The 72,089-nt window shown below is 43.6% G+C and overlaps 1 non-coding gene across 1 annotated transcript; it reads left to right on the plus strand.

Moving 5' to 3' along the window:
• Window positions 1-38,073: 38,073 nt before the first annotated feature.
• On the plus strand, window positions 38,074-38,148 carry Trnat-ugu. Its single transcript has one exon. It is a non-coding gene; the product is annotated as a tRNA-Thr (tRNA).
• Window positions 38,149-72,089: the final 33,941 nt, after the last annotated feature.

Genomic DNA, 72,089 nt, shown 5'->3' on the forward strand with positions numbered 1-72,089 from the left:
GCGATCGGGCCTTACTTGCCAAATATCCCTTATAATGTGCAGTGGCTGAATTCTGTTTTTACTTTCTCTGGTAAATGTCAGAGAGACTAGAGTAGCAATTTTTTTGTACACGGTGATAACAGAAAAGATTCAATGAAAACAACAATTCTGGCTTCAGTATATCTTTCATCGACCTACAAAAAGCTACCGAAAGAGTGCAATGGCAGATCAGGAACAGTAGCAGGAACAAAAGATAACCGACAGTACTCGCAAAAGTAAAAAGTGCCAGCCAGTGTGACGAGGCAACAGGATGGAAGCACACGTGCTGTTTAGGAGAGAGGTAGCCGTTACCCGGGGCCAACTACTGCGGCCGGGAGCGTCGGTCGGTTCGCATCCCCTTTAATACGCCCTCACCTTTAAAGGGGAGAGCGACAGAGGCGGGCAGGGCAGCGAGAGAGACGGAGTTGTGCAGGGAGAGCGGGGTGAGGGAGTGGTAGGGGGAGGGGGCAGGGGAGGGGGAGAGGGACAGAGAATGGATGGCAGAGAGCGAGAGCGAAGATCCGCGGGACAGAGACGGGGCGAGCGCTGCAGGCCGCCGAGCTGCGGCAAAAAACGGACCGTGGCCCGGCGCGGCTCTGCCGGGAAGGCCGGGCTGCGCGGCGAGGGAAGCGACAGGCAGGGTCCGCGCCGCGAGCCCCGGCTGCGACATTCAGCGACAGACCACTAAAAAGACCATCAGCTTTATCTGATCTGTGCGGACTGCCCGAAAAACTGCTCAACAGGTAGACAGCAGCACGTCGTACTGGAAGGAGCGCTATCCACTGACAAGAACTAACGTCTGCTGCCCCCACGGAACGGTACCAGGACCGTTAGTACGCTCCGTGTGCAGTAATGACTTTGGAGACAAAATTCGTCAGAAACGGACTTTGCACAAAGTACGCGGCCGCCTTAGGGAAAGTATAAAAAATAAAAAATATTTAGTCGTATCTAGTCAAATATTCGTACAGTTTCGGTCTTGGCGCCTCTTCCATAATAGAAATGTAAAATAGTGCCTTTTACCTAAAAATGTAGTAACATTGACTAGGCCCACATATTTTTCCTGTTTTTTTATTCGCGTCAGAAGCAATTTAAGCGCAGGATGGTCACGTGTTTCAAATGAACTCCCAGTAACGCAGGCTACGAGGCAGGCTAAGAAAATATATGGAGAGATGAACTATGCGAAGACTGTGTGCAAACTGACATTTAGAATGATTAGTACCAGAGATCATGACTTAGAATGCAGGGGAGGAGGAATGGTGTAAACACAAGCGTTGTGCTTAGTGTGACCGCAATACAATTACATGACGATACAGAAAGCGTTGGATCAACCAAGGAACCTTTTTATGGAAGCAGAAATTAAATATATGACTAAAAAGGCAACATATTAGTTCCCCCCCCCCCCTCCCCCCCCCCCCCCCCCCCACGTTCATCTGGGTAATCATGGCTTGTAAAGCAAAGAAATTAAACCATACACGGAGACATACCTACAGTCAACAATGGCTCTGAGCGCTATGGGACTTAACATCTGAGGTCATCAGTCCCCTAGACTTAGAACTACTTAAACCTAAGGACATCACACACATCCATGCCCGAGGCAGGATTCAGACCTGCGACCGTAGCAGCAGCGCGGCTCCGCACTGAATCGCCTAGAACCGCTCGGCCACAGCGGCCGGCATACCTACAGTTATTCCCCTCTTTTGTCACTCACGAATTTAATAGGAGAGGGAAGAAACGCCAGTAGTATACATATCACTTTCCGTTAAGCAACGGATGTGGCTTGTAGAGTACATAAACAGATGCATATGTTTTATTTTATCCATCATAAATGGTTGGTAAATTCCTGCACTTGCAAAACTATGGGTTCATTTATAAAATAACTTCTTCTCCACGATTTTCTATTTATTTATATTCTACATTTCGCATGTGACAAATGAACTTCAGTAGGACATGAGATAGCTGCAGAAAGTGTCCGTTGAAAGGGGGTAAATGGTATCATTCCTGTGAGCAGTAGAGGAACAAAAATGCAGAAAGCTTTGTCCAACTTTCTACTTGATTTAAAACAGTAACAGAGAGTAGACATGAAGGGAAACCAGGTGAAGTGCAAATAATAGAAAATCAGGAAAGAAAGGGACTTGTTTCAAAAGTATTAGAAGAAACATGTGAAGTACCGTATCGAATTCAAATGTGGACAGATGTGGAAGAAATCCGCTTCTTCGTTTTGAAATATGGTGTTAGCAGAAAAGGGTAGGAGTTACTGCATTCATTTCTGCTGCTACAGGATGTCATAGTTCACCCAAAATTGTTGGAAGAAGGTGCACACGGGTGAGATATTTTACAAACACAAAAAGCGTACGGAATCCATAAAGCAAGTTACACGAAGTCGATATGTACAGGGTTGGCTGAAGCAGATCTTCCTAGGTAATTTGGGAGATTACATCTGGAACTTGTAATTCATAGTGTTCAGACTGACAGCACACGACGTGATCCAACTTCTCTTAACGACCAGAAGCAATATTTTAAGGGTTGAGGTCGATGGAAATCCTTTAGTGGGTGTGCATTCCACATTTCCAGTCTTGCTTTAGAATGACTCTTACTTCGGACTGAAGATGTTACTTGCTTTTATAAAGGTATTTCCGTACCTGAATCTCTTGACGGTTGATAATCGTGGAGAGGATAAATGAGTTTTGTGATCACCTTTGTTCTTTCCACGCTGACAGCAGCCTCACGACGTATGTCTGGCGGAGCAACACTGATCAGCGGAGATACCTTGGCAAGCGGAGTGAACTGCAGGCATCAGTGAGCTTGCAAGTATCACTGAATGTGTTGTCCATCTCTTTCGCGTGGACAGGTCACGCATATTCTGCAACATAGTAGCAGACTGACAATACCGCTGTTCTTAAACTTCTAGGCCGAGAGTCCTTGGTACTGTAGATTATCTTCCAAACGGCTTTTATTTCTGGTTTCATGGCTGATGAGTCGCAGTTTGAGTCACCTCTGAGTAACATTCTGAGAGAAATTAGGTGTAAAAAAGCATATGTATTGAGTTACGGTTAAAGCAAAGGGCAAGCTTCGATTTGACCTTAGAATCTACGGAACAGTCAGAGTGGTAGCAAAACGTTAGTGCCGAAAGATACAACCTGTGCTGCAAACTGAAACGTAAGTAATTTTCTGTTTCGGAATGAAGAACATTATCTTATGCAGTTTACGTAAAGTATAAAACAGCCGTAAATACAAGACGAACGAAGACAGCGAATGCAAAAGAAACGAGAAACACAATAGATTCTGGTACAGCAGAACGATTCGAAGACACGGAAAGACAGATAAAAGCGGTATAAAGACTTTGGATAAACACTTGCATAGACCTTGTGGCAGTTGTAGTGCGACACCAGGATAGTGAATAGAGCTGTACAAACAAACACCCCCCCCCCCCCCCCCCCGAACAGGCCCGCCGTATCATCTTCAGCCGATAGGATGAAGGGGCATGTGATCAGCACATCGCTCTTCCGGCCGTTGTCAGTTTTCGAGACCGGAGCCACTACTTCCACTTCAAGTAGTTTCTGAATTGGCCTCACAAGATGAATGCGCCCCGCTTGCCAACAGCGCTGTGCAGACTCGGGCGGTCACCGATCCAAGTGCTTGCCAAGCCCGACAGCATTTAAATTCTGTGACCTGACGGGAGTCGGTGTCACTATTGCGGAAAGGCTGTTGGCAGTATTGTTATTCAAGTAGCCTTTTATTGAATAGTGAGTCACAGCACAACCGTGGTGCTAAAGCCGACAGTAGACTTAGAGCAGTGTTCAGTTGTAATAAAGTCAAAGGTCTCAGTGATACCGCATGTGCATGATTTGTGTCCGTCTTGTGTTAAGTAATGAATTTTATCGTAGAGTGGAGGTTGGCCTATATTCTCTGGGGTTGTGTAAGAACCTAGAGAGAAAAGAAGCCTTTTGAGACTTCTTTTCTGCTTCTAAATGGTGTGTTAGCCTCGAGTCCGTTTTTATATCTAATGGAAAGGAAATTCTGCCTGTTGTTTCGGACACATGATTTGGGAGATATCTACGGTAGATATGTGTCTAGAGCTTCATACCAGAGGAGCAGTTGTAGCGTCTGTTCAACGAATTTTATTTCAGATTTGGTTCTGTTTCAACGCGAAGTTTAATTGTGAGTATATTAGGATTTTGATCAGTATACAATAAAGTTTCTGTGGCATGTAGAGTCACTGTTAGAAGGAAACGACAGAATACCTTCTTAGCCGTGAGAAAAGTAAAAACAATTCCATCGTCTTTTATTAAAGCAAGATCAACAACCGAAAGTATGTTTAGGGAAAGTATATAAGGAATAAGTGCTGAGAACTGGCCTCTTACGTTCTTAAATATTTCATATACAAGAAATCTTTATTTGACGCCAATAGCCGACAAATTTTCTTAATTTCCTTTGTAAGACGCCATTTAGAACTTTCTCACTTTTAACAGCATGTACTTCACATTCCTTACTTTGTTTCAGCTTTCTTTTATGACGTAATACCAAGGAAAATAAACGAATGAAAGTAAAGCACCGTGACAAATGAACCTGAGGCGATATGATACGTTCTGCGCGTACCCCTTAATGGCGACAACACGCGTTCTGAAGTGCATGCCGTGTTGCAGCTTGCAAGGCGAAACTTAATTTTCCACTTAACTGCAGTGAACATAGAATCTATCGTAGTATCGAATGTTAACGTCATTTTTCACCTGTCTCCAGCAAACATACACCCTATCGTAGTGTAAAATATTATCCATTTCAGTAGTATGCCACATGCAAAATCGGGGGAAGGGTTATGCTGCCAGCAAAGAAGTTGAAAATTAGGATTTACAGGGGAACCGCTTTTATGATTAACATAGAGCTATGCGTTTCTTTACAAAACAACATTTTCTGCTGCTAGTTATCCTTTCTTTCTATTTATTTCTTGCATGGCACGTTTCCTGAAAATACTTGCATTTTCATGTACGTCTTTTGTGCTTTAGTCCACTCACATGTGATGATGTGTGAGGTGCTGCATTGTTGTGTTAGCTTTACTTACTGTATAAAAATACATTAAATTTTCTAGTTAACGATGGATCTGTACACAGATTTTAAGATGAACTTGGGAAGAACTTTTATTTACAGTCTTCTTGTAGTGCACGTATGAAGAAACATCACGAATAAATGGCACAACACACGAGAAATGCACTGGAAAATGGGAATCATTTTCCGAATTTCGTCATACAAAAGATAAATAAAAAGAAAATCGTTATTGGCAGCAGAAAAACTATTTCAGAAACGAGCCCATTGCCTTTGCTGTCACTGGTTTTTACGAACCATTGATAGCGGCAGAAAATAAAACATACTACTCAGGTCACACCTGATAAGGTCACGAGCTACGTTACCGAAATATCGTGCAATAGCGACGCTAATATCCGGCAGAACACCCAACAATCCAAGATGTGAAACTTCTTGGCAGATTAAAACTGTGTGCTAGACCGAGACTCGATCTCGGGACCTTTGCCTTCCGCGGGCAAGTGCTCTACCAACTGAGCTACCCAAGCACTACTTATGCCCCGTCCTCACAGCTTTACTTCTGCCAGTACCTCGTCTCCTACCTTCCAAACTTTATAGAAGCTCTCCTGCTAACTCCTGAATCCAAGATGTCATTAGACAGCTGGGAAAATCTGAAGAGTTATACTACTCACTACCTGATCAAAAGTATCGAGAAACCTATTAGATGTCGTTCATAATTCAAGATGTCATTAGATAGCTGGGAAGCCTGAAGAGTTATACTACTACTCACTACCTGATCAAAAGTATCGAGAAACCTATTAGATGTCGTTCATATGGAGCGTGTCCACCGTTCGGCCTTATGATGGCCTCAGACCTGCTGGTTACGCATTGATGTCCGTGGACGAATGGCAGCCTGTTCTCCTTAAAGAGCGGAAACCACAGAAGGTAGCCAGACGCTGGGATCTGGGGCGAAGTCAAAGTTCTTACTCATCCCAAAGTTCCATTGCGTTCAGGTCGAGACCCTGGACAGACTAATTCGTTTCAGATATGTTACTAGTCCGTTTCAGGAATGTTACTGTCTACAAATCAATGCCTCACAGATGTTGCTTTATGACAGGGTCCATCGTCTCCGAACTGTCCAAGGTAAACAATGGTTTAATATGTGTCCGCATTTAGCTTCTTCTTAAGCGCAATAAGGAGATCACACCCTGGCCTCGAGAAACGCCCCCATACCGTTATACCACTTCCACCTTACTACACTGTTGGCACTACACGTGATGGCAGATAACGTTTTCGAAGCTTCTGACTAACCCAAACACTTACCACAGTCTGAAGCGTGATTCACCGCTCTAACTCACTCTCCCCAGTCACCCACTGTCCAGTGGCGTGCCTCTGTTCACCACCTCAAGCATCGCTCAGCATTTCCTACAAAGTATGTGGCTTACGAGGAGCTGCCCACCATTGCACCCCATTCTCTTTAAACCCCTACGCAGAGTCACTGTCGTAGCTAGACCGCTGATAGCACTTTGGAACTTAAGAGTGAGTCCTTCGTCTCATCGTGCGATATTTTACAACCACCCCGCTCAGTGTTCAACAGTTGCTACCCATCAGTACAGTTCGAAGGTTACCACCCTTCAGTACATTAGGTCTCCTTGGTCTTGGTTTGGTTGTGACTGCTGCTTCGCATTTCCATTTCACAGTCACATCACCAGCAGTCGACTTTGCAGTTTTAGGGGGATTAAAATGTCCATTATTAATTTTTTATTCAGGTCAGATCCAATGACCAGTACGCGATCGAAGTAACTGATTACACCTGAACGATCGATTCTGCTCTCACTGCTTCTCTGCTGACAACACAGTCAAAACAGCACCCCCGCCTCCTTACATTCAGGTTTATCCACCTCTTGTGAGATCTAGAGGTCAATACGACATCATTTATGACTATCCGGATACTTTTGATCAGGTAGTGAATATTTAGTTATGTACTCTACATGCCACATCCGGCGTATAACGGCGGTTACTTTGTGTACCACTGTTATCTCCCTCCATCCCCACCCCACCCACTCTCCTGTTAAATTCATGAATGCTGTACGGAGATAGCGACTTTTGATATGTCTCTGTGTGAGACCGAATTTCCCTGTTTTTGAAGTTATGTTCATTTTACTAAGTGTAGGTGGTAGGCAGCAATACGTTGTTTGACTCTTCTCGGGGTGCACGTCGTCGCAATTTAAACAGTAAAACAGTACGTGGGGTACAACACGACTGTTGTACCGTCTGAAGAGCTTGTTGAGCACCTGCGTAATTGTCGAGCCCTGAATAAATTAAGCCATAACGAAACGTACCTGTCTTTGTCGAATTTGCTCTATCTGACAAGTGTTTCAGACCAACAGGAAACATTGAAGAATCCGTCAAACTAGAGATTTTCCTAACTACGTCCTCGGTGAGTGAATTAACTTTGCTTAGAAATCTTTCAGTCAACCTCAGTTCGACATCTTCCTGTCCTAAAATTAAACTTTACACTTGAATCACATTATTAGTCATTCCGGACGTCTGACGGCTTCCAGTCACTAGTTGCCAACCGTGTAATCTATCAGCATTGCCTTGGACCTCACATTTGCACTAAATAAATCACATTTCTTGACTTAGTGTTCACCTGGCATTCACTGAATCGAGGGTCGATCCACTTGTGGTCTCCCTTCATTTTTCCACAACTCTCCAGAGTTTCGATGTTGTTATAGCGAAGGCATCACCCGTGAACAACTTCACAGAAACACCGATGTTATACATCATATTTATAAACATTATGAACAGTGTAAGTCCCATAACAGCTCACTGGAGTATGAGTGAAACTAATTTCAGAAACGATGATTTATCTCCACTAGGAAAAAGGGTGTCAGTACAAGTCGCAATAATGTCCGCAATCCAGTTTCAGAGTTGACTCGTGTGCAAATCCATGATTGATACTGCATCCGGTATTTTAGGAAACTTCTACTTCCTTGGTAGCAATTGTTGATTGGTTCGAAGAATTAAAACTCTGCACACTGAAACTTAGAAAATGAAAATTTTTTGCGTGGAGCTTTCTAATACGAGTATACGCTATACCTCTGGTTTAACATGTAAAACCTAGTATGCTAGACCTTTCATTCAACTGTTAGTGATTCTATCATTTGAACCTTATGAAGAATTGCGTACATCTTCTGGCTTCCTAAAACACACAAAAGAACTCCTCCTCATGGTAATGAAATAAAAGTGTTAGATGCACAACTGGTATAGCTGCTCTGCGGTACCACAGTACCTGATATATAATCATTTGCATCTGTACCTAAAAGATATCATCTATTGTACAATGGGAGTGCGGTTATTTTTGCATGGTAACTTTTCAGTAGTAAACGGGTATTGTGGATTCATTACATATCATGAGTCAAAAATTGTTTCAGTGCAACTTTTATATGGAAAATAAGAAAGCACATACGTAGTTAGCCCAATATCTCGGATACGACCACGTCCAGGCGGGCATGCAATACAGAAACCATACTAATATAACACCACACATATTCGTCGAAACCTTTTTACATGAAATATGCGGAAATTTTTAGAAGAAAGGGATGATGCAACGACTTACTGAACAAATTTGTCTTGAGGAATCAGTGATTTTCCGTTAACTCGGATTACATTAAGTTCACAGCACGTGTTCACTATTTGAATACACCAAATTACATTCAGTGTATGCATAGAACCAAAGTCTGACTCCACTTAATATTTATCATTATAAGTTTTCATATGAAATCGAGTTACAGGCTCAAATGAACTTATCCAATACAATACTAAGGTTCACGTGGCAACCAGAAGCAGCTACCAAGCAAATGATTTTCCAATCATGAATCTGACGCTACAAAACTTTAGTAGGCGAGGAACGCGCAAAAGTATTTATGCACATTCTCACATTCAGCAAGCAGATGCAGGCAGTCAGTCTATTCCGAGGTTAAGACAGGGAGCGAATGAGGGCGCTCCATCCTAAATTCTATCAGCACGTTTAACTTAGCCGGAAATCCACTTTAGCTATTACCATCCTAAATCAGACTGGAATAGAGGTCTACCTCCACGTGTGTTCGGATATAAGACTTTCCCATTCAATTAGCGGAAGACGACTAAAGCCGTATTGGCAAAGGTGTATACACAATAAAAATAACAGCCACCTCTCAGTGAAACTCTCTGAGTGCATGTGAAACTTATTATTCTAAACATAGTTAGTGGTTCTATCATGCGAAGCGTACGAAGAATTGAAAGCATTTTCTGTCGCCGTAAAACAAATCAAAGGGAAACTGCAACCACATCTCCACATTTTTCTAGGAGGTAAAAGCTGATATCTGCATTTCGTGCTCGGAGCATAACTCACATGGCTGCCATTCTTACCTGCCCGTGCATTTTTTGTAGTCTTCAGTTTGGATTGGCTGATTTGATAAAGATTCTTTACGTCAGGAACGTTTGCAATCAGTGAATACCATAAAGCCACGACAAGCTGACTTTCCACTCACATCCAGCAAGTGCAGTCACAATACGGTTGTAAATATACTGATGAGCCGAAGCATTACGGCCGCCTCCTTAACAGCGTTTCAGTCCACCCTTGGAGCTCAACACAGGAGCAATTCTGCGGAGGATGGACTAGCTTCCAGAGGAATGTGACACCACATGTCTAAACACACAGATCACGCAGTTCCCGTACATTACGGGCCGATGATCTGTGGGCACGTACCTGGCGCCTGCTACTGTCCCAGATGTGGTCAGATCACGCGAATTTGGCTGACGCCACATCTACGTGAGCTCACTATCATCTTTCCCAATTCACTGTAGCGCCCACGCCTTGCGATATGAACAGTTACCCGACCGAAAGATGCCATTGCCATCTGGGGAGAGTTCAGGCATGAGGAGATGTATTGCTCTGCAATAATCTCCACGTAGTCCTCATCTGTCATTGAGCCTCTGATTTCTACCACAAAGCCTGTCTGTGTGAGCCGCCACACAGTTCAGTACTGATTAGAATATTGCACGTTTAAGTGATTCAACTTGGCTCCCTACCAACCACATCTGTTCATTCTGATAATGCTATAATAATTGAACTGGGACAAGAAACGAACAGCCTATTATACCTGGCAGATCCACTAACCAGGATGCCGTATCTCCCTCATCCGTATCACAGCTTGCGAGTAAACTAGCTACACGTTTTTAGTGGTAAAATTGATGGGATTTCTTTAACACCCACTGCTCGCAGTCGCTATACAGTCAAATGAGAACCCACCCAAATTCTATAGATAAGTATGTCGTCATGTTTAACGACGATGACCAAGCACTGCTCACCTGTAGCATGTAGTTCGCTCGAATCCTGAACCTCGCTCAGCTACTCCCTGCCGCGCTGAAACGTTTGTAACAAACAGCACAAGACGACCCTCACATTCGAAATAAAACCAGTCACATTTCAGAATAGTCACTATATTCTGACTTCAAAAGCCGGAGTTTTATCTCTTAGTATTCATAGGATACGACATAGTTAAATCAGCACTCCATGCGAAATCCAGAAATGAAATCCTCTACGAGTCACAGTTTACGTGCAGATATACACTATATGATCAAAAATATACGGACATCCTCAAAAATATACGTTGATTGGTTGTTTGGGGAAAGAGACCAGACAGCGTGGTCATCGGTCTCGTCGGATTAGGGAAGGATGGGGAAGGAAGTCGGCCGTGCCCTTTCAGAGGAACCATCCCGGCATTTGCCTGGAGTGATTTAGGGAAATCACGGAAAACCTAAATCAGGATGGCCGGACGCGGGATTGAACCGCCGTCCTCCAGAATGTGAGTCCAGTGTCTAACCACTGCGCCACCTCGCTCAAAAATATACGTTTCTCATACTAGGTGGACTGTGCTGCCACCTACTGCCAGGGACGCCATATCAGCGACCTCAGTAATCATTAGACGAGAGAGCAGGATGGGGCGCTCTGCGGAACTCAAGGGCTTCGCACGTGGTCAGGTGATTGGGTGTCACTTGTGTCATACGTCTGTACGCGAGATTTCCACACTCCTAAACATCACTAGGTCCACTGTTTACGATGTGATAGTGAAGTGGAAACGTGAAGGGACACGTACAGCACAAAAGCGTACAGGCCGACCTCGTCAGCTGACTGACAGATACCGCCGACGGTTGAAGAGGGTCGTAATGTGTAATAGACAGACGTCTATCGAGACCATCACACAGAATTCCAAACTACATCAGGATCCACTGCAAGTACTATGACAGTTAGGCAAGAGGTGAGAAAACTTGGGTTCACGGGCGAGCGGCTGCTCATAAGCCACACATGACGCCGGTAAATGCCAAACGACGCCTCGCTTGGTGTAAGGAGCGTAAACATTGGACGATTGGACGGTGGAAAAACGTTCTGTGGAGTGGCGAATCACGGTACACAAGGCGGCGATCCGATGGCAGGGTGTGGGTATGGTGAATGCCCGGTGAACGTCATCTGTCACGGTGTGTAGTGCCAACAGTAAAATTTGGAGGTGGTGGTGTTATGTTGTGGTCGTGTTTTTCATGGAGGGAGCTTGCACCCCTTGTTGTTTTGTGTGGCACTATCACAGCATACGCCTACATTTATATTTTAAGCACCTTCTTGCTTCCCACTGTTGAAGAGCAAATCGGGGATGGCGATTGCATCTTTCATCACGATCGAGCACCTGTCCATAATGCACGGCCTGTGGCAAAGTGGTTGCACGACAATAACATCCCTGCAATGGACTGGCTTGCAGAATCCTGACCTGAATCTTGTGGAACACCTTTGTGATGTTTTGGAACGCCGACTTCGTGCCATGCCTCACCGACCGGCATCGATACCACTCCTAAGTGCAGTACTACGTTAAGAATGGGCTGCCATTCCCCAAGAAACCTTCCAGCACCTCACTGAACGTATGCCTGCCAGATTGGAAGCTGTCATCAAGGTTAAGAGTGGGCCAACACCATATTGAATTCCAACATTACCGATTGGGGGGGGGGGGGGCACCAAGAACTTGTAAGTGATTTTCAGCCAGGTGTCCGGATACTTGTGATCATTTACTGTAGGTCTGGTCTTCATCGAGAAATAAGATTTCACCTGAAAATCAGCAGAGTCCTCCTCACTTCCCATTTCACTCAGTTCGCTTCCATTTCAGACATATCGATAAGAATGTAGGTGATTTCTTCTCGTACTCGTGATCCCAAGAAGCAAGATCAACACTCGCGAATATGCACTCCGATATACACTATAAGAAAAAGAAAAACCACGCACCACAAAGGAATTACCCGAGTGGAATGGCAATCCGTAGATGTGATGTAACTGTACAGACAAACGAATGATTACATTTCAGAGAAATTGGGTGAGTTACTCAAGGGAAAGAGCTTCACAAATAAAGTAAGTCAATAACACATTGGTTCACCTCTGGCCCTTTTGCAAGTAGTTACTCTGTTTGGCACTGATTGACTTGTTGGAAGTTCTCCTCAGGGATATCGTGGTAAATTCTGTCCAACTGGCTCGTTAGATCGTCAAAATACCGACCTGGTGGGAGGGCGCTGCCCACAATGCTCGGAACGTTCTCAAAGGGGAGGGATCCGGCAACCTTGCTCGCCAATATATTGTTTGGCAAGCACGAAGACAAGCAGCAGACACTCTCGCCATGTGCGGGGGGGGGGGGGGGGGACATGGGGGCATTATCTTGCTGAAATGTAAGCACAGAATGGCTTGACATGAAGGGCAACAAAATGGAAAAGGGAAGGGGGGGGGCTAGAATATCGTCGACGTACCGCTTTGCTGTACGTGTGTGGCCGTCAACGTACCGCTTTGATGCACGGGTGTGGAGGATGACAACAAAATGGCTCCCAGTGTGAAATGAAATGGCACCGAGGACCACCACTCTGTTATGTGGCCATATACCGGGCAATAGTCAGATTGGTATATCACCGCTAGTCAGAGCGTCTTCTGTTACCTCATCGCTGGTCTTCGGGGCTCAGTTCGAAATGGCACTCTTGGCTAACAACAATTCTACTCCAGTCAAATGAGATTTCAGGCCAGATGTGCCCTGCAGCCTTGCTAGCTGAGCGCTGAAATTGTGCTGCAATGTCACAATGCATTCATCAGCCGCCGAAGTTTACAATTTTGCATTTTCCGTCGATACCTATATGAACATCAAGTTGTGCCCATTTTGTATAACTTCATTATGGTGAGTCTTTTTTTATCTTAGCGTTACTCGCGATTCCCAGCTCATAAAACGAAGTGATTTTTCTACTACAATTGATTTTAATCACAACCAATTTTCAGTAATTTCGACCTACAGGGAGTACACGTGGTTTGCAACCGTTCTCTATTTCGACCTACACTTTAGTCTCTCTGATGAACAACCATGCCCGGTAATCGTCTCCACTGGGAAAACCAATACTAGAGCTGTTATAGTATCATTATGGGATTGCTCATAGAAGTATCGATTATGACGGCAGGATTAATAGCAATTTTGGCAGTGCTGAAGTACGCTACACAAAACATAGATCTGAATACTGTTGTGCTGTCGGACTCTAAGTGGCATCACAAATGATGAAACACCAACAGTGAACGCCGTAACATTTCCCTGGTGGGTAAGACAGTCCAGTTTGCGGAATAGTTACATCAGAGAAATAGTGAGGCTATTATCGCATCGGTGGGCACATCGCAGCAGTATCAACAATTTTTCTTGATATTTCCTTCGGTTTTAGAACAGGGGAGAAATGAACGTCTATATGGCTGTGTATGCGCCCAGTCTCTATCTTAGTATCATAGTCCCTAAGCCACATGCACGTTGGTGTCAGCATAATGTTCATAGAGTCTTCTTAGAATCCAGGTTCTCTGGATATATCCAAAACGGTCTCGCGTGTCCTACGTCGTCTTTCTTCGAAGAGTCCCATTGAAGTTCTCTGAGCACTGTTACTACACATTCTATTTACTGTGCCGACCTGTTACGATCTAAGCAGCATGCCTCTGAAATTACTTCGGTGTCTGCTATCCTGACAACTTGATTAGGATTCCAAACACTGCAACAGTTGGTCGCAAGAGTGAGTTGTGGCCAGTCTCCTTTACAGATGTATCGCTTTTTCCCAGAACACTTCCTACAAATCTAAGTCTGTCATTTGCCTTCCCTAATACTGATTTTACGTGATCGATCAATTTAATGCAGCTTCTTAGTATTAAAGTATAACTCTTAAATAGGATGTGATCTCCTCAAGATGCCAATACATTTATGATGAGACACTATTTGGTTCTCTCTCTTTGTTGTAGGCTTTACTTTACGTTCGTCTACCTTTAAAGAGAGCGGCCAATCACAAAATCAAGAGAAAATTTTATTCGATTATTCCTGCACTTCCTTGGGTAAAAGGTCATTTTGTAATAAAACGGCTAGAAAGTTAAGGAAAGAAGCGTGGGAAACCAAAAGTACAATAAGATCCTGCGCTCTGACTTTGTAACTCTATTAAAAATAGAACTGTGAATGGAAAAGGTCTATTGCTACTAGAGGACATCACTACAGTATATCCATTCATACGAGGGGACTTAAAAAATTAAGTTATGCATGTGATCCCACGCTCAGACCATTCCGCAAAAGGAGAGGAGCATTGTCAGAAGAGGGAGTTCTTGTTCTGGGTAACATGAAAACATAATTCTGCTGCAGTACGGTTAACAAGTGCATCGAAACAGGAAACGTACTCCAGAGTAGAAGTACACGGGACCGTACGATTCTCGTGTGTAACATGTCGAAATTGCTCAAAGATTAATCAGGAAATTCTGGCAATATATGAATCAAACTCAATGTCGCGTCCAGCCGTAGTAAAATGGTACCGACAGTCTGACCCAGCCAGCACAGACGTGAATGATGTTGATTGTGGAGGAAGGACATCGCCGTCAACCACAGACAACAGCCAGGCAATCGGGGAAGGGATTCGCAGCAATCGCAGCTTTTCCAACGATAAGGACGCTGACACATCGGTTCTCACGTGGTTCCACGACCAAGGAGCGGATCTCTACAGCCGAGTAACCAAACGACCGACAGAGCTTTTCGTTACAGATATTTTGTGACTATGTTGAGAAACAGGATCACGTATGTGTGTCACTTTGTAAGCTCTCAAAAAAAAAAAAAAAAAAAAAAAAGGTTCGGATGTGTGTGAATTCCAAAGGGACCAAACTGCTGAGGTCATCGGTCCCTAGATTACACACTTCTTAAACTAACTTACTCTGAGAACAACACACACACCCATACCCGAGGGAGGAGTCGAACCTCCGACGATGATACGCCGCGCAATCCGTGACATGGTTCCTCAAACCAAGCGGCTTCTCCGCGCGGCTGTAAGCATTCGATAGAAGTTACGTGGCTAACCATAGCACTGTGCAGCATACCTTTTGAAATACCCGTGCGCCTGGATTCCACTGGCATGCTGAACAACAGGCACCACGAATGTTTTCCGTAACGGGGGCTCACCTAAAAACTATCTTGGACGATTGAACAATATTCACAGTGAATTGGGAGGATGGACTCGCTATATCATGAGCCTGGAGAGCAAGGGACGTCAATTGTATTGTTCTCGCCTGTCAGCGACGGAAACACGCAACATACAACCTACTTTATCACTGCTCAGAGTGGGGAGAGGGCGACTGCACTCAAACTTCCTTATTGCAGAGCATTGGAAGAAAGCCAATCAAGCCTAAATCTTCACCGATAGCCTGGGGTTGCGACACTTGTGAGGAGTGACAGCTGTGAAGAGCGACATTTGTGAGGAGAGCCGGCCTCACAGGAAACGGGAGGTCTACAGGGACGCCAAACAGGTAGTGCACCGCAGTTCAGTACTGCATCGTTACATCACTGCCGTTACACAGGAGTGCAAAACGGTCTCTGCAACGCATCAGGCAAAAAGCATGGGATCTACGCAAGATCCGACCGACGCTGCAGGAATATTTCTGCAAGAACACATTTGATAATGAATGATGGGAGCAAATTTTTACTTGCAGATGACAACAGAGGAGCAAATGATAGGATATTGGTGTTCGCCAGCGAAAGGGGAAAATCCTGTTTAACGGACTGCAATTCGCTCTTTGTCGATGGAACGTTCAAAAGCTCCAGCAAGCAGTTTGGACAGTTATTTATTGTTCACGCCGATATTTCTAGTTCTGAGGAGGAAACAAACACAGTTCCAACCTTGTGCGCCTTGTTACTCACTAAAAAGCGAGAAACTTACGATCGCTTTTTCACAGCTGTTAAGAGCAACGTACCTGGATGGTATCCTATAGCTATCATGATGGATTTTGAAGCTGCAATCACCCAATCAGTAACACATTTGTTTCCTCATGCAAAGTTTAATGGCTGCAACTACCGTTTCAATCAGTGCTTCTGGAGGCATGTGCAAAATTGTGGCCTTGTTGCTGCCTACAAGGATAACGAAGAAATTCGTTTTCACGTAAGATTGTGTTCCGCTTTGGTTCACATTCCCCTGGACATGTTAGATGATGGGTGGCTGTGCATTCAGGAGAGCACTCCAGATAATGAAAAACTGCAGGATTTTTACGACTATTCTGTTGAACAATGGCTGGATAATGAAGACACGCCAAGAGGTATACGGAACCGCGCAGGAAGGCGTCACCGCACCAACAATGTTTCAGAAGGATGGAATCGGAGGATAAATACAATAATATCGAAGGTTCATTCAAATTTTTACTCCTTAGTAAAAATTCTCAGATAAGACGCAGAATATCATGGGCACCAATTCGGCCGACTAGTTTTAAATCTAGCTGGGAAAAGAAGAAAGAAGTCCGCAATTAAGACAGATGAGGTAGTTTCTAAGGCCCTTACAAGACTCCAAGTTGACGGCAATATAAAATCATTTCTTACTTGGTGGCCTACGCACAGAAATTACAATGAAAAGGAAATGGCTGAAGCTACAGCAACAGTTGTAAATACTGAAAAGGGGATCAGTTCACGCCAACAGCCCTACTGTAAAAATTGTAAATAAATAATCATCCTGTAAATATTGTAAATAAATATAATGCGGGACGAAGAGAGACTACCTCCTCGTGGTGTTCCCTGGAAACGACACAAAGTTGGCTAACTGTCTCTTGCAAATTGTAAAAGATTCACTAATGAAGTCTGAAAAGTCATAGTTTTTCTAACAATCACAATCAGTATTTTTGTGTAGAGAATTTTAAAAACAATCTCTGTTTGAGTGGACGATGAATTCATCTTGTTTCAATACAAAAATTGCATTCCTTAACTCTAATTTCTAGCTGGACTCACAGTAGACCTCAGTACACTTCCCTGCGTGGTACGGGAAAATTTAGGTTTATTTCGAAATAATTAAAGAAAAAGTTTCTACCGAGAACCAAATTCTTTAGTTGGCTCCTCTTAATATGTGGTAAAAGGTTGTCACTCCTATCACATCAAATTTTGGGTAAGGGGTTGAAAGATGGAAAACGTTTTCGGTTTCTATAGTTTCTGTAAAATAATCGTCAAGTATGAGGCTGAGCGAATATTATGCCCTATGTAAGTTTAATCAGACAAAAATTCCAATGAAAAAGGTCTTACGCAAAACTGTAGTGCAACTAATGGGTGACATGATATCGAGGGGGCAAAATCAGCTCCGATTTCTAATTTGACTATAGCTACTCTTCCTTGCCCAAAAAAATTCTGAAATAATGTAACATGGCTGCACTGGAGGAGTGTGAATGTCTCTCGGCAGTTGCCCGGGCCGGCACAAGCCGAGCGCTCAGTCACACTAAGCGGCAGCAGGTAGTGGCAGAGCAGGTAGTGGCGCAGCATTTGCGATACACCCCCTGTGCCGCTCCTTCAGCAACCCGGATTTCTCACAAGTGTCGCCACATTCCAGTTTCTCACAAGTGTTGCTTCTCACAAGTGTCTACAACTCGATGACCTATACATAGGCACTGCTTATGTAAGACAACGATGTTATGATAACAGTACTCGCAATTCTACAACTGCCAGTATTGTTAATAGCATCTATTAACCAAATTTATAACTTAACCTGATTAATCAGTTAAAACTTAATTAAATTATCTGAGAGCGGCGGACACACGCAAGAACGACACACACATTTACTATAATCTAAACTATCTACAGAAAGTTATCTCTTAGAACACAGAGCCTTCACTTTCGTACGCAGAGATCCTTTTTCGACCTGTTGCGAAACTTTACACTCAATATTCGCGGGTGTGGTGTGTAGCGTGCGTTGTCAGCACTTTCTTATTGGGTGCTTAATAATTCTGCTTTTCCTTTTGCCGATGGCTCAGCCATCTCAGTCCTCGGATTCTCCTAGTAAAGCGATTCTGGATGGACTGATCATGGCGGTCATTTCTCAAATTCAGTGCTTGTCTGTACTGATAGACCATGTAATTCCGTATGATTCGTCATAGTGTGATTATTGTAAAATATTTGTAGTTTTGGTCGAATGGTCAAGGCTTCAGCTATTATGTTCTGATGCATAAAAATATGCCCTTTTATTTATCAGTCACGATAGCATTTTTAACTAAAGAAAGTACAGCCAGTGGTTCCCACAGTTTCTATCAGCGTCAGATGGCCTTCCCTCCCCTCAGTTATCCGAGGACCAGTCGAAAGACGACGCCACCTGGTAAAACACAAAGCAGACAAACGGCTGCTAGTTATGAACTGCAGCTGTTGAACTGTCAAAAATGGTTCAAATGGCTCTGAGCACTATGGGACTTAACATCTGTGGTCATCAGTCCCCTAGAACTTAGAACTACTTAAACCTAACTAACCTAAGGACATCACACACATCCATGCCCGATGCAGGATTCGAACTTGCGACCGTAGCAGTCGCGCGGTTCCGGACTGAGCGCCTAGAACCGCTAGACCACCGCGGCCGGCTGTTGAACTGTCTTATATATTGTTGTGTACATCGTCTTTGGATTGATACTGGGATAATGGCGCTGGAGAAAGTGTTGACAGGACTGACTTATTTGACGGTTAGTAATCCTGCTTTCCCTCTTGCCGGTATGGTGCCACAGCAAATAGCCTACCCACCTGAATGATAGTAACCAAGGGCAACACTTTTTGAATAAAAATGCCATGATGATTGATAAATAAAACAATATATTTATTGAAAGATATGTGTGAGCAGAAGGCCCACCGTTTTATTCCTTTGGCGGTATTCAACACCTGGTACTGCACGTGAGCAGATGCCGACGAAACTTTGGGTACAGATAAACTAATAGCGCTGTCGACAGGTGTGGAGGTTTGTGTAGAAAATCTGTTGTACAAGCCGCACAGTGGAAGACTGTTCGGAAAGAAGAATACTGGAAGCTTACAAACAATGCACACTGATGACGATGAAGCAATTCGTTTGGTAGTCATCGAACAAGTTTGTGTGACAACGGATAGCGTCGCTTGTTTTCTTTCAGTCACATATTTAGCTGCATATATTTTTTGTAATTCAATATTGTAGTCAACTGCTGATGGTATGTGAAGTTTATGCTAAACTTTCAAAGCACCAAGTGCCTTTCTACTTATACACATAAAATTGCTTTTTATATGTGACGTTGTGACCCGGAAACATTTCTCTGACACATAAGTGGCGTGGATCAGCCATGAAAGTAGCCCTGACTAGTCTCCTGACAAAGAGACTGTTGCTAATTAAATTTCAGATTACTTGTGAAATTACGAAACTAATGATACAGGTAACAGGTTGATCAATTTATTAGTTTGCAAGTTGATAAAATGAATTGATGAGTAAATGATATTAAATCACTTTTCGCCGGCAATATGAGATCAACGATGATTTGCCTGAATAGGGAATCATCGACTGGCGGGACGGAGAAATTTTCAGAAGCGCGGATTAGTTATTGCTAATAATCTGCAAGATGGCGAACTCCTGTAGATGTTTCGAGTAGTTCCTTTGAATTTCAAGCCACGCCTGTATCGGCGTGCAAGGCTTTCCTGCCTTTCCACAATTGGTGCCTCTTACGATTCTTCAACTTAAGAGGTGAGAGGCGGGGCTGTCATAGGTACAAGCAGATTGTAACCGCCACCCCCGTTAGGTTGGCTGCGTGAGGCGTAGCGCCGTATAAGGATCCTGCCTAGGAGGCGGTTAAGTGGGAGATGTGTCTCAGAGCTGGATAGTGACAGATGGAGACGCGAGACTGGACGCGCACGTAGTTTATGTATCAGCCGATAGAGGACAATATTGGATAGAGGGACTGTGATTTTAGATTCGATTGTGCTCACTAGAGTGCACTAAAGCAATAGAATGTTTTTCATAAACTGTTCTAGTATTTTTATAAAGTGTTATTATGTCTTTTTGTGTAGGTAAAATGTTATAAATGTGTTTTAGCAGTATGAATAATGCGTGACTGTGGTTTAAGGTTAATATGAAGATAATTGTTTAACGAGTTATGCAATGGGATTTAGTGTGGGGACATTTCGAAGTATGGATGTGGACAAAGCGGATTTTTTGTAGAATAGATTTGTAAAGTAAGTTTATGGTAAAGGGAAAGTTAATTCAGGTATAAATTACAATAGTAAATAACTTTATGCATAAGCAAAACTTCTGCATATTAGATAATTAAGTCGGTAAAAAGTGCAGTCGTTAGGTTAACTATTTTCCGGTTCGTTATTGATGAAAAGCGCGGACTGACGCGGGAGAATGTTGTTTTGTTATTGGCTGTTGAGTAAACTGACCAATGGTAAAGCAATATTCTTCGCGTGCCTTTCTCTGCTGGTAGAGAAGGCTTAGACTCTTAGAGTATTCTAGAGAAGAGTCGGAGCCTAGCCATGAAACAGTTCAGACGTGTGTAGTAGTAGTTCCAACGGAAATGATAAGTTGCCGGATCTAGCAGTGTTTCATACATCAAACGTGTGGTAAAGTGACGGCATAATTATTCCGATGGTTGTGTAGAAATTTGGGAATTTTTAAGTGAATTTTGTGACGAGAAAAATATCTTCCGCGTGGCGTACTGAGCAGATTGGTGACTAAAAACTGTGACTGCATTTGGTACCGACAGACTTAATATTTGGCGAGCATTCTCAATCAAAAACAATCAGTATTTTTGTAGCTATTACGTTTTCGGGAAATGCAACACCATAAACTTGCTAACGTGAGTGAAAGGGATGGTGAGTGACTGTGTTAAGACTATCACGGGCTTGGCAGTGATACTTGTTCACCTAAGTTTCAGAATATATTAATTGAGGACAAAATTTCTAACTTTTCATTTCTTGGGAATACTTTCTCCCGAAACGTAGATTAGTGACTTTAATTGCAGCCTGGTTCACGTCGAAGTACAGTAGGTTTCGCTCGGCTTTCTTACTGATGAAATGCTGAGACAGTGTTCACAGGTAGGTGCAGGTCCGTCGTAAAAGGACGGAAACAACCACGCAGCCGCACTTGGTGCATCGGTGCCGGGAAACACTAAAGCCATAGTATTTTGAATCCGCGGTCGAGAGAAAGATTTTGATGGACCATACAGTGAACGTTAGTGAAAGAATTTAGTGAACCGGCACTAGCAGATGTTTGAGCGGAACCCGTTTCGAGTTGCTGTAGCTGCTAGAAAGAAGATGATCCGCAACGGCTGCAGTAGCGACGGGAGCGAAGCGAAGCAGCAGATGGAATCTCAGCGGTGGCGGCGAGCAGTACAACGGGGCAGCGCGGCCAGCCTACACGACGAGCGGGGGCCCGGAAACTGTTACGGCAGCCGCAGGGGGTCGGACTCACAGTTTCAACACGCTGAGGCGGCAGCATTCGACAAAAGGTAAGTCAACTTTGTTACATCTTTTGTGTGTGCTGAAAGACTGAGAAACATGGCAAGTGATAAAGATTTTGTGAATACGGTGAAGGAGGAAGAACTTTCATTCAGCTTGAGAGCTTCACACACTAGCACACCTGAACAGAGAGAAGGAGTAGATTTCAAAATAAAAGGGGATGTTTTTGATGATATTTCTATGTTATTTACAGACAGTGGAATTGAGTCTGCTTCAAGTATGTCTGTTAATGTAACTAGTGGAGATTATACTAATGCCAAAAGTGACATTAAGCATGAACTCAGTAACGATCAGTTGTGTGATGATAGTGTTAGTAGTGTCACTGAATCAAATGTGGCAAACGTTCAAATGTGGATACCAAATTTGGTATAGTTCCGGTGGAACAAGGTAAACAAGAAACAGTGATGCCAAAAATGGAACTAGGAAGAATGCAGGAAATGTTTGCCGCTTTAATGGGCTCTATACAAGGACAATGTAGTTTGACTGAAAAAATTAATAGTAAACTCGAAAAACTTGATAGTGGTTTCACTGAAAAATAAGTAAACTTGACAGTGGGAAATTGAATTAAAGTCATTAGAAAATAAAGTAGATGACAAAATTTCTCGAGTTGAGAATAATTGCAAAAGATCTGTTAGCATTGTAAAAGGTGAAATAACAGAGGCTTTGAATAGAGTTGCTATTGGAAACAAACAAAGAGTAGATAAAATTAAAGAAGGTGTACAAAAAGTACAGGTTGAAATAGCGGCTGTAGAATCTGTATGTGAAACTGATCACAAAGTGTTAGCCACCAAATCAGTTCTGAATCTGACAAATGTATGAATGAAGTAAAATCTGTGTCAGAACGAGTGGATGAGTCTGAAAAAAATGTTCTTCAGCTAACTAACCAAGTAGAAGAGGTATAAAGTAGGTTGGATGAGCATGACAGTAGACTATGTCAAGTTGAAACTATCCTCAAACATGGAATTAACAGTAGTGGGTGTATTTTTGTGGTAGAATCATCTGAAATTTCATATGTCACTAACAGACAGTTTTTACGTTTTGATCCAACAGGAAATGTGCATCCAAAAGAATTTTGATATGATTTTGAAGATGTGTTACCTAGTTTGTGGTCAGATAAACAAAACATAGGTTTTATTACGTCAGAATTCTTAGGAGATGCCAGAACTTGGGGGGTTATTGCTACTGAACAGTACGATACGTTGGATAAATTTAAAGAGGCATTTTTGGAAGAATATTGGGGTAAGCAAAAACAGATGGGGAGTTATTAAATAGCTTCTGGGCGGGGAAAAGTTTAATCCCAGAAGGGAATGTGTAAAAAAGTGGATGCAAATTTGTCATACTTAAACAACAAAATCGAGCCAGAGCAAATTGTTATGGGTTTGGAAGGTAAACTGCCTATGCACTGGCGGAACAAACTTATTTCAGCACCGAGGGATGATGCGCGTAAGTTCATTAGTCATTTGGAGAGGGTTGAGAAGTTATTTGTGTGAGGAGGAACACGAAAATCGTCATGTCAGACCACCAAATGATGCAGGACCGCGACATGAACAGAATTGGCGTGTTCCGTGGAAATGGCAGGGGCAGAGGTGCCAGGAGGTGGCGCTATCCTGCAAATGATAGGCGAAGTAATGGGGAACAGGTGCACGATTATCGATCGTATTATCCAGTGCGAGAGAATGATGCTGCGCAAAGGCAGCAGCAGAGAGGGGTAAACGTAAGAAAGGATACCAAACTACAGAATCCGTCAAACTAAATGGCGTCTGTGAAAGGGCTAGCATTTAGCAGACGGGAAGTAGTAGTTTGAGCCCGCTAGCAATTACTTTTGTATGTGTTAATAGTAACCAGACAGGGACTGTAAGGGAGGTACAGCAGAAGGTAGTAGCAACAGACGAAACGAGCTACATAAAGGCTGTACGTTTAATGGAGGCTTAGAGGATTTTTTGGTTAGACATAAACAAGATAGCACTGTATTGCAGTCGAGAGGAATGGTGTATTAGTGGAAGATGTGGCAGAATCCGATTGCAAGAAATTGGTTAGCAACCAAGTTGAAGTCGAGTCATGTTCTGAGGAAGGAGAAAGTACAGAGGCTGCAGAATTACAGGAAATTAGTGATGCCAGTGTGGAGGAAATATTAGCATGTATAAATGATGACATTTGTGAGGCTATTAGGGAGAATCAGGAGGATGGTGACCAAAATGGGGGTCGACTAACTAATAGCGAAGAAAGAGAAGAGAGAGAGGTTATAATGGAGCATAGCCAAGCGCCAGAAGGGAGTTTTGAGTTGTAACTAGTGGATAGAACACTTAGTATGGGGGAGAAAAATGGTGAAGGTGATTCTGCAAAAATCTGTCTAATTTCCGGAAACAGGTAAGGTTTCGATAGAAGAGAGGTTGTGAACGACTTGTTGGAGGAGGGCGCTGATACTAGCAAGGAAAGGAAAGTATTGAGTCAACCAATAATTAGTCTGCAGGTACAGTGTTTAGCAGATACAGGTAGTGATTTATGTGCTGTGAGTAAATGTTGGTTAGAATCTTGTAATTATGCCAGTAATGGGGGTACAGATTATTGTAGCTACTGGAAAAGTTAGATATGAAGTTCTGTTGCCAGTGAAAATAAATGGGGTGAAGTATTCCATAACTTCCTTATAATTCCTGATCTGTGTATAAAAATGCTGATTGGTGTAGATTTCTTTAACCATTATAAAGGTAGATTAAATTTTAAAGAAAGTGTGATAATTTTTGAAATAAATGGGAAATATGTGGTTGTGCCATTTTTTCGAAAAGACTGTGTGATCGATGAAGAAGTATCCAGTACACCAGTTAGGCATTGTAGACGGACAGAGGATTTGGGGGACTACAATGAGTACGGAGATGATGTGGGGGTGGACCCTGAGGAAATGTGGGTGGTACAAGAAAAAATAGAGCAAAAAGTGAAAGAGGTGCCAGTCTTCCTCTTCTAATCATTCTGAGCTGAATCTATCTTCTGTAATATTCTTCTCTATCAGGGAAGGTGTGTTTGTAGGTGTAAGATGGAGTCATGGAATTAAGATGAAGTAAGTTTTGTGGTGAGAGAGATGGGAGTCAGTTTGTGATTGAAGGCTGAGTGACATTTATAAATATGAGAATAACCGGACGTGACAATGGCAGTTAGTAAAGGAGATCTAGGTGAAGAATATTTTGTACAAGTGGTGTATTAATGAATGTGGAGAATATATGAATATTTTGTAAATACAATTCTTGGTTTCTGTTACATAATGGTAAAACTATGAGGAAGAAGTGATGAGAAGAGAGACTACATAAAATGTGGTAACTATGTACTATAAAAATGTTTGTAAATAATTGTTTTATAGGAAATATTTTTTTACCATTAAATTTTTTCAAGTTGAGTGAAAGTTAAACAGAAAACATTAATATAACCTTTGCTTGCAATAGGAACTAGTTCTTTTAAATTCATTAAGTTTTTGAAAAAGATGCAAATTTTAGAAAAGATTTTTGAATAGATCTGATCTTGCTGATCTGAGTAAGCAATACTCTGTTAATTTACTTTCATTTGAGTTCAAGTTAAACTAAATAGTAAAAAATCTTAATAATCTCCTATACTATAAGTAATTGTATATTAGGATGTATATAAATGTTCAAAATGGTTCAAATGGCTCTGAGCACTATAGGACTTAATTTCTAAGGTCATCTGTCCCCTAGAACTTAGAATTACTTAAACCTAACTAACCTAAGGACATCACACACATCCATGCCCGAGACAGGATTCGAACCTGTGACCGTAGCGGTCGCGTGGTTCCAGACTGTAGCGCCTAGAACCGCTCGACCACCCCGGCCGGCTGTATATAAAGGAAGTACGCTAAGACGGAAGTATGGTTTCAGGGACAGCAATGCATGTAATCCACGGGGGGACCAATAAGTGGAGAACGGAGGTGTGTTATGGACGCTACAATGCAAGGTGCCATACTGAAGACTCACGGAAAAATGTGTGATGAAGAGGCGATAGTTATGTGCAGATTTTTTTTAAAAATAGGACAAAATATTATTATTAAATAGGACACCACCGCAGTGCCTGAAAAAGACATTCAAAAAGTAAATGTAAAAAGTTATTAAAAAAGTTAGGAATGTTTTTGAGAGATATGCAAACATGTTTTCAAGTAAGATAATATTATTATAAAAGAAATTAAAGACTTTAGACTAGGTTAGTTATAGACTGCCAAGTCCGAAGTAAGATATTTGTGATTTTAGTCTATAAGAATGAGAATATTTTCTAATTTTAAGTCAGGATCGATATTAGTATAATTTTAAAATGTTTTGGAATCAAATTTTATAATCGTAGGGGTTGTGAGGCGTAGCCCCGTATAACGATCCTGCCTGGGAGGTGGTTAAGTGGGAGATGTGTCTCAGAGCTGGATATTTACAGATGGTGACGCACACGTAGTTTATGTATCAGCCGATAGAGGACAATATTGGATAGGGGGACTGTGATTTTAGTTTCGATTGTGCCCACTAGAGTGCACTAAAGTAATAGAATGTTTTTCATAAACTGTTCTAGTATTTTCATAAAGTGTTATTATGTCTTTTCGTGTAGGTAAGATGTTATAAATGTGTTTTAGCAGTATGAATGATGCGTGACTGTGGTTTAAGGTTAATATGAAGATAATTGTTTAACGAGTTATGTAGTGGGATTTAGTGTGGGAACATTTCGAAGAAGTATGGATGTGGACAAAGCGGATTTTTGTAAAATAGATTTGTAAAGTAAGTTTATGGTAAAGGGAAAGTTAATTCAGGTATAAATTACAATAGTAAATAACTTTATGCATAAGCAAAACTTCTGCATATTAGATAATTACGTCGGTAAAAAGTGCAGTCGTTAGGTTTACTATTTTCCGATTGGTTATTGATGAAAAGCGCGGCCTGACGAGGGAGAATGTTGTTTTGCTATTGGCTGTTGAGTAAACTGACCAATGGTAAAGCAATATTCTTCGCGCGCCTTTCTCTGCTGGTAGTGAAACAGTTCGGACGTGTGTAGTAGTAGTTCCGATGGAAATGATAAGTTGCCGGATCTAGCAGTGTTTCATACATCAAAAGTGTGGTAAAGTGACGGCATAATTATTCCAATGGGTGTGTAGAAATTTGGGAATTTTTAAGTGAATTTTGTAACGAGAAAAATATATTCCGCGTGGCGTACTGAGCAGATTGGTGGCTAAAAACTGTGACTGCATTTGGTACCGACAGACTTAATATTTGGCGAGCATTCTCAATAAAAAACCATCAGTATTTTTGTAGCTATTACGTTTTCGGGAAATGCAACACCACAAACTTGCTAACATGAGTGAAAGGGATGGTGAGTGACTGTGTTAAGACTATCACGGGCTTGGCAGTGATACTTGTTCTCCTAAGTTTCATAATATACTAATTGAGGACAAAATTTCTAACCTTTCATTTCTTGTGAATACTTTCTCCCGAAACGTAGATTAGTGACTTTAATTGCAGCCTGGTTCACGTCGAAGTACAGTAGGTTTCGCTCGGCTTCACTACTGATGAAATGCTGAGACAATGTTCACAGGTGGGTGCAGGTCCGTCGTAAAGGGACGGAAAGAACCGCTCCGCCGCAGGCGGGAAACTCTTCCTGCCAGTGGGAGCCCCCTACTGTGTTGATCTACAAAGGTGCCGAGATACGCTCTCAGCATTCCATTTCGTTGCAGTTCTTAGTCGGAGACACATCGTGGTAGCTGTAGCGCAGGCGGTGCCGCCACCTTTTAGTGGCTGTGCGCTGCTTCCGTTACTTGGTAGCAGCCATGGGCAGGGTAGTTCGTTTTAGTACCGCAGTTTTTTGAGGGAACGCTCAATTGAGGTCGCGATTTGCAAGAGACGCAACCGTCCGCATCGCAACCGACAGACATGACGAATTTTTCCATGCTGACGCGTTAAGTTAGTTTGTGCTGCCGCTGTCTGGTGTATCGTTCAAAAGCAGATCTCATGGCAATTTATTACTTCCGCTTTTATTACAAGATCTAAACTTGTTCGCCGTTTCTTGCTGGCAAACTCTCTTACAGAGGCTGGACGAGTTGTTCATTTCCATTTCATATGTTCAGCGAGATTTTAGAGATTTGTCTTGACCTGCAGCGAAACATTATCGCGCCAGGTCATTTCTTTATTTCTGGGCGGATCGCTCTCTTGTAGAATGTAAGAGACTACCTCATACTTCATGTACTGTAACGAATATATCTGAAATTTTAGAAATCTTTCTGTAACTGGAGCACAGCGATCGGTATAAAATGCTGAAAATTAAGTAAAAACAATCTCGATCGCGTTTTCATATTGTTTTATTTGTTAGCTACCGGTTTCGGCCCATTCCTTAGACCGTCTTCAGGCTTTTCCCCGCCATTGTGGCTGCTGGTGACGGCAGACGGAGCGAGGTCCGTGGAAGTAAGGTTCTCACTGATGTCTGATTTATGTACCAGATCTGTCTGTCTGCTAGCCCCAAGCATTTCTGTGTTGCCCTATGTGAACAAGTTTCTATTTAGAACTGAAACCCTTGCTAGGTTAGACGAGGACCAATCAGTGGTGGCCGGTGGGCTGTAGATTAACAGTGGCGACATGTCTGTCCAAACAATCTGTTTCATAAAAGAACAGCAATACTAGTACCACATATCACTATTTAAGCTGCGAATAAACAAAAAATGCTTGAGTTGTGCTCTTTACGCTTGTATTTGGCCCCCACCCCCTAAGCAGCCCAACATCAACACTGCCCCCACGCAAGTCCCAATGCCCCCCCCCCCCCCCCCCCCACTCTCTTCTACACGCGTCCATTGCCTACCTTTAAACCGCCAAAACGTTTCGTCCAGAGTCCGACAGTCGACCCATTCTAGAAACATTGATCATCTGCTCACACTGGCTAGTGGTGAACGAAAATTAAACGCGTCGATTTTGTGCGTCACGATTCATACATAGTGCAACTTTTCCCCCGACTGGTATCACTGGGAGGGCGCCGCCCCAGAGTTCTATGCCACGTCGGTCAAGGAGACAGGTGATTGGTAGGTGAGGTTAATTTTCCAGCTAATAGGGAATCAACGACAGACAACTCCGTTTGGCTTAACGTTTCATCTGATTTCAATAAAAAGCAACTACAACGTAAACAATGAGTTTGAGGTAGCATTGTTCAGCACCCATATGATAAGACCATGTGATTACGTATGCTTTCCCGGCGTAATAAGTCTTGAAAGTCTCTTCGGGTTTACTGCCGGATCCTAAAATCAACGTGACTCGAGATTTCGGCGATCCAACTGGTCGCCATCTTCAGGAGAATGCTGCTTCTGCTGATGAGTCCCGCTGAGAACTGACGCCAGGCTGCAAATCGACGTCCTATATAAGCCACCGTTCAGTACACTGCTCATGCGCCGCCCATCACGGTGGCTGCCCTCCAAGACAGAGAGGTGGCGCCGCCCTTAGTGCAACACTGCTGGCAACGATATATAGCGCTCAGGGTCGCACCGAAGAACGTTCAATTTTGATGCGAGACAATACAGGATTCCACGCCTTGCTAAGAGGAAACCCGTTGTCTCTGTTGATTAAATTATCCGCCAACCTAATTTCAATCGCCTCTTTATACACACTGTTCCACTGTTCTAAGATTAGGGCACTACTCGGCTCTGTGAAAGATGATTTGGGGCTTAGGAAACCCGATGTGTACAAAACTCCGTGTCAATGTGGGAAAGCTTACATTGGCCGTTCGATTCGCACAGTGCATGACAGATGTGTGGAACATCGCCGTCGTACGAGACTACAACAGCCGCAAAATTCGGCAGTAGCAGAACACTGCTAAAATGAGGGACACAGTATGAAATTTGATGAAACTGTGGTAGTTGCCAACATTTCCGGTTTTTGGAACAGTGTCTATAAAGAGGAGATTGAAATAAGGTTGACAGATAATTTAGTCAACAGAGACGTGGAATCCTGTATTGTCTCGCATCAAAACTGAACGTTCTTCGGTGCGACCCTGAGTGCGATATATCGTTGCCAGCAGTGTTCCACTATGGGCGGCGCCACCTCCCTGTCTTGGAGGGCAGCAAACGCCCTCCGCCGTGTACTGAACGGTGGAGTATACAGGGTGTTACAAAAAGGTACGGCCAAACTTTCAGGAAACATTCCTCACACACAAAGAAAGAAAATATGTTATGTGGACATGTGTCCGGAAACGCTTACTTTCCATGTTATAGCTCATTTCATAACTTCTCTTCAAATCACATTAATCATGGAATGGAAACACACAGCAACAGAACGTACCTGCGTGACTTCAAAAACTTTGTTACAGGAAATGTTCAAAATGTCCTCCGTTAGCGAGGATACATGTATCCACCCTCCGTCGCATGGAATCCCTGATGCGCTGATGCAGCCCTGGAGAATGGCGTATTGTATCACAGCCGTCCACAATACGAGCACGAAGAGTCTCTACATTTGGTACCGGGGTTGCGTAGACAAGAGCTTTCAAATGCCCCCATAAATGAACGTCAAGAGGGTTGAGGTCAGGAGAGCGTGGAGGCCATGGAATTGGTCCGCCTCTACCAATCCATCGGTCACCGAATCTGTTGTTGAGAAGCGTACGAACACTTCGACTGAAATGTGCAGGAGCTCCATCGTGCATGAACCACATGTTGTGTCGTACTTGTAAAGGCACATGTTCTAGCAGCACAGGTAGAGTATCCCGTATGAAATCATGACAACGTGCTCCATTGAGCGTAGTTGGAATAACATACTGACGAAACTAAAATGAGCTCTAACATGGAAATTAAGCGTTTTCGGACACATGTCCACATAACAGCTTTTCTTTATTTGTGTGTGAGGAATGTTTCCTGAAAGTTTGGCCGTAACTTTTTGTAACACCCTGAATAGGACGTCGATTTGCAGCCTGGCGTCAGTTCTCAACAGGAGTCATCAGCAGAAGCAGCATTTTCCTGAAGATGGCGACCAGTTGGATCGCCAAAATATCGAGTCAAGCTGATTTTAGGATCCGGCAGCAAACCCGAAGAGACTTTCAAAATGATAAGACCATGCCGATCTATTTCTTAACTCCTTTGTGCTAACATGTGCTCTTTTGTGATATTTCCCCTACTTAATGGAAACCAGGTGATAGGACTATTAGAAATGAGACAGAAGCACCGTGTCAATCAGTATTTACGTTACCGAGTTGCCAAAAGCAGACCGACCTTTAGGGTTTGCCGGCGTGGCCACCGGCTGAGCTGGCGCCGCGTGGTGGAACAAACGTAGCAGGCCAGCGGCCTGCCACAGAGGGCCGGCATTTTTTGACACGGAACGTTACGAAAGGGGGGAGAGGGGGAGGGTGGGTAGAGGAGAATGTGGGGGCGGGGGGCGGGGGCGACGAGCCGCATTAATCACGCCCCGGCGGTGGCGGCTGGGCGCGGCGGGCTGACAACGGCCCACACTGCTGGGCGCAGATGGCCAGGGCCAGCTAAACTGTCCCTGCATGGCCGCGTACCCTCGCAATGTGGACATCAGATCGTGATTCCACGCAGAGTAGTGTCACCAAATAGTTTTAAGTTCTCTCTTCTCGTTGATGACCTTAGACTTTAGTAACCGGCAGTGAATATACAGGGTGGTCCATTGATAGTGATCGGGCCAAATATCTCACGAAATAAGCATCAAACGAAAAAACTGCAAAGAACGAAACTCGTCTAGCTTGAAGGGGGAAACCAGATGGCGCTATGGTTGGCACGCTAGATGTGATCAAAATGCTCAACGGGCGGTTGCTATGTATGCTGCTCGGTATCCTGGACGACATCACCCAAGTCTCCGGACCATTCGCCGGATAGCTACTTTATTTAAAGAAACAGGAAGTGTTCAGCCACATGTGAAACGTCAACCACGACCTGCAACAAATGATGATGCCCAAGTAGGTGTTTCAGCTGCTGTCGCGGCTAATCCGCGCATCAGTAGCAGACAAATTGCGCGAGAATCGGGAATCTCAAAAACGTCGGTGTTGAGAATGTTACATCAACATCGATTGCACCCGTACCATATTTCTATCCACCAGGAATTGCATGGTGACGACTTTGAACGTCGTGTACAGTTCTGGCACTGGGCACAAGAGAAATTACGGGACGAGGACAGATTTTTTGCATGCGTCCTATTTAGCAACGAAACGTCATTCGCCAACAGCGGTAACGTAAACCGGCATAATATGCACTACTGGGCAGCGGCAAATCCAGGATGGCTGCGAAAAGTGGAACATCAGCGAGCTTGGCGGGTTAATGTATGGTGTGGCATTATGGGAGGAAGGATAATTGGACCCCATTTTATCGACGGCAATCTAAATGGCGCAATGTATCCTGATTTCCTACGTAATGTTCTACCGATGTTACTACAAGATGTTTCACTGCATGAAAGAACGGCGATGTACTTCCAACATGATGGATGTCCGGCACATAGCTCGCGTGCGGTTGAAGCGGTATTGAATAGCATATTTCATGACAGGTGGATTGGTCGTCGAAGCACCATACCATGGCCCGCACGTTCACCGGATCTGACGTCCCCGGATTTCTTTCCGTGGGGAAATTTGAAGGATATTTGCTACCGTGATCCACCGACAACGCCTGACAACAAGCGTCAGCGCATTGTCAATGCATGTGCGAACATTACGGAAGGCGAACTACTCGCTGTTGAGAGGAATGTAGTTACACGTATTACCAAATGCATTGAGGTTGACGGACATCATTTTGAGCATTTATTGCATTAATGTGGTATTTACAGGTAATCACGCTGTAACAGTGTGCGTTCTCAGAAATGATAAGTTCACAAAGGTACATGTATCACATTGGAACAACCGAAATAAAATGTTCAAACGTACCTACGTTCTGTATTTTAATTTAAAAAACCTACCTGTTACCAACTGTTCGTCTAAAATTGTGAGCCATGTGTTTGTGACTCTTACAGCGCCATCTATCACAAAGCGAAAAGAGTGGTCCAACTAAAACATTCATATTTCTCTACGTACTACACGAATATGTAATAAAAATGGGGGTTCCTATCTAAAAAAAAAAACCTAGTTGATATCCGTTTGACATACGCCAGCGCCACCTAGCGGGCCAATCATAGCGCCATCTGGTTGCCCCTCCAAGCTAGACAAGTTTCGTTCTTTGTAGTTTTTTCGTTTGACGCTTATTTCGTGAGATACCTGGCCCGGTCACGATCAATGGACCACCCTGTATACGGTTTGGCAAATAAATGTGGCCGCATATTTTGAAACCATTTGTAGCAGCATTAAAGCAGGAGGAAAAGACTTACTGTTACTTCCAATAGCAACTGGCCATATAGCCGGTTGAACCTTGGAGCACATTTACACAATCTCCACGCTTGACACAGTTGTTCGGAGAGGTCAGCAGTCCAGCTTCGATACGCCTGCAGCAACTTGCTGACCAGTGCCCAACAGTGACAATAGATGAATGGTGGTGACTTTCAGCATCTGCTGTTGTCAGGTTAGTGCTGTATTTCCTTCCCTCTGCTGTGTTTTATATTACCCTGGGACTCTGTTCTCCGGTCAGTTTTATTTGACACATAAATGAACTTTTAAGGCTACGTACAATGTGGAACAGTCACAGTCATCCTTCACTTTGAATAAGCAAGAGTCTGAAGGATAACTTCTGTCGCAACAACTATTACCCATAAAAACCTTTCGTAATTGCGCAGGACCCTTTGATGCTCGTAAGAGTCACTGCCACGGCTGTCGTTGTCCTGCACATATTTTAGTAGTTTTGCTAAGAATCGTAGGTGAATAGTCAGGCCAGACAAAGGACCCGTGCCTATAAAAGTGACAGCAGTCATGCCAATAGTCTGTTAATGCAGCGCCCGCCCATCCGACGACTGTGGCAGAGGGTTCTGAGAAACTCAGGCGCCATTGTCCGCTGTAAATCCTACACAAACGTCGCCGAGAAACCTCGGTGTCGACCTGTAACAACATCTCGCTGCCCTGACCGGTCTTTGAGTATTCCGACGTTGGGTGAAGATTCACAAGTGAGCTGGAAGAGGGAGTCAAGAACTGTGCTCTGCAGTTGGTACACCACCCGGCAGGAACGTTCACAAGGTATAACTACAGAAATTTGCTCCCCGCCCAACCACGCTCTCTATCCAAATGAGCGTGTCTATCTCCTAAGAGAATAGATGTTATCGGGAGACTGCACAATTCTTTTACGAGAAGGCGCAGTAGTCCCAAAATCGCCACTTAAAGGCACTTGGGCTCAAGATTTAACGTTGTGCCAGCGCAATTCAGCCAGACACGATAATCAGCGTCCAATGAAAAGACAGAGGGACAATACTGCTCACCGCGGCTGGTCTCGGCGGAGGTTCGAGTCCTCCCTCGGGTATGGACGTGTGTGTTTGCCCTTAGGATAGTTTAGGTTAAGTAGTGTGTAAGTAAGATTTAACACACATTTGAACAACACACACTAAATGATGCTGTAACGAAGCGCGAGAGCGTTACGGAGATGATAATAAACTCCAGTGGAAGACTCTGCAGGAGAGACGCTCAGTAGCTCGGTACTGGCTTTTGTTGAAGTTTCGAGAACATACCTTCACCGAAGAGTCAAGCAGTATATTGCTCCCTCCTACGTATGTCTCCCGAAGAGACCATGAGGATAAAATCAGAGAGATTATACCGACACTCTTTCTTTCCACGAACAATACGGGACTGGAATAGAAGGGAGAACCGATAGAGGTACTCAAAGTACCCTCCGACACACACCGTCAGGTTGCTTGCGGAGTATGCATGTAGATGTAGAACCAAATGTAATTCGGCATAATGAAATGAAGTCTGTAACCTTACCAGGGCATACTGATGAAGGCCGTGCTGTGATTACGATTCCACAACGCTCTCCCTGCTTGTCAGGTCTTAAGACAGTTCAGATGGTCGCAACGTCGATTCAAAACGTGTATGCCAAAAAGCGCAATGCATCTTCAAATCTCGTGTCACAACTACTTTTATCTCCTGCCTGTAAGGCTTTTCTGCAATTCCAAGAGTAATCACTCATTGGTGATACACAACCCAGTGCGAGGAAGCAATAACCGCGCCATTTTTCTTAAGATGGCTAAGTGGGAACTGCGACTACACCGCTGCGTTGTTGAGGGTTCTGTGTGTATAAGACATCTGCACTGCCCATCTACATCAATGTGACCACCTGGCCGGCCAGAGTGGCGGTGCGGTTCTAGGCGCTACAGTCTGAAACCGCGTGACCGCTACGGTCGCAGGTTCGAATCCTGCCTCGGGCATGGATGTGTGTGATATCCTTAGGTTAGTTAGGTTTAAGTAGTTCTAAGTTCTAGGGGAGATGACCACAGCAGTTAAGTCCCATAGTGCTCAGAGCCATTTGAACCATTTTTTTTTTGTGACCACCTGTGGAAAGCCTGGATAACTGCCATTTGCTGTACGAACCGCTCCAAGACGTGCAGGAAGAGTGTCAATGAGGTGCTGGAGAGTACCAACTGGGATGTGGGCAGTCAGTGGCCAGCTGCGCTATGTTTCTCGGTTTATGATGCTTGGCGCGAACAACCCGATCAAGATGATTCCGCGGATTCCCGATTGCCTTTTAATCCGGGTAGTTTGGTGGCCAGGGGAGCATTGTGAACTCACCTTGATGCTCTTCGAGCCCTGCACGTACACTACGAGCTATGACGGGTTGCGGTATCCTGCAGGTAGATGCCATCGTGCCGAGGTAAAACTAACTGCATGTGGGGATGAACATCGTCCGCAAGCAAGAATACATACTTGTGGCGATCCATTGTGCCTTTTACGTGGAGACCACCCAGGGAATCCCATTAAAACATTCCCCAGACCATAATGTTTCCCCTTTGTTGTAGGGTGCTTACTTCAACACGTTTAGCGCCGTATACGCCAATGACCATCCGTCCGATTGAGCACAAAACCTCAGTCATCTGACAAGAACCCCAGTTTTCACTTAGTGGACCTCCATTTACAGTATTGTCGTGCAAATCCCAGCCTTCGTCGTCGATGAACAGCAGACAACAGTGGTGCGTGGACCGCGCGCCTGCTGCTGAAGCCCATATGCAGCAACGTTCGCTGAATTTTCGTTGAGGAGACACTTCTGATTGAAACCTTCCCGTCTCCTCTATATCTCTTTTGCTACGCAACCTTGCCTTCTACAATAACCTATGAAACCTTCCCTTAGGATTTCTATCTCTTGCTTAATAATAACAAATGAAATCTTCCCTTTGAAATTTGTTCTCTTTCTCAATCTTCGCATACAAATTTAATTGCTGCTTATGAAAAGTGATTTTCTGATTATTTCGGCGAAACGTAGAATGTGTCACCGTCGTGGCCCTCAGTCGTTATCTGCAATAACCCAAAACGGTTCCTTACCTTTTTTACTGTTACGGGATCGCCATCTGACTGCTACATCGAACTGCGACATAAATATACTTACTCTGTTTTACTATATTTCATTAGCTGCTGGTGGGCTGTCATAATAAGTGGCTGTATTTATTACCAAAGCTGACGTTATTCTTTAATAGCAAAGCGGACGTTATTCTTTAATTAATTTGACTGACGTTACGTAATTCATAGTTAAACTTTTTCTTCGCAACAATAAAATGTTGCAAAGTTCTACGTTGATGGTTTTTGGGATGGATCACAATCAGTAATGCAATATTGCTGGCAAAAATTAATTATATTCTGAATGAAATGATTTTACAAACGTTCATGTGGGTCTTACTTTTTACAATAATCTTACAACTAGCAATGCGCAAACATACCTTCAGTAGTCTTGAGCTTCTCAAAAAAAAATTAATTCAGTAATATTAGTTCCTCTGATGATAATAGTTAGCTGATGTCTCCGTTCATCCGTTTATATCTTGTAAATCATAGCTGGTGGCTGGCAGACACACCGTTCCTGTCAACCTCTCGCTTCAGACCTGCTACCGACTCGCTTCACATGTCGCTTACTACTGACTTCCTACGAACGCTGACGTGCGGTCTCTCCCTCCAACAATGCTTTTTGGTGCAGACAATCCCTGCTACCATTACAAAATGTATCAATGCTCGGTCTTTCCCGCTCTTTTCTTAAAATGTATCCATACGCGGTCCCTCCCGCCCTTTTTAAAATTATATCAATGTGCGGTCTCTCCTGCCAACAATACTATGGTGCAGACATTCCCTGCTACCACAATTATTTCCAACATGACAAATATTAATTAGTCCTTCTTAATCCTATTAATAAAATATAAACATCTTTCATAAATTGTGATTTGACAATAGACAATAGAAATATACAAGTCTTACAGGGTTTTCCTTTGGTTTCATCTAGACGGTCAGCTGCCAAACTGTTGGACGTTTATTCGCCCGTACACATCTCTCCAGCCATCGTTTATTCCTGTCATCTACAACAGCCCGTGCTGCGTTGCAACTGCCCCGGTGTAGTTTTTGGATGTGCCATTTTGTCTTACATACTATACCCAAGGGGGGTCGCGATCAGTTTACAGAGTGAGTAGTTTCGAAAATGCTTCCACCCTTGAGCTGAATGCCTATGCTCTTGTCTTTTCGGATGTCTGATAAATCGCTCCGTTTCCCCATTACGAAAACGACTGCAATGTTTTCCGCGTCCTCGCGACACGCTTTGTATACCCTCCACTGTTAGCGCTGCCACGCGCCTTCTGTGGGTGGTTATTGCAGGTTGACACCGAACATCGGAGGTGGTCACTGTAATATGACTGAATCGTGTATATGTGACACGGGGAGCGACAAATCGATTTTGTCAATTCATTTTGAGTTCTTTCCGTTTCGTTGTTTGGGTGAGAAGCAAGAAGTGAAAAATCCAGTAGCAGATAAATCACATCCGGTAGCAGGAGACATGACTGTCGCTCGCTGTACGCGTTTCTTAGTGATCACTTGATAGGTTTGAGTCAACAGGACGAGAATAATATACTTATATGGATATGGTGTCTGTTCTTTCGGACATGTCCCAAAGAACAGACACAATATCGATATAAGTATATAGTTCTGGCAACACCGGCCATGACCTTCTTCTTCTGCGTAGACGCACTCATAGTCCCCGAACTCTTACGGGACTTGGTAAGAATGCCTTCCACGAGTAATGAGTGTGTTGGGGTGGGACACTACGAATGTAGTGTGTGGACGTAGAAGGTGAGAATATGGGTCTCGCGGGAGGCGTGAGCGAGATAGTCCCCGCCCTCGCGCTATTCTCTGTGCCCTCGGTGGCTCAGATGGATAGAGCGTCTGCCATGTAAGCAGGAGATCCCGGGTTCGAGTCCCGGTCAGGGCACACATTTCCACCAACCCCTGTTGATATACCGGGTGATCAAAAGTCAGTATAAATTTGAAAACTGAATAAATCACGGAATAATGTAGATAGAGAGGTACAAATTGACACACCTGCTTGGAATGACATGCGGTTTTATTAGAACCAAAAAAATACAAACGTTCAGAAAATGTCCGACAGATGGCGCTTCATCTGATCAGAATAGCAATAATTAGCATAACAAAAAAATGGTTCAAATGGCTCTGAGCACTATGGGACTTAACATCTGTGGTTATCAGTCCCCGAGAACTTAGAAATACTTAAACCTAACTAACCTAAGGACATCACACACATCCATGCCCGAGGCAGGATTCGAACCTGCGACCGTAGCAGTCGCGCGGTTCCGGACTGAGCGCCAAGAACCGCTAGACCACCGCGGCCGGCCAATTAGCATAACAAAGTAAGACAAAGCAAAGATGATGTTCTTTACAGGGAATGCTAAATATGTCCACTATCATTCCTCAACAATAGCTGTGTTCGAGGAATAATGTTGTGAACAGCACTGTTAAGCACGTCCGGAGTTATGGTGAGGCATTGGCGTCGGATGTTGTCTTTCAGCATTCCTAGAGATGTCGGTCGATCACGATACACTTGCGACTTCAGGTAACCCCAAAGCCAATAATAGCACGGACTGAGGTCTGGGGACCTGGGAGTGGCGGCTGGCACACGATCATCACCAAACGACGCGCGCAAGAGATCTTTCACGCGTCTAGCAATACTATTTTTGATTCTAATAAAACCCCATGTCATTCCAAGTATGTGTGTCAATTTTTACCTCTCTATCTACATTATTCCGTGTTTTATTAAGTTTTCAAATTTATACTGTCTTTTTGATCACCCGGTATATCAACGCCCGTTAGCAGCTGAAGGTATTAATATAATTCTAATTTCGTACGAGAATAAGGTGGCTGCGAACTCCAGCATCTAGCGGAGCAATTACCTTCATCCCATATCTCTGCAATCGACCACAATTCCCGCAGCAGAGCAGCCACAGATGGTTATGGAAGCAAGTCGCGACAGGACATACAAGGTGGTCGCTAGTGTCTAGGGCTGTGAGGGCAACTGGAATCGTACTCCGAGCATAAAAATGCTACGTAAACATTCCTGGCATGTTAACAGCCAATATTCCTGTCGGGTCTGCAGGCAGGTCACGATGCAAAGACTACTCGTCAATTAACGCCAGATTCTCTGTTTAAGAAAAAAATACAGAAATATATATATATATATATATATATATATATATAGTAGCTATACGTTGGCAGTACTTCTACACATAGCTGCCACCTAAATTCAAACACCAGCTTCTTTATACCTTGAGCTAATTATCTGTCGTGAAGTGCTGAACAGCCAGCCAGGGATTCTTCTTGGAGACGAGATGAAAATCGCTTCGTTCAAAGTCCGGACTGTAGGGCGGATGTTGAAAGATCTACCATTCAAGAAGCTCAGGTTTTTCCTTCCTTCGAGTCTCAGTCAGGGATTGCGCATTATAACCAAGGAGAACAATTCCTTCAGGAACCATACCGTACCATTTGTTTTAGAGTGACTTTTCGGAGTATCTTATGAGTCTCACAATAAACCTGTGATCTCATAGTAATCTCCCGCTTTATTCTCATGATATGTGTCGTCGAATTTTCACTGCAATGCCATGTCTAATCCAGATCCTCGATTCTGTTCAGAAAATCTCTCCACTCTTCATGCTAATACTGCAGGAATAACAAGGTTGTATCGTTTCTTTCAGTTTTGTAAACATTGGTTAAACGTTTTGGTGCACACTGGGCATGAAAATAATGCATACGGACTCTCTGTGTCAATATTAAAGAGTATCGTCCTTGAACTACGAGACTGAAACGAGCAACAAAATCTGTTCAAACAAGTACAGTTAAATGCATTGAACTCAGTGGAGTCATTTTTTAACATTTACTGTAAATGTATTGAGAAATTGTATGTGCACTGTACAGCTTCCTTAACACCGATCTTTGTTTTTTTTCTGTTTATTATGAATTCATGTGTACTATGGTATTAATAAAAGCAGATTATCTGACACATTCATACACTTGCATTATCGTTATTACCATCATTTTTCCAAAATTAAATTCTCTACCATTTCTGTTGAAAGCTTTGTGCACTTGGGCCAAGTAGTTAATAAATTAAAAATTTTATGAAATTATTTCTTTGTTTCTCTGGACGTTCTGAAAACTACTGCAGATACTCGTCGAGGTCATGTTTTATCAAATTCACCAGACCAATAACAACAAAATAAATGGAAATCGTGCTTTACTTTAACCTCGTACAGTTTTTCAATGGCTTCATATCAGCGAAGATGCTAAATTTCAGGCAAAATCTTTTATTAGCCGTACCTCTGTAACTAAACAATTTCGGGCCTATGTTTATATGGATTGTTTTCTTTATTTTTACTTGTAGAATAACATATTGAAATATTTGTATATCTTCGTGAATCACCCCCTTGGATTGACATCCGTTGTGAGGGCACTGCTGTGTTTAGGGGGTAGACGTGATGTTCAGGAGCGCCTCATGTACACCCTTAAGGATTGCAGCGAGACCTCGCAATACCTACTTTCGCGTGGCACCAGGATATCTCGACGATACAACAGCAACTATACCAGCAGGACTGCTGGTGGTAATTTAACACTTTGATGCGATTTTTTACGACTTCCACCCGCAATGCTCGACTGTATCTGTCCATCAGTGGGCGTGACGTCTGCCCGGTCTCGGTTTAACTGCAGTTGATCCTTCGCATTCCACTTACAGTTAATTAGCGAATCAAGTGACGCTTTGCTAGTCAATAACAGTTGCAGGTATCCAATACTACCACGTCAAAAAGTGTGCCAAAGTTAGATAAATCATTTATACATTTATGTAATAAATTGAACTAACATTTCATGTACACTACTGGCCAATTAAAATTGGTACACCATGAAGATGACGTGCTACAGACGTGAAATTTAACCGACAGGAAGAAGATGCTGTGTTATGCAAATGATAAGCTTTTCAGAGCAGTCACACAAGGTTGGCGCCGGTGGTGATACGTACAACGTGCTGACATGAGGAAAGTTTCCAACCGATTTCTCATACACAAACAGCAGTTGACCAGCGTTGCCTGGTGAAACGTTGTTGTGATGCCTCATGTAAGGAGGAGAAATGCGTACCATCACGTTTCTGATTTTGATAAAAGTTGGATTGTAGCCTATCGTGATTGGGGTTTATTGTATCGCGACGTTGCTGCTCACGTTGGTCGAGATTCAATTACTGTTAGCAGAATATGGACTCGGTGGGTTCAGGAGGGTAATACGGAACGCCGTGCTGGATCCCAACGGCCTCGTATCACTATCAGTCGAGATGACACGTATCTTATCTGTATGCCTGTAACGGATCGTGCATCCACGTCTCGATCCCTGAGTCAACAGATGGGGACGTTTTCAAGAGAACGACGATCTGCACGAACAGTTCGATGATGTTTGCAGCAGCATGGAATATCAGCTCGGAGACCATGGCTGCGGTTACCCTTGATGCTGCTTCACAGACAGGAGCGCCTGCGATGGTGTACTCAGCGACGAACCTGGGTGCACGAATGGCAAAACGTCATTTTTCCGGATGAATCCAGGTTCTGTTTACAGCATCATGGTGGTAGCATCCGTGTTTGGCGACATCGCGGTGAACGCACATTGGAACCGTGTATTCGTCATCGCCATATTGGTGTATCACCTGGCATGATGGTATGGGGTGCCATTGGTAATACGTCTCGGTCACCTCTTGTTCCCACTGACAGCACTTTGAACAGGGGAAGTTACATTTCAGAAGTGTTACGACCGGTGGCTCTACCTTTCATTCGATCCATGTAAAATCCTTCATTTCAGAGGGTAATACATGACCGCATGTTGTAGGTCCTGTTTCTGGATACAGAAAATGTTCGACTGCTGCCCTAGCCAGCACATTCCTCAGATCTCTCACCAATTGAAATCGTCTGGTCAATGGTGGCCGAGCAACTGGCTCGTCACAATACGCCAGTCACTACTTTTGATGAGCTGTGGTATGGTGTTGAAGCTCCGTGGGCAGCTGTACCTGTGCACGCCATCCAAGCTCTTTTTGACTCAATGCCCAGGCGTATCAAGGCCGTTATTAGGGACAGGGGTGGTTGTCCTGGGTACTGATTTTTCGGGATCTATGCACCCAAATTGCATGAAAATGTAATCACATGTCAGTTCTAGTATAATATATTTGTCCAATGAATACCCGTTTATCATCTGCATTCCTTCCTGGTATAGGAATTTTAATGGCCAGTAGTGTATTTTAATGTGATGAGACTTCCCACACACAATTAAAGAACCCACTTTTTCTGGCCAGACGACAGTAGTTTCGTATATGAATGGGTGATGTCTGTTCTTTCGCACGTCCAAAAGAACAGTCACCACGCAGAATCCGCAGCTGTGATACATATTGTGTAAATTGACGGTGGAGGGGGAAGAAGGGAAAGCAAAGGGAAGCAACCACTGATGTCACCTGCATCGGGACTTTATGCGGTATCAGCAGCGATGCGTGAAAATGTGGACCGGACCTGGCATCTCCTGCTTGATAGGCAGCTGCGGTAACCACTACGCCATCCGGACACAGTGTTTACCGCACGTGCGTGAACTACCTCGTCTCGCCTATCAGCCGACCGACATCCCCACCTAGCGTTAACCACCTGCACTGCCCGTCCTTGTCCTCCATACAGGACGACACAGAAAAACGAGAACATTTCGACAAGCCAATAGAACTACAAGTGGTGAAGGAAAGAAATTGAATTCATAGTGATTGAAACCTTACAATTTTGCCATTTACGAAACATTGATGACATTTATCATTTTTTAAAAACTATGTCCTTTAGATGGCTGTCACCGTGCGCGCTTCTATGATATCTATGGAATGATACGACATTCAAGGCTCTACTATAGTTCTCTGTCGAAGTTAAGACATGCTAATGTGGTGTTTTTAATTATATGATATAATTACAAGAAAGTCAAAAATTTAAATAGTTTTATGCGGCTCCCTCCCACTTGTGAGGCGCGATACCAGTCAGTTTAATCACGTAAACTCGCTTTTAGCGCGTTGTTGGTTCAATCATGACGATGAACGATGGGAATTGGCTCTTAGCATTTGCTATGCCGCGTCTCGGTTTAACTGTAGTTAACTGTAGTTGATCCTTAGCATTTACTATGCCGCGCCATGACTGTTTAAATAGGTAAAGAAACTAGTGAGTATTCAGCTCTCATTGATACATGTCGCTTCACGGTATGACACATCTATTTTTATAGCGATTTTAATTCTTTACTGCTTCAGTTTCTTGTACGGATCACCAGAAATGTATCTCCAGTGATGCTAAACGGGTTTTGACTTTTTAATAAAAGTATTTTAACAGCCCGGTGGAAGGCTTTTTCACCATGTGCAACCTCGGCTGAAGTTTAGGAATGGGAAAGCCGACCTGTTAAAACCGATACCGCTATTTTAGTTCTGAATAACCAGTATTTTTCGGTATTTGTTTGGCCTTGATTATAACAGGTGCTTTTTTATTTTTGTATAACTAACAGAGTAAAAAATCTAAAGTCATAGCAGTAGTCCTGAAAGTCTGGTGTTCAAGTAAACCTTTTTTTTAAAAAAATAAGAGTGATTTTTATTCGTAAAATGTTCATTGGTTTGAAATAGAAATAGAAAATGGGAAAAACGATCACTGCTGCTTTAACAACAATGCCGACCAAACGAGCGAGGAAATGATATCCATGAGAAGCCTCGCTCGGACAGTAACGCTCCTCTTACCATGGGCGTCTACACATATACAAGCAGTGTGCAACACTTGCCCCATCTGGTCTGTATGGTATTTTCTCACTGACGTCGTCGAACATTAGTTGTGATACAGAAAGACACCGTTCTTAGTCTGGAAGTATTTTGCGAAGTGCTGTATCAGTGAAATTCAATGCTCCATTTGCTTTAAAAGGTTAAAAAGGGAGGAGTAGAAGACTTAAAACTTAACAAGTTCATTCATTGTTCACGATAAAAATAGGTAGTGGCTGATCGGTCTATCTAATCTGATGCTGTCTGCTTGTAGACCTTGAAAACGGACAAATTAAAACAAAAAATAGAGCCCTTGACCCTCAGTTTTGACTCTTTAGCTATTCGTTATGCCAAAATAGTGGTATGGTTCTCTATTACAACATCGATTCTGAGCAGAGTTTCATAAAATTAGCAACGACAGGAGAAAAATGATGTATTTTTGTAGTATTCAATCACTCATCACTTTCCGAAAAACGCCGCTAACTATGGAAGGACTAAGTTTTCTTTTATTTGCCTACTTAGTTTAATATTTGATTCTGCGATTTCAAATTTTTTGAACTTTTGTTCGATTTACATAATGAGATTTTCACTTTGCAGCGGAGTGTGCGCTGATATGAAACCTCCTGGCAGATTAAAACTGTGTCGGACTGAGACTCGAACTCGGGACCTTTGCCTTTCGCGGGCAAGTGCTCTACGGTAGATCACTTGCCCGCGAAAGGCAAAGATCCCGAGTACGAGTCTCGGTCCGGCACACAGTTTTAAGCTACCAGGAAGTTTTGTTCGATTTATACGTCTAGTGCAGGAAATAATAGGACTGAAAAACCGGAAGTCGGTTATTTCAGAAACCGGTTATTTCGAGTGGTTTTTGAGAGTTAGGTTAAACTGACGCGAGGAAAAAACCTTTATAACCGAAAACCGGTTGTTTCAGCGACGCTTGTGTGTGTAGTGGTGTTTCTAGTGGGGGCTACTCTCTTGTAACACGAGACCCGACGCTGTGTGGAGTGCGCCGCGAGCGGAAACAAGCGAGGTCGGCGCGAGCTGCAGGGTGGCGGTTGGCGGCTATCTGTGCGGCAGGCAGGCGCCGCGCGTGACTGCGGCGCGCCAGATAGCGGCCGCCCGCGTGCGTCGCGTGTTGCGTGCTGCGTGCAGTGCGTGCCGTGCTCAGTGCGCCCCGCCGCGCCGCGGCACACGCTATCTGCCCGGCCGGTTCGCGGCGGACGCAGACGCTATCGACCGGCGGGGCTGCGCCGCTCCTCGTGCTGCGACAAGACGCCGCGACGCCGGAGCCGGCCCGGCCCGGCCGGGCCGAGGCGACGCCGACGCCGACGTCGACGGCGGCAAGGGCGCTGCAGACGCCGCGCTGGACGCCGGCCAACGGCGGCCGCTCCCCCTGCCTGGTCAATACGGCGGGGGCGGCGGCCCCTGCTGCCGCCGCGCGACGGGTGCCTACCGGCAAGTGAAGCGGGATCACCTGCTCCATTCGTACATTCTTCTATCGACGTGACACGACTAGCTTTCCAAACGAAATTGATAAAGCAAAACCACAAAATTATATGGGGAGGAGGGGGGTTGGATTGGATGAAGCCTTTCACTACTATACCACATCAAACACTCTGATTCTCCACCATTTATTCACAGTCCAAGATTCATTCTCAGAAAAATCTTCCTAAAATAAGGGCAATGTTTGATACTAATAGATATCTTTGTATGTATTAGGCTGTTATCATAGCCTCTTTGGTTTATATGCCACACATTATTTTGCTTCCGAAGCAACAGAATCCACACTTTCCGTAATGATAACTCAATTATTGTCATTAGTTTCATTTCTGCTGTACCTCGATAGTTTCGCCTTGCTGTGGTTTACTCTCAATCCATTTTCACTCACTATACGGACATTTCCTTCCATATCTGTGGTTTCAGGACTACGTATTCACTAACCCTGATTATCTGAGAGCTGCTTCCGGTTGCAATATGTTCACTCCTTGCGATGGCGTTTGTAGCTGCTGTGCCCTACGTAATGAAATGTTCGTTTCGTCTGTTCTTGGAACTTTCTGTCGTGGAGCAAAGTCTCAGTCGACGCCGAGGTCAAAAATCCCCGGGTGTCCTGTAAACTAAATCAGTGAAATTCGTCCCCTTGAAAAGTCGAGGAAAGATCTTCTAAGCCCACTGTCCGAAACTTGCCGGCAGGTAGAAGAGAGGAGACGCTCACGTGTAGTGCTCATAAAAAGGCCTGGAGATGCTCGAACAGGAACTGTAATATCAAAATTTTTACCTTCAGAAGTGACAATAATTTGTTACTTTTTCCGTCGGACGCATTCAACAAATTTTTACTATGACCGGAAACTACAATGGAAAACATAAAAAGGAAATTACAAACACAGTCTTCAAGAATCGTATCTTTTCTACATTTTAAGACAAAAAAAAAGACACACTACGAATGAATGATCCCAGTGGGACGGAAAACTGTAGATGGATGCACATGTAAAGACAAACAAATGAGTACGATTTCAAAAGAACTGGATAATTTATTCAAGAGAAAGACCTTCACAAACTGAGCAAGTCAAAAACACCTCGGTCCACCTCTGGCCCATGCACAAGCTTGGCATCGGTCAATAGAATTGTAGTATGTTGCTGAAATGCAAGCCCAGGATGGCTTATTACGAAGGACTGCAAAGTCAGGCGTCTGCAGACAAGTCTTCAGCCTGGGATCTCAATGTCTCTAGCAGAATTGTCTTCAGTGATGAGTCCCGCTTGAAAAAGAGCCCCGATGACCAGGAAGGAGTGTCTAGAGATGCCCCGGGCAGCAGTCGGGTACCAACCTGACTGTCGCCCGGCATACAGCCCGATAACCAGGAGTGATGATCTGGGGTGCCATGTCTTTTCATAACAGAACCCCTTTGGTTGTCATCCGCGGCTGCCTTACAGCACAGAAGTACGTCGACGATAGTCTACGCCCCATTTTGCTGCCCTTTATGACAAAACATCCTGGGCTTACAGCAAGATAAGGTAATCAATGCTCGATTGCATCAGGGGAGAGTTTCTATTGGTTGTCTTCGTGCTTGTGAAACCACACCTTGGCCGCCAAGGTCACCAGATGTCACCCCAATTGAGAACGTTTGGAGCATAATTTGCAGGGTCCTCCAACCAGCTCGGGATTTTGATGGTCTAATGCACAGCCGAAGAAGATATGGTACATTTCCCTCAGGAGGACATCCAACAACTCTATCAACCAATGCCAAGCCGAATAAATGCTTCCATTAGGGCCAGAGGGGAACACACGCGTTATTGACTTACTCAATTTTCAAAGCTCTTCCTCTTGAATAAATCATCCAATTTTTCTGAAATTGTAATCATTTGTTTTTCTGCGCATGTATATCACATCCACTGATTTCCGTCCCATTAGGCTAATTCCATCTTGTTTCTCTTTTGGTTTGGGGTGTATTTGACAAAGCACGTTTTAAATTAAACAAAATAAAATATGGCTGTTGTACTGAAAGGTGGCTACACTGAACCACAGCGCCAGAGATTGCGCCAAAGAGTTTTATTTCGCCGCCTCCACTGGCAGTGCTTATCGAGAAGTCGTCGTGGAGAGTGCTTATTGAGAAGTAGCAGGAGGCAGTGCTTACTGAGAAGTAGCAGTAGGCAGTTCTTGTCGAGATGTCGTGGTGGAGAGTGCTTATTGAGAAGTAGCAGTAGGGAGTGCTTGTTGAGATGTTGCAGTAGCGAGTCGTAGTTGAGAAGTGCGGTAGTGAGTGCATGTTCAGAACTTGTAGTATTGTTTTGATGGGATAGACACCAGATATTGTTGGATTGGGGATGCTGTAATGATCAGAGTGTCCTTTTCGTCAATATACACTCCTGGAAATTGAAATAAGAACACCGTGAATTCATTGTCCCAGGAAGGGGAAACTTTATTGACACATTCCTGGGGTCAGATACATCACATGATCACACTGACAGAACCACAGGCACATAGACACAGGCAACAGAGCATGCACAATGTCGGCACTAGTACAGTGTATATCCACCTTTCGCAGCAATGCAGGCTGCTATTCTCCCATGGAGACGATCGTAGAGATGCTGGATGTAGTCCTGTGGAACGGCTTGCCATGCCATTTCCACCTGGCGCCTCAGTTGGACCAGCGTTCGTGCTGGACGTGCAGACCGCGTGACACGACGCTTCATCCAGTCCCAAACATGCTCAATGGGGGACAGATCCGGAGATCTTGCTGGCCAGGGTAGTTGACTTACACCTTCTAGAGCAAGTTGGGTGGCACGGGATACATGCGGACGTGCACTGCCCTGTTGGAACAGCAAGTTCCCTTGCCGGTCTAGGAATGGTAGAACGATGGGTTCGATGACGGTTTGGATGTACCGTGCACTATTCAGTGTCCCCTCGACGATCACCAGTGGTGTACGGCCAGTGTAGGAGATCGCTCCCCACACCATGATGCTGGGTGTTGGCCCTGTGTGCCTCGGTCGTATGCAGTCCTGATTGTGGCGCTCAGCTGCACGGCGCCAAACACGCATACGACCATCATTGGCACCAAGGCAGAAGCGACTCTCATCGCTGAAGACGACACGTCTCCATTCGTCCCTCCATTCACGCCTGTCGCGACACCACTGGAGGCGGGCTGCACGATGTTGGGGCGTGAGCGGAAGACGGCCTAACGGTGTGCGGGACCGTAGCCCAGCTTCATGGAGACGGTTGCGAATGGTCCTCGCCGATACCCCAGGAGCAACAGTGTCCCTAATTTGCTGGGAAGTGGCGGTGCGGTCCCCTACGGCACTGCGTAGGATCCTACGGTCTTGGCGCGCATCCGTGCGTCGCTGCGGTCCGGTCCCAGGTCGACGGGCACGTGCACCTTCCGCCGACCACTGGCGACGACATCGATGTACTGTGGAGACCTCACGCCCCACGTGTTGAGCAATTCGGCGGTACGTCCACCCGGCCTCCCGCATGCCCACTATACGCCCTCGCTCAAAGTCCGTCAACTGCACATACGGTTCACGCCCACGCTGTCGCGGCATGCTACCAGTGTTAAAGACTGCGATGGAGCTCCGTATGCCACGGCAAACTGGCTGACACTGACGGCGGCGGTGCACAAATGCTGCGCAGCTAGCGCCATTCGACGGCCAACACCGCGGTTCCTGGTGTGTCCGCTGTGCCGTGCGTGTGATCATTGCTTGTACAGCCCTCTCGCAGTGTCCGGAGCAAGTATGGTGGGTCTGACACACCGGTGTCAATGTGTTCTTTTTTCCAGTTCCAGGAGTGTATATGAAGGTAAAAAAAAATCCTTTTCTTGTAATATTTCAATGTCTTAAACAATAATGCCTCTTGGTCACAGGTTCAGTCAACAAAACATCTGGCTCGTGTTCTTGTATTAGACTGTATTTCTGGTTTCTATGTGTAATTGTAGTATTTCTTTATTTTTTTTATTATTTCAGTATAAACGGTATTTAAAAGATCTTGTCTTATTGAGGAAGAACCGTGCCAGATGTGTACGTTGAATCACACTTCCACACACAGAACAGCTACACTTGTGTTTTGTTGTTTCCTAGGTTTTACAGTTGCTGGGGACTTAATTAATTAATTGTGTTAACGGAAATTTCGTTTCATTCTTTGTTGTTGTTCTATGCAGTCAGATTGAGGAGTAATACTAGTCAGGGCCAACCGGTTACGAGACTGCGTTACCGGACAGTCAGCTACCAAAAATTAAAAAAAAAATTTGCATACATTATATAATAAAGCCCCCATGCACGTGGCGACCGCTGCTTCGGATCGTCCCTTGGAATTCTTCTGATTGTAAAAATAGCAGACAGTAGTATTGTTGTAGTAATTTGTAGTTTAGTAATTGTAGTCTATATTGCACGTGTAGATTTGGTAATTGTCATACTTCTAATGGTATCTTTTGCAGAATTTAATTTTTGTTGACTTGTATACGGGTTTGACAATTTTGTGCAATTATGAAGATTTCAATTGTTCGTTAATCGTGTTTGAGGGAAGCATTTCATGTGAATGATATTGTTGGTGATAAAGTGTCATTGTGTGTAATTTTCATATAATGACGAGTTTTGTACATTTTGTAAATGATTACGCGATCGATGAAAAAGGCAAAAATGATGGATAGTCAGAATGACGAAATTGTTAACATGGCGAACTCGCCAACACAGGAGAACAGTAGGATGAATAACGAAGTGGAAAACAATTTAATAAGTCGCGAAAATAGTCCGGAACCAGTTCAAAACTTTTCACAATTAAAGAATTTTCAGAATACGAGATTAACGACGGAAGATTCTGGAATAGTATCGAACACAGATAGCTTTACAGCGATGACGACGGATGCTGGTTTTACGGAAATGTTAGGAGCGAAAAGAATTTTGAACCAGTTAATATGGAGCAGTTGATGAGTGCAATATTAAATTTGGGATCTGAATTAAAAACAGTGGGATCACAAATAGGAAGAATTAACACGAAGATGGAAACTTTGATAATACAGTTAGGCTCACAAATAGGAACAATTAAAACCGAGATGGAATCAATGGAAACACAGTTAGGCTCACGAATAGGGACAGGTTTCAAAAACATGAAAGATGAATCAAAGAAAGAAATTAGAGAAGAAGTACAACCGATTTTGAATGCTCACAATAATAGTTTAATTTCAACAGAAATTAGACAAGAGGAACAGGACAGAGAACAGGAAGATAGAGATCGCGTGATAGTACAAAAATTATCAGAGTTTAATATACAACGTGCACACGATAAGGAAGAAATATTTGAGAGAATCGAGGAATCCGTACCAAGTGACAGAATAAATAACTTAACACAACAGTATGAACAATTAACTACTAAATGTGTCAATACTGAAACCCGAGTCGAGACGCTTACGGAAGACGTAAATAAACAGAAAGAACAAATAGGTGACTTATCAGAAAGAGCTGAGGAGATTGCAGATAAATTGACAAGTCTTAGTTTAAATGGGGACAGAGATTCAGATGATACAGCTACATTGCCATATGCAGAAACCGAAGAGTACCAGAACATAAATAAACATGTTGAAAATCAGGGAAAATTTAATGAACGCGTCAAAAGGGAATTTGAGGCATTACAAAAGAAAGTCAAACAAATTGAAGGCGAAATCGTAGGAAAAGACAGTAGAAGAAATTTAAAATCACAGAGAGCAGAGGGCTTTGAAGACAATAATTTATTTCATTTAGGGGATGCAACAAGAGAGCGCCAGGCGCGCGAACTTGACAATAATCGACATTGGGACAAGGACAGATGCGGTAGGTCTTTGTCGCCACGAGGAGAAAACTTTGACTATAAACACTTCTTAACTGTTCGGAAATTTAAGATCTTTCGCAATTCTAAGAGTGACATACATCCATGTCCATGGTTAGATCAATTTATGTACCCACTTCCACCAAATTGGCCACTAAGTCACAAACTGGAAATTATGTGCAGCTATTAATGTCCTCAGGGGATTCGCTACACTAAGTGAACATGTGCCGTAGCGTGCACAGGGCCCCGAGCTGTAGTGGTGCTACTTCCCTTTTAGTTTTCTGCACCGCTGCCTACTCTTCTACTATTCTTTGTATCTATCAGAATAACTCTTCAACTATCAATCTATCTAGAGAGTAGGCAAAGAATAACCGGATATGACTATTTTACCCGAAAGTGATTTCGGAAATTACCGTTTGGACTTACTGTATCTTCAGCAGCATTCATTCGTAGTTTAAACGAAATTTTACCTGTTTATCTTCGTGACAATATTACTTCATATGTTGACGATATTCTTATTGCTAAACGTTCTTAGAGTGAGCATAACAAAATTTTGGATTCAGTATTACGTATTTTTGCAAGAGTTGGCATTACAGTGAACTTGGAAAAATATGAATTTGGTCGTTCTCAGGTGAAATTTCTTGGTCACATTATTTCTACAGATGGTATTCTTCCTGATCCAGAGAAACTAGACGCTATTCGTAATTATGCTGTTCCTACTACAAAACGTGATGTACGTAGTTTCCTTTATGTCTGTAATTTTCTTAGACGCTTTGTTAGATTGGACGATTTGGCCACACCTCGTTTATGTGAACTATCTGGAAAGAATTCTAATTGGTGTTGGGATGAGGAAGCTCAATCAGAATTTGAACAACTTTGTGATGATTTAGTTGCTGCTCCACTTCTTTCACACCCGGATTTATCTAAAAATTTTTGTTTGGCGACAGACTCATCATACAAAGGCCTAGGTGCACACTTATTTCAAGAGATAGAAGATAACGGCGTTGTAGTGCAGAAAACTATTGCCGATCTGTTCTTGCCAAATGCAAATTATGTCAAAAGGCTAAGCCGCCAACTATTTCTCACAGAGCACCGTTGTTTCCTATCATTCCAGCGAAATTAAAGGACTTGGCTGCAGTCGATTTGTTTGGTCCAGTGGTTCGTTCTACTAATGGTTTTGCGTACATTTTGGTAGCAGTGGAATTGACATCAAAATATGTGTGTTTTACACCTTTACGCAAAGCAACAGCTCGTTCAGTGTCTAATGCTTTCATCAAATATTTTCTTAAAGAAGTTGATGTTGATAAGGTTATACAGATAATGGATCACAGTTTCGTTCTAAAATTTGGCTTCGTACTCTACGGCGTCGTAAGATTAAAGCAATTTTCATTTCACTTTTTCACCCTCAATCTAACACTTCAGAGAGATGGATGAAGGAAATCAATAAATTGTGTCGTTTTTATTGTCATCAGAATCACAGAGCTTGGGATCAGTATCTTCATATTTTTCAAAACATTCTGAATGAACTCCCTAATGATTCAACTTCTTTACCGCCTATATTGATATTAAAAAATAAAGCACCGACAAATCGCATTTCTGAAATAGTTCCTTTTCCACCTACAGGGAAACTTCGGCATTCTGAAGTTGTGAACCTGGCTCTACAAAATATTGCATCTGCGGCGGCTAGAAGAGAGAAATCAGCAAAACGTCCTGGTCGTTTAAAAACCTTGTCAGTTGGTCAAAAGGTGTTAATTAAATCTCACCGTTTGTCTCACAAAGGAACAGGATTGTGTCGCAAATTTTTTCTGCTTTATAACGGTCCATATAGAGTTCGCAAAATTATTCATGATAACACTGTCGAAGTAGAAACTCTTAAATCTCGACGCTCTAAGGGAATACATCATATATCGAACGTTAAAATTTTTGTGGAATGACATACTTTTGAGAAACTAACAGTTATACGTAAACACACGGAGAATACAAGGATACCGCGCTGTGTTTTGGCGGCGGCACATACTCAAAGCAACAGTCAAGTCTGCGCGCCGCACAAGGCAGTCGTTGACCGCAAACAATTACTTCCTACGTCTCGCGTACCTACAGCTGATCGAGCGCTCAGTGCGAATGCACTGACAGCCGTAAACAAATACACAGTCTAATTTCTCTGATTAAATCCAGTATAAAGCTATAGTAACTTGATAAATTATGTTATTAACGTTCAGTATTTTTCATGATACGGTTGTATAAAATATTTAAGAATTTCAGGTAAATTCTGTGTGTGTCCGACGTTGAGAGAACTTACTATCGAGAAATTTTCAGGAAGAATGTAATTTCGAAGAAGAAAGTAATAAACTAAAAAGGTAACTATTAATTGAGTTTATTTTTCAGGTAACATATTTCCACTTAGGTACGTTCTTTAGACGTAATTTGCTGCTCGCGATTACGTGATTTATACTTCGTGTTAACTGATTTTGACAAAGATTGATTAATGAACAGGGTTGTTACTTGTGTATATTATGCATCGCTTGGCTGCTATGATTTTTCACTGATGTCATATTTTTCTATTATGTGCCTACTGTGCTTATTTATTTAAATTATAATTGTCACCTGATTAATTGTGCTGATGTGGTTATGTATGTAGGTTATACTTTGTGATTTATCTGCTTGCGCCTTCATGTTTACTTATTAAGATTACATATGAACATTTATTTGATTATGCTAATATGATGCTAATGACCTGTTTATTATGTAAGATATATATTTGCTGCTTTGCTTATGGATTGCCTATTTACACATTACTGTTTTGTTGTCATAACTACTCTTTATTTTGGTATATAGAAATGCTGATATACTGTGTACGAACATAGAGTTTAGGTCACACTATGGTATTAATTATAGATTGTTTGCTTGGCAGAGCCTCGTTGTAGGGATTGAGCTTGACATTCTGTTCTCTACTGGTATATTTACTCGCTATTGCATGTTTTGCTTACGCTTAGTGCCTTATATTTCAAGATAAGAAAAGAACTGCTATTATTCTACGAACGACATTGGTACAAGAAACTTCATTGAAGTCACATGAGCTGGAGGTTTTATGGAGGCTGTATAAATTTATGCTAATAGGAAGGAAGCTAACGACATGACACACCAACACTAGGTTTAGACCATTGACAGTTATTACACTGCATTCTTCGTGAGCAATTGAAATAGCAAGTGACACTTGACACAAGAAATACTCCACATGTTTGCTTCTGTTTTGCTATGATTCTTGAAGTGGTGTACACACTGTGAAATATTACGATTTATTCATTCAAAGTCTTACGTGATCTTTCATACTACGTACTCGCACCTATTTACTTAAAGTTATTCAAACTAAAGGCTGTTAGAGGTCATGTATGCATTTCCTTTATTTTATGATGGACAAGGTAACCAAAATGTATTTTATAATTCATAATGAGTAGAAGATTTGGCTCAAGTGGACTACACAGAGGTTGTGTGTGGACATTGTGTCTTCGGATTGCATGGGATGATGAAGTTTGCACTAGGATTTTATCTGTACTTGTTCAAGGAGACTGACTAGAGGAAAGAGTTGCTATGGAAGTGATGGAAGTGAAATGATATTGGCCATAAGGTTTATATGTGTCGACATATTGAAGAGGTATTATTGAGGTATTGGGATTGTGTGAAGTTGATGATTATCGGAGTTTTGGTGGACAAGAGGTAAGGTAAATGATATTGATGATAAGGTTTATATGTTTAGACGTAAGAGGTATTATTGAAATATTAAAATTATGTGATGCTGATGATTATTGGAGTTTTGGTGGATAAGAGGTAAAGTAAGTGAGGAGCATATTTTGTTTGTTTGTTGGTTTATATGGAACAAGGAGGATGAAGATAGCAGACTAGAACACTCAAGTGGAAAGAAGATTGTCTACACACACACACACACACTTTGTTTAATCAATAAGCAGTATATAATTTTTTTTTTTTTTTTTTTTTTTTTTTTTTTTTTTTTTTTTTTTTTTTTTTTTGAGAGAGGAAGTAATTGCATATCTTGGCACACTGACAGTTGTTCAGCAACCGTACATTTTGATTTGGCTTGGCAAACATTGGTCTTGACATGATGACTATGACGTTGACTAACTATTATTGACTGCTATACATTGCTGCCACTACTACTTGATACACATGTCGAACATCAAATCTTTGACAGAATTGCATTTACACAGTTAACACTATTCAATTACACAGTAGTACTTAATGTGGATGAAAGATGAGTGAGTGTGTTTTGTGTGTTTTCCTTTCCTAATCCCAAATAATTGGTACCGACCTATCTCCTAAATATTATTTTATTTGTTTGTTGTGGCTTGCACTGATACCCATAAATATTATAGGTTTACTGACATTTGTGTATTTGTAATATTTAACATGACAGTTATCTGATATCATTTGTGTGTTTATTATTATTATATGTATGTTTAGTGTAAGAGCATTGAGAATAATTTTGTAAAAGCAATTGTGTGTGCCTTCAAACTATTGTACGTGCGTGCACCTGTTCAACATTGCTGGGTACCACTGATGGAACTGCTTCTACTGACCTAATGTCACTTGTTGCTGTCTGCACCTGTTCAACATTGCTGGGTGCCACTGATGGAACTGCTTCTACTGAAATAATGTCACTTGTTGGTGTCTGCACCTGTTCAACATTGCTGGGTGCCACTGATGAAACTGCTTCCACTGACATAATGTCACTTGTTGCTGTCTGCACCTGTCCAACATTCCTGGGTGCCACTGATGGAACTGCTTCTACTGACATAATGTCACTTGTTGGTGTCTGCACCTGCTCAACATTGCTGGCTGCCACTGATGGAACTGCTTCTATTGAAATGATGTCACTTGTTGGTGTCTGCACCTGTTCAACATTGCTGGGTGACACTGATGGAACTGCTTCTACTGGCATAATGTCACTTGTTGGTGTCTGCACCCGTTCAACATTGCTGGATGCCACTGATGGAACTGCATCTACTGAAATGATGTCACTTGTTGGTGTCTGCACCTGCTCAACATTGCTGGGTGCCACTGATGGAACTACTTCTACTGACATAATGTCACTTGTTGGTGTCTGCACCTGCTCAACATTGCTGGGTGCCACTGCTGGAACTGCTACTACTGAAGATGTCACTTGTTGGTGTCTGCACCTGCTCAACATTGCTGGGTGCCACTGATGGAACTGCTTCTACTGACATAATGTCACTTGTTGGTGTCTGCACCTGTTCAACATTGCTGGATGCCACTGATGGAACTGCTTCTACTGAAATGATGTCACTTGTTGGTGTCTGCACCTGCTCAACAGTGCTGGGTGCCACTGATGGAACTACTTCTACTGACATAATGTCACTTGTTGGTGTCTGCACCTGCTCAACATTGCTGGGTGCCACTGATGGAACTACTTCTACTGACATAATGTCACTTGTTGGTGTCTGCACCTGCTCAACATTGCTGGGTGCCACTGCTGGAACTGCTACTACTGAAGATGTCACTTGTTGGTGTCTGCACCTGCTCAACATTGCTGGGTGCCACTGATGGAACTGCTTCTACTGACATAATGTCACTTGTTGGTGTCTGCACCTGCTCAACATTACTGGGTGCCACTGATGGAACTGCTTCTATTGAAATGATGTCACTTGTTGGTGTCTGCACCTGTTCAACATTGCTGGGTGCCACTGATGGAACTGCTTCTACTGACATAATGTCACTTGTTGATGTCTGCACTTGTTCAACATTACTGGGTGCCACTGATGGAACTGTTTCTACTGACATAATGTCACTTGTTGGTGTTTGCACCTGTTCAACATTACTGGGTGCCACTGTTAGAACTGTTTCTACTGAAATGATGTTACTTCTTGCTGTCTGCACCTGTTTAACATTACTGGGTGCCACTGATGGAACTGTTTCTACTGAAATAAAGTCACTCGTTGGTGTCTGCACCTGTTGACCATTGCTGGGTGCTACTGCTGGAACTGTCAACTACTTGTTTATTGAACTATGGAAAGCATTTTATGTGAATATTTGTATAAACTAATTTTTTTGTGTATTTACTGTTTGTGAAATGTTATGAGACTCTTACCCATACCTATTCGTCATTGTTGGTGCCATTGATTGAATAATAGTTGTGTAAACTATTATGTAAAATCACATGTATGAAAGCATTTGTATTCCTTACTGTATTTTATATATTACGTTATTGAAGGGTCAGTGCAAAGCCAAAATTTATTTAGTGAAGTGATATTTACTTATTAATATTATCTTTTATTTTTGTCTGTATTTTTTTTTGGACGATTTTGGTGGTATTTTCACCACCAATGCTGGCAAAAATGCCATCAAATTCTAGCCCGTGGAGGAGGGGCATATGAAAGGTGGCTACACGGAGCCACAGCGCCAGAGATTGCGCCAAAGCAGAAGCAAAGACAAAAGCGAAGTCATTCTAGGAGTGCTGGCAACATACAACCATGAGCAGTTCGTTAAAAAAACCAACTCGAGATGGGAACATAACTGACATCTTGGTGACAAACAGAACTGATCTTTTTAATCTAGAAGAAGATATTAACGATCACAATATCGTTGTGGCTTCTATGTCAGCGGAAGTTGCAAAAAAAGAAGAAAAGAAAAAAACACCAAAGAAACAGCGTAGAGTTTTCTTGTTTGTTGTTTGGGAAATCAAATAACAGTGTCATTAATGAATATCTTCATAGTATTCATTGGTCGGAATTTAAAGGTATTGTCCACCACGTGGTAGAGAAGTATGTGCCTAGCAAAAATATAGGGGAGATAAAGGATCCACCTTGGTGCAACAAACATATTAGGCAGTTCCTGAGAAGGCAGAGAATTTTGCACAGTCATTTTAAAAGTAGTCACTACCCCACTGACAAAGAGAAAAAAATGGTTCAAATGGCCCTGAGCACTATGGGATTTATCATCTGAGGTCATCAGTTCCCTATAACTTAGAACTACTTAAACCTAAGTAACCTAAGGACATCACACACATCCAAGCCCAAGGCAGGATTAGAACCTGCGACCGTAGCAGCAGCACGGTTCTGGACTGAAGCGCCTAGAACCACTCGGCCACAACGGCAGGTGACAAACAAATTATGCGAAATGAAAGCAGCTGTCGAAAGGTCAAAGAGAAATTCTTTTAACGAATTTGAAAGCAATATTTTACCTGCAGATTCTAAAAATAACCCCAAAAAATTTTGGTCGTACGTATAATCTATGAACCCTACAAATAATTCAATACGTTCTCTTGCTGACAGTAAGGGTAATGTAAAGAATGATGATAAACAGACGGCCGAAATTCTAAACCTAGCTTTCAAAAACTCGTTTACGGTAGAGGACTGCAGCACCATTCCCGCTTTCAACTATCGAACAAACGCAGGAATGCCTGGCATAGTGTTTAGTGATCTGGGATTGCAAAACAGTTAAGACCCTTAGACGCCAGGAAGGCATCTGGGCCAGACGGTATATGTTGACAATGCTACAAATACAGCACCATTCTTATCCATCATCTATCAGAGGTCACTGGAACAGCGGAAAGTTCCACGGGACTGGATGAAGGCCCAGGTCATAGCAACCTATAAAAAGGGGAGCAAATCGGATGTACAGGAAACAGTGGTCATGCGAGACACAGCTGGCCCTCTTTGGACATGATATACAACAGGCTCTAGATACCGGCTCCCAGGTTGATGCCATATTTCTCGACTTTCGAAAGGCGTTCGACTTAGTTCCGCACTGTCGCTTGCTCAAAAAAGTACGCGCTTACGGCCTATCCGATGACATATGCGGCTGGATAGAAAGTTTTATAATAGACTGATAGTAGTATGTCGTCTTGAATGGAGTGACTTCAACAGAAGCAAGCGTAACTTCAGGTTTGCCTCAGGGCAGTGTAATAGGTCCGCTGCTTTTTACGATTTACATAAACGATCTGGTTCATAGTATCGACAGCAGCATCAGCCTGTTTGCCGATGATGCTGCAGTCTACAGGAAAGTAGTACCACATGAAAGATGTGAACAAATCAATGAGGATTTGCAGAAAATAAATACGTGGTGTAATGACTGGCAGTTATCTCTCAATATTAGTAAGTGTAACGTAATGCGTATAACAACGTGAAAATCCCCATTAATGTACGAGTACAAAATAAAGTCTTTGGAAGCGGTAACGTCCGCCAAGCATCTGGGTGTGACTATTCGAAATGATCTCAAATGGAATGATCAGATTACACAAGTAACGGGCAAGGCGAACTCTAGATTGCGGTTTATTGGAAGAATCCTGAAGCGATGCAGTCCTTCAACAAAGGAAATTTGCTTACAATACGTTAGTTCGTCCAGTCTTAGAGTATTGTTCGTCTGTATGGGACCCTTACCAGTTGGGTCTGATTCAAGAGATTGGGAAGGTCCAAAGAAGAGCGGAAAGATTCGTGACTGGTACATTTAGCCATCGCGAGAGCGTTACAAATCTTATAGAAAGTTTGAAGTGGGACACACTTACAGATAGACGACGCGCTAAACGGAAGGGGCTGCTCACTAAATTCCGAAATCCGATCTTTGCCGAGGATGTAGAGCATATATTATTACCACCAACTTTCAAATCGCGCAATGACCACCATTCAAAGATAAGGGAAATTAGAGCTCGTACTGAGGTGTTCAGACAGTCGTTTTTCACTCGTGCAATCCGCGAGTGGAACAGAGGGGGAGGGGGAGGGGAAATATGACGTTGGCACAAATTGTGCCCTCCGCTACACACCGCTTGGTGGCTAGCGGAGTATATATATAGATGTAGATGTATTTCCTGGTCGCTGGATTGGAAAGGGACGTCCTGCGAGGTTACCTGACCTGAATTCCTTGATTATTTCGTATGAGCATATCTAAAGTCACTTGTGTATGAGACCCCAGTGGATACGGAGGTGGAATTAGTTGCCAGAACTGTAGCTGTCTGTGTTGTGATTCGAAATGCACCAGGGATATTTGCCAGGTTGCTTTAGAATCTTGTTCGCTGATGTCATGCTTGCGTTCAGGTTGATGGCCGTCGGATTCATCACATTTTGTAAGATACAGTACAAATGGTACGTTCTTTGCATCAGTGATGGTATTTGCAGTTAACTGTAACTAATGTAAACAAAAAAGTACACAGTAAAGTGAATCTATTCCTATTACCTCTTTAAGCTGGCTTCACTGACTCCAGGTTCCATACCTCAAATTATTTAGTGGAGTATCCTCTAAGTCCTGTTAAATTCCTGCACGCTCTTACAGAAACACCCTGTATTAAATAAGTTAAACTTTGGAAAGACAGACTGTACACCATAAAATAAATTAACGTAACAACAAACAATAATTTTTAAATTGTTAATGCAGAACTCTTTTTTCGTATTCGGACAGAATAGGCATCATAAAAAAAGGAACAACAGAGCTTAAACGTAAAAACAACTAGAACGAGTGCAGTATGCGTTTGTAAGAAGACATGTCGTAGAACGGTAGGTCGATCACGGGTGGCACTTTTCCTCCGGCAGCTGGATGTTTCGTTCGCATTGCTGGTCATTTGCACGGTGATGTCGACGCGGCACGGACGGGCATCACACCACCTCACAGCGGGTACTGTAGTTCCCGGTGGACGAGGACTCTCGGGATGCACATAGCCCACTTTGTGAGCAGATGGCTTCCAGGAACACTGGGCGCAAATTTCACACAGTTTTATATGGGCGCAAATTTCACTGGGCGCGGTTTCCATACACCCAGTTCACACACTCAACGGCGATGAGCGACGCGCGATACAAATTACGCAACGAACATCTCTGCAGATTCAATCGGAAACGTTTACTGGTGAACCCGGATTAATTCTCCGCCGTGAAAAACGTGTGAATTAATCGTAAATATGATTCGCCAGCCTAGTCTGACATGTCAAACAGGACACTGTAGCAATCCTACTATTTTCAGAAATGTTTCGAAATCCGGCCACCGTTGGAAAATACACACCGCTAACAGTTCGTTCACCATCTCCTGCTAGCTCCTAACAACTCCCAACGACAATGTCCAAACAGAACCTGAATGAAGGTGAACGTCAATAACGGAAAAAGCCACACAAAAACACCGCACTGAGATTTCCACAATAAAAAACGGATCTTTTTTTCCTTCTTCCGTTAAACCTCGCCAAGGCCGTTTAGTTCAGTGAAACGCTACGCCCAACTAGTTAATGGCTCGACGCTCTTTTGTTAAAGGGCAATAATCGCCTAAAAGAGCCGGAAACGGATTAAACAGAATTTCAGGGAGATGTAATGGGAAGCACTTCCGATTCTTGCAGTTTTTTTTGACATGAGAAAAGTAGCTTGCTGTTCACTATGCGGTCTAAGGCGCTGCAGTCATGGACTGTGCGGCTGGTCCCGGCGGAGGTTCGAGTAATCCCTGGGGCATGGTGTGTGTGTTTGTCCTTAGGATAATTTAAGTTAAGTAGTGTGGAAGCTTAGGGACTGATGACCTTAGCAGTTAAGTCCCATAAGATTTCACACACATTTGAATATTTTTTGTTCACTATGAATCACTAACCCACGACTTCAGTTGAACCCTGTGGCACTGACTCCGCCCTCCGCTTATCGTGTCAACGCCGCGAGGACTGTCGACTAACGGTTTCATGATCTCCATGCTACTCCGCGAAATTATTTCAATATTCAACCCCTTCAGCCAGTCAGAATCAGGAACAAAAATCAGGCATTTCCATTGGTCACGTTCTGATCCCACCAGTAGTGCAATCGCAAGGTACTCCTGCCAGAACTTTCAGAAATTTCTGTCCAACAGTTGTTGGAAAACGCCCAACATCACGGGATATCACAATCTTATAAGCAGGCGTAATCAGCTACGACCACAATACATTTAGGGGGATTAGGGAAAGACCACCCCATCACCTTCATAGTGAAATAAATCCCCTTCGCATGGCCACCAGAAACGGGCTCTGATGTGAAGCGAAATGTGAAGTGTCCCTCACGGGGCACACGAAAACAGTGATCAGGTTTTTAAAAGTTTATTAACGACAAAATACATCTCCATCGACTGTAAGAAGAATAGGCACAAAATACAGTGGATCACTAGATGCTGCTACACAGGCTTGACGGAGCTGCCGTCTAAAGTCGCGTGACCGTTTCTAGTATGTAGTTACACTACTTGCAGTTTGATAGGGAAAGACACTTGAAGGAAATAATCCAAGTTCCGAGAAGGCCGTCGTGATTAGGTCCAACCCAGACACAGAAAAGTGAATCCTTAATACACTCCTGGAAATGGAAAAAAGAACACATTGACACCGGTGTGTCAGACCCACCATACTTGCTCCGGACACTGCGAGAGGGCTGTACAAGCAATGATCACACGCACGGCACAGCGGACACACCAGGAACCGCGGTGTTGGCCGTCGAATGGCGCTAGCTGCGCAGCATTTGTGCACCGCCGCCGTCAGTGTCAGCCAGTTTGCCGTGGCATACGGAGCTCCATCGCAGTCTAACACTGGTAGCATGCCGCGACAGCGTGGACGTGAACCGTATGTGCAGTTGACGGACTTTGAGCGAGGGCGTATAGCGGGCATGCGGGTGGCCGGGTGGACGTACCGCCGAATTGCTCAACACGTGGGGCGTGAGGTCTCCACAGTCCATCGATGTTGTCGCCAGTGGTCGGCGGAAGGTGCACGTGCCCGTCGACCTGGGACCGGACCGCAGCGACGCACGGATGCACGCCAAGACCGTAGGATCCTACGCAGTGCCGTAGGGGGCCGCACCGCCACTTCCCAGCAAATTAGGTACACTGTTGCTCCTGGGGTATCGGCGAGGACCATTCGCAACCGTCTCCATGAAGCTGGGCTACGGTCCCGCACACCGTTAGGCCGTCTTCCGCTCACGCCCCAACATCGTGCAGCCCGCCTCCAGTGGTGTCGCGACAGGCGTGAATGGAGGGACGAATGGAGACGTGTCGTCTTCAGCGATGAGAGTCGCTTCTGCCTTGGTGCCAATGATGGTCGTATGCGTGTTTGGCGCCGTGCAGGTGAGCGCCACAATCAGGACTGCATACGACCGAGGCACACAGGGCCAACACCCGGCATCATGGTGTGGGGAGCGATCTCCTACACTGGCCGTACACCACTGGTGATCGTCGAGGGGACACTGAATAGTGCACGGTACATCCAAACCGTCATCGAACCCATCGTTGTACCATTCGTAGACCGGCAAGGGAACTTGCTGTTCCAACAGGACAATGCACGTCCGCATGTATTCCGTGCCACCCAACGTGCTCTAGAAGGTGTAAGTCAACTACCCTGGCAAGCAAGATCTCCGGATCTGTCCCCCATTGAGCTTGTTTGGGACTGGATGAAGCGTCGTCTCACGTCCAGCACGAACGCTGGTCCAACTGAGGCGCCAGGTGGAAATGGCATGGCAAGCCGTTCCACAGGACTACATCCAGCATCTCTACGATCGTCTCCATGGGAGAATAGCAGCCTGCATTGCTGCGAAAGGTGGATATACACTGTACTAGTGCCGACATTGTGCATGCTCTGTTGCCTGTGTCTATGTGCCTGTGGTTCTGTCAGTATGATCATGTGATGTATCTGACCCCAGGAATGTGTCAATAAAGTTTCCCCTTCCTGGGACAATGAATTCACGGTGTTCTTATTTCAATTTCCAGGAGTGTACAATCTGAGTCCACAGAGGAAGCAGCGATGAAAGCTGAGAACAGCGGTGTCGGTCCATACGGCAGGCTTCGAGAGCATCCTGAGGCGATGAGGCAAGTAACCCCCTCCCGGAGACCAGGAGAGGCTCTCGGAGAAAGAATTGGTTGGTGCAGTCCATGCGCCTGCCCTTACAGCTGCCGACGGAGCGTTCGTGATACCATTTTTTTTTTTTTTGGTCACGTGTTGTGCTGAGATGAATAGGTCCCTCAGAAGTGACAGCCTCTGACAGCGCTGCTAATGCCGCCTGGTGTCTGGTCATGGCTACGACATGCAGTGAAGAGCCAAAGAAATTGTTACACCTACATAGAAATGTTTAGGGGCCCCATGAGCACGCAGAAGTGCCGCAACACGACGTGACATGGATTAAACTAATGTCTGAAGCAGTGCAGGAGTGAATTGACACCACGAATCTTTCAGATCCGTGAGAGTACGAGGAAGTTGAGAGCTCTTCTGAGCAGCACGTAGCAAGGCATCCCGCATATGCTCAATAATGTTCATATCTGGGCAGTCTGGTGGCCAGAGGAAGTGTTTAAAACTCAGGAGAGTGTTCCTGGAGCCGCACTGTGGCAATTCTGGACGTGTGGGGTGTTGCATTGTTCTGCTGGAATTGCCAAAGTCCGTCGGAATGCACAATGGACATGAACGGATGCAGCTGATCAGACAGGATGCTTAGGTACGTGTCACCTATCAGACTGGTATCTAGACGTATCAGGGGTCCCACATCACTCCAACTGCACACGCCTTACATCACTACAGAGACTCCACCGAGCTTGAATAGTCCCCTACAGACATGCCGGCTCAATGGATTCATGAGGTTGTCTCAGTGCCCGTACACGTCCATCCGCTCGATACAATTTGAAACGAGACGTCATCAATAGTCCATTGTCGGTGCCGATGGGCCCAGGCGAGGCGTAAAACTGTGCGTCGTGCGTTCGATCCAAAAGCCCATATCGATGATGCTTCATTGAATGGTTCGCAGGCTGGCGCTTTCTAATGACCAAGCATTGAAATCTGCAGGAATTTGAGGAAGGGTTGCACTTCTGTCACGCTGAACGCTTCTGTTCAGTCGTCTTTGGTCCAGTTCTTGCAGGATCGTCTTCCGGCTGTCGGAGATTTGATGTTTTACCGGATTCCTGATATTCATGGTACACTCGTGAAATGGACGTAGGAGAAAATCCCGACTTCATCGCTACCTCGGAGATGCTGCGTCCCATTGTTCGAGCGCCTACTATAAGAGCACGTTCAAACACACTTATCTTGATATCCTGCCACTGTACCAGCAGTAATCGATCTAACATCTGGCCAGACACCTGTTGTCTTACATAGGCGTTGCCAGCCGCAGACCGTATTCTGCCTATTTATATATCTCTGTATTTGAATACGCATGCCTATTCCAGTTTCTTTGGCGCTTCAGTGTAGCTCGCCATGCTGTGGCGTGCAGGGGCCATTTAGACTGCACGCTTACACGAGTTGCCCGAGCGGTTGCCGCTCCATTTTGCGTAGTTCTGCGATGCAGCAAAACGAACGAGAACACAGGCGTGGCCAAGAAATGACATGTTACAGTTTCGCCCCGCCTCTAAGGAGTGGCCGAGAAGAGAGTCCAATGTGTCCGAAGTATACTCCCAGTTTAACAGCTACCAATTCTTGTGGAAGTGAGACAACGATTCCGCCGCCAAGCTCAACTCTTTCGCAGAAAGTCAACTTCGACTCCGACTCCGACTCGACCCTCCCGGGAGGGGCGGTTAACTTCGCTGACGGCCGGACGGCTGAGGCATCGCCGCAAGGCGTCTCCCGGGTTTGGGCGGCAGACAGCGGCCGCCGGCCGCCTGCGGGCCATTAATCAAACCGTGGCGTTCCTCCCCACGGCGCTGGTAACACCAGGGGAAGGACAGAGGCAGGCAGGGGCAGGGAGCCGACGTAATGAGCGCGGGGGAGGCTCAGATGGCCGGCAGCGCCCGGGGCCCGCCCCGCACCCTGTCTGGGCGGAATATTCAGAGCGGCCAGCAAGTGGCCTCGACACTCCCCCAGCGAGCATTCCTCTAAAATAATTCTAATTCCAAGTTATAGTCGACCACGACTTTAAACATGCTTGCCACAAGTTGTTACTGCAACAGAAATTATTTTTCTTTCTTAATTTACTGTAAAGTTGGCACCAAACATCTTTGTACGTGTGTACCGATGTGCAGTCAAATTACGCTCGTCAACAAATTTCAACCTTTTTCTGCATTTGGTTTGGAAATGGATATATTTACCTAATTGTGTGGCGATGAATTCACTGATAAGATCAGCTTTCCCCTATCATGTCTCATTTCATAGATACACAGCAGTATGATATACATTACTGGTGAATATTGTTTGTTGTGGTCTTCAGTCCAGACACTAGTTTGATGCAGCTCTCAATGCTACTCTATCCTGTGCAAGCTTTTTCATCTCCCCGTACCTACTGCAACCTACATCCTTCTGTATATGTTTAGTGTATTCATCTCTTGGTCTCGCTCTACGACTTTTACCCTCCGCGATGCCCTTCGATACTAAATTGGTGATCCCTTGATGCCTCAGAATATGTCCCACCAACCGATCCCTCCTTCTAGTCAAGTTGTGCTACAAATTTTCCTTCTCCCCAGTTATATTCAATACCTCCTCATTAGTTATGTCATCTACCCATCGAACCTTCAGCATTCTTCTGTAGCACCACATTTCGAAAGCTTCTATTCTCTTCTTGTCTAAACTATTTATCGCCTACGTTTCGCTCCCATACATGGCTACACTCCATACAAATACTTTCAGAAAAGGCTTCCTGACACTTAACTCTATACTCGATGTTAACAAATATCTCTTCTTCAGAAATGCCCTCCCTGCCACTGCCAGTCTACACTTCATAACCTCTCTACTTCGACCGTCATCAGTTATTTTGCTCCCCAAACAGCAAAAGTCATTTACTGCTTTAAGCGTCTCATTCCCTAATCTAATACCCGCAGCATCACCCGTTTTAATTCGACTACATTCTATAACTCTCGTTTTGCCTTTGTTGATGTTCATCTTATATCCTCATTTCAAGACACTGCCCATTCCGTTCAACTGCTCTTCCAAGTCCTTTGCTGACTCTGACAGAATTACAATGTCATCGGCGAACCTCAAAGTTTTTATTTCTTCTCCATGGATTTTAATTCCTACTCCGAATTTTTCTTTTGTTTCCTTTACTGCTTGCTCAATATAAAGATGGAATAACATCGGGGATAGGCTACAACCCTGTCTCACTCCCTTCCCAACCACTGCTTCCCTTTAATGCCCCTCGACTCTTGTAACTGCCATCTGGTTTCTGTACAAATTGTAAATAACCTTTCGCTCCCGGTATTTTACCCCTGCCACCTTCAGAATTTGAAATACAGTATTCCATTCAACATTGTCAAAAGCTTTCTCTAAGTCTACAAATGCTAGAAACGTAGGTTTGCCTTTCCTTAACCTATTTTCTAAGATAAGTCGTACGGTCAGTATTGCCTTACATGTTCCAACATTGCTATGGAACCCAAACTAATCTTCCCCGAGGTCGGCTTCTACCATTTCTTCCATTCGTCTGTAAAGAATTCGTGTTAGTGTTTCGCAGCCGTGGCTTATTAAACTGGTGGTTCGGTAATTTTCAAATCTGTCAACAACTGCTTTCTTTGGGATTGGAATTATTATATTCTTCTTGAATTCTGAGGGTATTTCGCCTGTCTCATCTTGCTCACGAGATGGTATATTCTTATCAGGGCTGGCTCTCCCAAGGCTACCAGTAGTTCTAATGGAATCTTGTCTACTCCCGGGGTCTTGTTTCGACTTAGGTCTTTCAGTGCTCTGTCAAACTCTTCAGGTAGTATCATATCTCCCGCTTCATCTTCATCTACATCCTCTTATATTTCCATAATATTGTCCTCAAGTACATCGCCCTTGTATAGACCCTCTATATACTCCTTCCACCTTTCTGCTTTCCCTTATTTGCTTAGAACTGGATTTCCATCTGAGCTCTTGATATTCATGCTAGTGGTTCTCTTTTCTCCAGAGTTCTCTTTAATTTTCCTTTAGGCAGTATCTGTCTTACCCCTAGTGATATACGCCTCTACATCCCTGCATTCTTCTTCTACTGTATTTCTTTCCCCCTTTCCTGTCAATTTTTCCCTTATGCTGTCCCTGACACTCTCTACAACCTCTGGTTCTTTCAGTTTATCCAGGTCCCATCTCCTTAAATTCCCAACTTTTTGCAGTTTCTTCAGCTTTAATCTACAGTTCATAACTAATAGACTGTGGTCAGAGTCCACATCTGCCCCTGGAAATGTCTTACAATTTAAAACCTGGTTCCTAAATCTCTGTCTTACCATTATATAATCTATCTGAAATCTGTCAGTATCTCCAGGCTTATTCCATGTATACAATCTTCTTTTATGATTCTTGAACCAAGTGTTAGCTATGATTAAGTTGCGCTCTGTGCAGAATTCTACCAGGCGGCTTCCTCTTTCATTTCTTAGCCCCAATCCATATTCACCTACTACGTTTCCTTCTCTTCCTTTTCCTACTATCGAATTCAAGTCACCCAGGACTATTAAATTTTCGTCTTCTTTCACTATCTGAATAATTTCTTTTATCTCATCATACATTTCATCAATCTCTTCGTCATCTGCGGAGCTAGTCGGCATATAAACTTGTACTACCATGGTAGGCATGGGCTTCGTGTCTATCTTGGCCACAATAATGCGTTCACTATACTGTTTGTAGTGTAAGTAGGCTGTTTAGGTTTTCTTATTGGTAACGCCACGTAGCGCTCTGTATGAAAATCACTGGCTGTGCTGTGTGCAGTCTGTGGGTAGTTTGCTTTGTTGTCTGCCATTGTAGTGTTGGGCAGCTGGATGTTAACAGCGCATAGCGTTGCGCAGTTGGAGGTGAGCCGCCAGCAGTGGTGGATGTGGGGAGAGAAATGGCGGAGTTTTTGAAATTTGTAAGACTGGATGTCATGAACTGCTATATATTTATGACTTTTGGACACTATTAAGGTAAATACATTGTTTGTTCTCTATCAAAATCTTTCATTTGCTAACTATGCCTATCAGTAGTTAGTGCCTTCAGTAGTTTGAATCTTTTATTTAGCTGGCAGTAGTGGCGCTCGCTGTATTGCAGTAGTTCGAGTAACGAAGATTTTTGGTGAGGTAAGTGATTTGTGAAAGGTATAGGTTAATGTTAGTCAGGGCCATTCTTTTGTAGGGATTTTTGAAAGTCAGACTGCGTTGCGCTAAAAATATTGTGTATTAGTTTAAGCACAGTCATGCATAATTGTTCTAAGGGGACGTTTCAGTAGTAGCTTACCCGTATTCCTATTTTTTTATTCATTATTAAACCTACTCCTGCATTACCCCTATTTGATTTTGTATTTATAACGCTGTATTCACCTGACCAGAAGTCTTCTTCCTCCTGCCACCGAACTTTACTAATTCCCGCTATATCTAACTTTAACTTATCCATTCCCATTTTTAAGTTTTCTAATCTACCTGCCCGATTAAGGGAACTGACGTTCCACGCTCCGGCCCTTAGAACGCCAGTTTTCTTTCTCCTGATAACGCCGTCCTCCTGAGCAGTCCCTCCTGGAGATCCGAATGGGGGACTATTTTACCTCCGGAATATTTTACCGAAGAGGACGCCATCATCATTTATCCATACAGTAAAGCTGCATCCCCTCGGAAAAAATTACGGCTGTAGTTTCCCCTTGCTTTCAGCCGTTCGCAGTATGAGCACAGTAAGGCCGTTTTGGTTAGTGTTACAAGGCCAGATCAGTCAATCGTCTAGACTGTTGCCCTTGCAACTACTGAAAAGGCTGCTTCCCCTCTTCAGGAACCACATGTTTGTCTGTCCTCTCAACAGATACCCCTACGTTCTGGTTTGCACCTCCGGTACGGCTTTCTGTATCGCTGAGGCACGCAAGCCTCCCCACCAACTGCAAGGTCCATGGTTCCTGGGGGGGTGAACATTATCAGAATTAAAAGAAGCAAGAAGTACGTGCTCAGATTAGTGGCACTCAATGCTACTTAACAAGTAATGTATACGAGAGTTGTCCAGAAAGTAAGTTCCGATCGGTCGCGAAATGGAAACCACTGGGAAAATGCTGTAAAGCATTGCACAGATGTGTTGGGCAGTGTCTCGAGTATGCCCGTCGCTCGTGTCGCGCCTCTCTTTTCAGTTCTTAGTGAACAGTGAGCACGTAAAGGTGCGTAGGGAATAGCGTCTCCCTCCATGTATGAGGGCCTGGTTAGAGATTTCGCCTGTGTCGTGCAGCCCACATAACACAACTGTTGAGCAGTTCCTTCTTCATGCCAATTCTCGGCCGCACACTGCAGGGACAATGAAGACGCTCCTGCAGCGTTTCCGATGTGAAGTGTTTGATCACCCACAATACAGTCCGTAATTGGCTCCCCCTGAGTTTCACCTCTGTTCACAAGAATCGTTGGATGTGAAGACAAAATTTTTCCGCAGACAACGAGCTGCAGACCGGTGCAGATTACTGGCTGAAAGCACAGGCAGGTGCTTTCTATGACGAGGATATTGAAAAGTTGATACAACACTACGACAAAAGTCGAAGTTGGAGAGGCGACTACGTAGAGAAGTAGGTGGAAGGTGTACCTAACTGTTGCAAATGAAACGTTTCTGATTTTCACTGTGGCTTCCATTTCGCGGCCGATCGGAACTTACTTTGAGGAGAATCCTCGTATATGGAAAAGACGCCAACAAAAGTTCTAAATTAGTTCATCACCAATTTTAATCTTTAATCTGCTTTCATAATCCAAAAATGTGACAACGATGCTCTTCTTTTATTTGCCGTTTCCTTATCACGACTCCAAACTAGTGACGATTTGTATATCTTCCAGCACCCTCATACAAAAGAAAGACAAAAATTTAAAAAAAAAACTGGAATCTGAACAAAAGAAGAGTAAACGCCGAAATACGGAAAATAACCAATAAAAGCTCTAAAAAGTTAAAAAATCTTACGTGCTAGAAAATTTTGAAAGGTAGATCCCAGATGCAAAATGACTGTTGAGTAGTGTTATTTATCAAGTGCCAACTTTGAATGGCGTGTAAAACTATCCATCTTTGTGAGCAGGCCATGCCAACAAGAATTTTCTATTTTTTTCTACAGTACTTCATGATGAGAATGGACCTGTTTCGTTTAATACTTTATTGTTATGCAATTATTGAAATATTTATAGTGAACAGAAAAACAATTTCATGGTAAATTTTCCGTAAATGTTAGAGCGAGCTGCGATTAAGTTGGTACATACTTGTATTGGAGAATTAGTTTTATTGTTGCGCGCTAGTCAGAACAAAGAAAGTTAGTACAGTCTGTGAATGCCGTCCTTCTAATTTGATGGAGGAAATTGCTTTCATATGCACTGTAAGTAGTAGAGATACGGCCCATTATATACTCACAGTTCTTTCCAGACAGATATTCCAGAAGGTTGAAAGAGGGGCAGAGGGGTGATAAATGGGTGGGGAGTGGGGCAGTATGAATTCCAGCTTGGAATATTCAGGTTGGATTTCCATTTCCGGCATTTGTCTGATCACCATTGGAAACGTCGGCCTTGGGACTTGGAACTTTCTCGACAATGTTATGTTGTCCAAGACAAAATTAAAATTGTGTGTGTGTGTGTGTGTGTGTGTGTGTGTGTGTGTGTGTGTTAGAGAGACAGATAGAGAAAAATCTACAGTATTGATAACGCTGCAAGAGAGTCATCTGTCATTGTACGACCATCAACCTTGTGTAGTCGATAATGTACTAAACTGCACTGCAGCTTAGCGACATTTTGCAGAACCAGCTCTCTTCCTTTGGATTTCGTTTTTTTGCTGTTAAATAAATCACGAAAGTGTAGTGGTGACTTCTTTTAAGCAGCTAATTGTTCCGGTTTTATATCTATGAAACTGGAGAGAAAAAAGGGAGTGAATTATAACCGACGACCTCTTTGCAGACTTTAACAACATTACGTATTATGGACCATTTATCGTGCTCGCGTACCACAGCCGTTTGGAGAACGA

This window comes from Schistocerca americana, chromosome 5 (assembly GCF_021461395.2).
Source record: "Schistocerca americana isolate TAMUIC-IGC-003095 chromosome 5, iqSchAmer2.1, whole genome shotgun sequence".
NCBI classification, from domain to species: domain Eukaryota; kingdom Metazoa; phylum Arthropoda; class Insecta; order Orthoptera; family Acrididae; genus Schistocerca; species Schistocerca americana.